At 42.3% G+C, this 72,089-nt stretch overlaps 1 protein-coding gene across 2 annotated transcripts; it reads right to left on the bottom strand.

Moving 5' to 3' along the window:
* Positions 1–14,739: 14,739 nt before the first annotated feature.
* Positions 14,740–32,975, bottom strand: C1H3orf85 (chromosome 1 C3orf85 homolog). 2 transcript variants are annotated; one of them, XR_012996389.1, is made up of 5 exons: positions 32,904–32,975; positions 24,841–24,989; positions 24,554–24,639; positions 22,558–22,703; positions 14,740–14,813 (listed from the first exon to the last, which is right to left on the bottom strand). XR_012996389.1 is itself a non-coding variant. In XM_076350582.1 (4 exons), the coding sequence occupies exons 1-4, from the start codon at positions 32,950–32,952 to the stop codon at positions 22,625–22,627; spliced, it is 363 nt and encodes a 120-aa protein (XP_076206697.1). In that variant the 5' UTR covers positions 32,953–32,975; the 3' UTR covers positions 21,854–22,624. The 2 variants fall into 2 exon arrangements, 1 of the variants encoding a protein (XP_076206697.1); XM_076350582.1 differs by lacking the exon at positions 14,740–14,813 and having other exon boundaries at positions 21,854–22,703.
* Between the last annotated feature and the right edge of the window lie 39,114 nt (positions 32,976–72,089).

Here is a 72,089-nt window from a genome sequence, read left to right as displayed (position 1 = left end):
TCTTATGCTGAGGGCTCCATAGCTGGACGCAGTTACTCCAGGTGGGGTCTCGCCAGAGCAGAGTAGAGGGCAGAATCACCTCCCTCGACCTGCTGGCCATGCTTCTTCTGATGCAGCCCAGGATACGATTGGCCTTCTGGGCTGTAAGTGCACATTGTCGACTCATGTCCAGCTTTTCATCCACCAGTCCCCCGAAGTCCTTCTCGGCAGGGCTGCTCTCCATCCCTTCATCCCCCAGCCTGTATTGATAGTGGAGGTTGCCCTGACCCAGGTGCAGGACGCTGCACTTGGCCTTGTTGAACTTCATGAGATTCACATGGGCCCACTTCTCGAGCTTGTCCAGGTCCCTCTGGATGGCATCGTGTCTCTCTGGCATGTCAACCACACCACACAGCTTGGTGTTGTCATCAAATTGCTGAGGGTGCACTAAATCCCACTGTCCCTGTCATTGATGAAGATATTAAACAGTACTGGTGCTAATATGGACCCCTGCGGGACACCACTCGTCACCAATCTCCATCCCGACATTGAGCTGTTGACCTCTACCCTCTGGATGCAACCATCCAACCAATTCCTCATTCACTGGACAGTCCACCCATCAAATCCATATCTCTCCAATTTAGAGAGAAGGATGTTGTGGGGGACCGTGTCAAAGGCCTTACAGAAGTCCAGATAGATGACATCAGTAGCTCTTCACTTGTCCACTGATGTAGTCACTCCATCATAGAAGGCCACTAGGTTGGTCAGGCAGGACTTGCCCTTGGTGAAGCCATGTTGGCTGTCTCAAATCACCTCCCTGTCCTCCATGTGCCTTAGCATAGTTTCCAGGAAGACCTGGCACAGAGGTGAGACTGACTGGCCTGTAGTTCCCCAGGTCTTCCTTTTTTCCCTTTTCAAAAATGGGGGTTATGTTTCCCCTTTTCCAGTCAGTGGGATCTTCACCGGACTGCCACGACTTCTCAAATACGATGGATAGTGGCTTAGCAACTTCATCCACCAGCTCCCTCAGGACCTGCAGATGGATCTCATTGGGTCCCATGGACTCATGCACCTTCAGGTGCCTTAGATGGTCTCGAACCTGATCTTTTCCCACAGTGGATGGCTCTTCATTCTCACGGTCCCTGCCTTTGCCTTCTGTGGCTTGGGTGGTGTGGCTGGAGCACTTGCCGGTGGAGACTGAGGCAAAAAAGTCGTTGAATACCTCCGCCTTCTCCATATTCCAGGTAACCAGGTCTCCTGTTTCATTCTGGAGAGGGCCCACATTTTCCCTAGTCTTCCTTTTATCCCCAACGTTCCTATAGAAGCTTTTCTTGTTGCCCTTGACGTCCCTGGCCAGATTTAATTCTATCAAGGCTTTAGCTTTCCTAGCCTGATCCCTGGCTACTCAGACAATTTCTCTGTATTCCTCCCAGGCTACCTGTCCTTGTTTCCACCCTCCATAGGCTTCCTTTTGTGTTTGGGTTTGTCCAGGAGCTCCTTGTTCATCCATGCAGGCCTCCTGGTGTTTTCGCCTGACACTCTTTGTTGGGATGCCTTGCTCCTGAGCTTGGAGGAGTTGATCCTTGAATATGACCCAGCTTTCTTGGGTCCCTCTTCCCTCCAGGGCTTTGTCCCATGGCACTCTGCCAAGCAGATCCCTGAAGAGGTCAAAGTCTCCTCTCCTGAAGTCCAGGGTAGTGAGCTTACTGTGCGCCCTCCTCGGTGCCCTAAGGACCTTGAACTCCACCATTTTGTGGTCGCTGCAGCCAAGGCTGCCCTTGTGCTTCACATTCCCCACCAGCCCCTCCTTGTTGGTGAGAACCAGGTCCAGCATAGCACCTCTCCTCATTGGCTCCTCTATCACTTGGAGAAGGAGTTATCATCGATGCATTCCAGGAACCTCCCAGATTGCTTATGCCCTGCTGTGTTGTCCCTCCAACAGATGTCGGGGTGCTTGAAGTCCCCCATGAGGACCAGGGCTTGTGAGCGTGAGGCTGCTCCTATCTGTCTACAGAGGGCCTAATCCGCTCAGTCTTCCTGGTTGGGTGGCCTTTAGAAGACCCCCCACTGTAATGTCACCTGTCCCTGCCCTCCCTTTAATCCTGACCCGTAAGCTCTCGGTTGGCTCCTCATCCATTGCCAGGTGGAGCTCCATGCACTCCAGCTGGTCATTGACATAGAGGGCAACAATTACTATGGCAGATAAGCAGGACTGGCCATTATCTTTGCAGAACATTTGTATTAATAATGTCATGCAATTTGCAATGATTGCTACAGAACATTCTGTCCCCGTTAACAGCTTAATTTAAGGTGATATGCAAAAGCCAGTCTTCTGCAGGGCAAAAGGTTCCCCATTCTCTTCCACTGGGCTCCCAAGTCACAGCCATTTTTCTCAATTGAACTACAGTCTTCCCTTTAGCAATATGGCCAAAGGACACATATAAAATCCCTTCCTGAGTACAGCAATAACAAGTTCTGAATGCATGTATGGTAGACAAAAAATTAGTCACCTTTTCTGTTTTAAAGCAATCCTGCTGTTTATGGAATGCAAGACAAGATCATTTTTTAATCCAAAGCTATGCTTTCCATTACTTACCAGATACTTTGGATTGGGTTTTGGTTTGAGTTTTTGATTTTTTTTTTTCTGCTTAGATATATAATATGAAGCCCAGCAATTTATTTCAAAGTGCAGCCTTGATATTTTGCTTCTTAGTGGGTTATTTGTAGCTATAATAAGGGGTGAAAAAAGAAGAAAGAGTTCATATACCATATATTCTAGATTACCTATCATCTTCAAAAAAATTAGAATGTCATGTACTAACACTGATTTTGAATTACAAGTAGCGACTTCTAACTGTTCCTGGTTTGGAGTGATATCCAGATTTAAATATTTCAGGCAGGAGTGATTTTTTTAGTGAATAAACTAACCAAATAATTATTTATGGATATCTCGTATCCTACATGATTTTGTAGTTTATCTGTGGGAGATTCCGTCTCTGTATTCAGAACACACATAATGAAACAATGAAGAAATTCAGGGATTGTAGGAGCACCACAAGAAATAATACCCATTTCAGCTTGTAATGAGATTTTTAAAGAACTGCTGAGAAGATTTCAAATATCTATATTGGCTGCAAACAAGCTTTTGTCCTTGAATTATCTTGACTTCATTCAATTCAGAACAGTTCAATGTTTGCATTATAACTTCACAGCACTCGGAATCAGACACAGAAAAGGGTCATTAAGATCCATTGCACTCCCTCTTCTTTGGTGGTGTGCTGGTTGTGGCTGGGATAGACTTCATTTTCTTCACAGTAGCTAGTATGGGGCTGTGTTTTGGATTTGTGCTGGAAACAGTGTTGATAACACAGGGATGTTTTCGTTGTTGCTGAGCAGTGCTTACACAGAGCCAAGGCCTTTTCTGCTTCTCATCCCACCCCACCAGTGAGCAGGCTGGGGGTGCACAAGGAGTTGGGAGGGGACACAGCCGGGACAGCTGACCCCAACTGACCACAGGGATGTTCCACACCATATGACGTCATGCTCAGCATAGAAAGCTGGGGGAAGAAGAAGGAAGGGAGGGACGTTTGGAGTGATGGTGTTTGTCTTCCCAAGTCACCGTTACGTGTGATGGAGCCCTGCTTTCCTGGGGATGGCTGAACACCTGCCTGCTGATGGGAAGGAGTGAATGAATGCCTTGTTTTGCTTTGCTGGCGTGCGCAGCTTTTGCTTTACCTATTAAACTGTCTTGGTCTCAACCCACAAGTTTTCTCACTTTTACTCTTCTGATTCTCTCCTCCATCCCACCAGGGGGGAGTGAGTGAGCGGCTGGGTGGTGCTTAGTTGCTGGCTGGGGTTAAACCAGACAGTCCTTCTTGGCGCCCAACATGGGGCTCAAAGGGTTCAAGATAATGACAGATTTGATTGGAATGTGCTAGATTGAATTTACAGCTCTTGTTGCTGCCTGTCATGGCAGGTTCCTGTGCTTGCCATGGGGCTTGCTTGCCTTACTGTATATTAGAGTCTAGTGCTCGTTAGTGGCTGCTTTTTGCTTTCGCTGCTTGCTGTACTGCTGATCATCTTACTCTGCTGTGCCTGGGAACATTTTGATAACAGCAGTGGCCATGCACCTGGGCTGGCAGACAGCCGGGGCATTGCTGCTGTTTCTGTGCTGTTGTACTGGACAGGCTGGAACTCCAGTGTGATCCTGAGTCGAAGGGACTGTGACCTGTGGATGAGTCCACACGGGAGCAGGACATCCCGAAGCATCTGTGGCCGTGGATAAGCCCATGCCTGAACAGGTACATCTCAAAGCGTCTGTGGCCGTGATTATGTCTGTGCTGCAGCAGGTATGCCTCTGAAGGGATTCTGACCCAAGCATAAGTCCACGCTGGAGAACGTACACCTCAAAGCAGCTGTGGTTGTGGATAAGTTCCATGCTGCAGCAGATACACCTTGAAGCATCTGTGGCTGTGCATGAGGCCATGCTGGAACACCTCAAAGTGTGTAGCCATGGATAAGCCCTTGACAGAGCAGGTACACCCCTGGAAGGACTGCAGCCATGGGTAAGGCCGTGTTGGAGCAGGTTTACTTCTGAAGGGACTGTGGCTCTGGGAAAGGCCATGCTGGAGCAGGTACATCTCTGAAGGCATTGTGGCCCATGGAGAAGGCCATGCTGGAACAGGTGCACCTCAAAGCATCTGTGGCTGTGGACAAGTCTATGCCACAGCAGGTATATCCCTGGAGAGGCTGTGGCTCATAGATAAGGCTCCACTTGGAGTAGGTACTCCCCTAAGGGACTGCAGTCTGTGGATAAGTCTAAGCCAGAGCAGGGGCAAGGAGAGGAATTCATTGCAATGTTAAACCCAATGGTCTAGTCCAAAGGGATCAGGGTGGAGACTGTAATGGAAATACCTTTAAATTGTTGTAACCCGGGATTTGAGTTGCATGTTATGAGAATTACTATAGCAGGAACACGTTGTTGCTAGCCAGGCTAGGAGCCAGGGGAGGAGTTCATTGCAATGTTAAACCCTACAACCTGGCCCAAAGGGACCAGGGGTGGAGACTGTAATGGATCTACCTTTAAATTGTTGTAACCCATGATTTTGAATTGCATGTTATAGGAAACACTATATAAGCAGGAACCACCCAAACCAGTGGAGGACAAGTCTTACAAGAAGCAGTGCAAGTGCAGGAGCGACCCAATCTGAGCTGGCTTTGGTGCCCAGTAACTCCTCGCAACACACCACCTCTCCCGGCCTGAGTGACCACCATAACAGATGGAGCCCAAAGTCATGAACTAAATTAACTCAGTGGACATTTCTGGACATTTTACAGACATTTCACAGGGGTGGTCCACAGACTAAGGGAATGATATCTGTGTATTATACTGAAGGATGGGAAGGGGGGTGGTGGTTAATGAGGTTGTATTTGGATAGTGTGGGACCTGAGCATGACGTAAATGGTATGGAATAAGGAGTGGAGAATGTGCTGGTTGTGGCTGGGATACAGTTAATTTTCTTCATAATAGCTGTTATGGGGCTGTGTTTTGGATTTGTGCTGGAAACAGCGTTGATAACACAGGGATGTTTTCGTTGTTGCTGAGCAGTGCTTACACAGAGCCAAGGCCTTTTCTGCTTCTCACACCACCCCACCAGCAAGCAGGCTGGGGGTGCACAAGGAGTTGGGAGGGGACACAGCCGGGACAGCTGACCCCAACTCACCAAAGGGATGTTCCACACCATATGATGTCATGCTCAGCATAGAAAGCTGGGGGAAGAAGGAAGGGGGGACATTCAGAGTGATGTCGTTTGTCTTCCCAAGTCACTGTTACGCGTGATGGAGCCCTGCTTTCCTGGGGATGGCTGAACACCTGCCTGCCGATGGGAAGGAGTGAATGAATTCCTTGTGTTGCTTTGCTGGCGTGCGCAGCTTTTGCTTTACCTATTAAACTGTCTTGATCTCAACCCATGAGTTTTCTCACTTTTACCCTTCTGATTCCCTTCATCATCCCACCAGGGGGGAGTGAGTGAGCAGCTGTGTGGTGCCTAGTTGCTGGCTGGGTTTAAACCATGACAGCTGGTCAAGGCAGTATTGTTCCTTAAATTATATTTTTCTGTTGTTTGCCTGGCCTGGATAAAGATTTATTAGGCTGATGTTAAAAAGGGAAGAGCTACAGGAAGCAAGCCACACGGCATGAAGACAAGAAGGCTTCCTATTTTGGAAACTGATAGATTTGGATCCTGGTATTCATGCCAAAGTATGGCAGGAGTGTCTTACAGTACATGGGGGTGACTCCGACCAATAAGTGTAGAATTGTTAGTAAGGATGTCCACTTGTGTCTATGAAAATGTAAGTACCTTATGAGACAATCAAGTTTATGACCTTAAGAAGCTGCAGTTGTGCACTGTGAGGAATGAACAATCTTTTGGGATGCTGATACAAAAGTGAAAGAATACTAGGTTGAACTCTTAGGTGCGTCTGTTCATTTTTTTTTCCTTTGAACTCTGAGTCTTAGATCCTATTCAGACAGTTGAAAAAAATCCAATAAATACTTCTCCTCATTTTAAAAGTAAAATAGACTGTAGTATTTATATGGAAACTTGTAAGATTTCCTTTTTGTCTGCTGAATAAAGGGAAGTGCTTTATCAGAGGGAGAAGTTAGGAATTGTACAGCCAGCAATAGAATGCTGGAAAAATGGATTTATGCAACTGAAGATGTCATTACTTGCTAATTGTAGTGCAATTATTAACAAAATAATAAATATGAGGATAATTTAGCATTTACCAGAAATAACTAATACAATAAGTGGTTTGCCCAAATATTTATTTTAAAAAGCATTTGTACAGCTCTTTCTGGTCACAGTCTGGGGGTCACAGAAATAATTTGCAGGCCAATGTGGAAATAGCACAGATGAGAAAAAAAAGAGATAACAAATGAAAGTTGCAATTTATGGTGACATTAGATGGTTTACAACGAGGTACGACTCAAACAGGTTGGATAGTTGCTGGTAAGAGTGTCTTTACCTAAAATTCCCTTCTTTCGGTGTGTTTTTTAATATTATTATGTTAAATTGTAGTAGCTGGTTTTAAAATATTAGAAACACTCTCCACACTGCCCTCCAAACTTTTGAAGCCAGAGCTCCTTCAATGAAACGTTGACTATTGGCATTTCCTTTCATGTCAGCATGTTACTTTACAGTCTCATCCTGTCTTTAAAGACTTTTTCTCCTTGATTTATGCATCCTTTGTCTTCCTCTCCCCTGTTAATCAAGTGCCCCTGTAGATCTTCACAGTCATCTTTTAGTCCTTTGATAAGCACTAGAAAAGGGAAAAGACTTAAAACACTATCTAAAGCATAATTGATGGCACGTGGGGTAGTGCTCCTTAAAATGAGCAGGGCTGCCCAGGTTGAGAGCTACAGTCTCTCATCTCAGGGACAGCTCCCCATAGCTGAAATCCTTCTTTGCAACCAGAGCAGTTACTGACAGCAAACTGCAGAGTAGTGGGTTATCATGCTTCAAGTTACTCTATGCCAGCTATGCTGAAGTAACTGTCCTTGCTTACACACAGCATATGCGAGGTAGTGCCACTTATTTTGAGGTGTTATCATCTGGAGAATCCTGGGTGCATGTTTGCCGAGTTCCTTTGTTTTGCTTTTTCTTGACAGAGAGATTGGCTTCCCAGAAGAGGATTCACACCAGTCTGTTAGCTCAGTGCACCACTCCATATGGCCACACATTCCTCACTGTTTACAAAAAGTTGCCACAAATGAGTTAAGGCACTCATCCATTTCCTCTGAAATGCTGTGGAGAAGAGAAGCCCTCACGCAGGTAGGATGGACATGAGATACAGCTCCATGATGTGCTGCCTCTGGGAAAGGGGATGAGGCAGGGGCAAAGGGTGAAATGTGACCTTGAAGAAGAGGTATTGTCACAAAATCAAACCACAGCACTATATGGGCTGCTATGAAGAAAATTAACTCCATTCCAGCTAGACCAAATACACACACCAGGGATGTTCAGTTCACAAAGAAAAGAAATAAATAGCTCATTCCCCCTGACCCTGAACCTATCTGCAGCCAGCCTTACAAACATCCCTGTGAAATCCCCAGACCAACTTGTCAGTTTTCTCCGGCACGTATGGCTGGACATTTTCTGCAGGCCAAATTCTGCCCTAATTGGTGACACCTGTACAAACAGACTTGGCAGTGGGGTTTGGGTGTGACTGATTTCCTCCTCATGTTTACTTAGGGCCATGGGTGAGCAAGTAGCAATGGCATCCTTCGCTCTGCAACATGGCCTCAGTTAATTTGCAATCCAGAATAAAATAAGGGAGAAATTTCTAGTCATGACAGTCTGCTACTATGATGGTTAACAGGACGTGGATCTGCATGGTAAAAATAACAATCTTAAAGCAGCTCTTCAGAGAGGCAACATACTTGGAATCATTTTTTCCCTTTTTTTCTCTGTCTCCACAGGATGCCTCATGTGGAAAAGCATAAAAATACTAAGCACATGTAAATTTGTGAGCTGGAATTCTCTGGTTGCAGTTAGACTTATAAGCCAAACCTGAAAATAAATCATTTAAAAATTAAATCCTGTAGGGAAGACAAAACAAACATAGAGCAGCCACTGTCAGAGCAAATAGTTTGCCTGTTATTCATATACTTGAACACCTGATATTTCCTGTGGGTTTCCTGGGTTTCAGTCAGACCTGCCATCCACATATGCCTACTCTCCAACAGACTTCGGTGTAAGGGACCAGAAAGATGAGCTACATAACATGAGTGCAGCCGGCTGTGTGTGGAAGGTTGCTCCATATTTTTTCTTCCCCAACATTTGAGAGGTAGCATGGTCTAGTTAATATCCTGGAACTCTTCCTTCAATATTAATTACTACTCAGCTTAAAAAAGAACATCCCTGACTAGAAAAGAGAAAAGGGTCATGAAGACCATGCTTGGGTCCAGCGGCTTACAGTGAGCTTTTTTTCTTGTTATTTGGATTTTTTAAGCTATCAGTGCAGCACCAGTAGCTTCAGTACACCTCAATTTCAAGCTGACCTCAGTTCCACTGTTTTCTATAATTCTAGAGGTAATATTTGCATAGAGCAGGATAAGGAATGCTACTCACAGGGTTAATTCTGTTTTCATATGCTCCAATGTGTCTACTGCAGGGGAATTAGGCAAGGCTGGAGGGACTGTAAACCAAGACCAGGTGACGATTCATCTCCATTGCCTCTTTCCTGCTTTTGTCTCATGCTCTGCAGCTCTTCAGCAGTGTCAAAGCATCTTCCTAACTTCTCCAAAGCCAAGGGTAAGCCTGCATCAAGAGCAGTATTGCTTCACTTTCTTTACCTGTAGCTTTATTATACAGGTGTGCCTAAACACATATTGCTGAAGTCATACCCCTGATAAGTCATGGTTCAGGGAAATGCTTCTTCCTGCCTGCAGTGGACTTGTGTCTGTTCTTGCAAAGATCTTCAGAGCTAGGGAACAGATGTAAGGGCTGGATGGGAGGTCAAGGGTGAAGTGACTTTTCAGAAGAAACAAAACACCATGAATTAGAGTCTGGAAAGCAAATAATTTGAGGTTAGTTTTCTGTATGTTCCTCTGCTGTTGCTTGAGACCATCTTTCTGTGAGGTGGTGTGAAGAAGGCTTGCTGTTTCTCTGGGATAGAAATGTGGTTTGTTGGAGGAATTATGTATCAGAAGTTTCTACTGTGATAGCAGAGAGGCAGGGTGAGGGGAAGTTCTCTGAGTTTGGGTTTTTTTGGTGGTTTTTTTTTCCTTTGATCAATTGATCCCTTCAAAACAGTATGGGCTGATTTATTTGTCTGAACTGATATCATTGGTATTCTATTTATCTACAGAAAAAGTGCAGCTGAAGCTGCCGCAGTATAAGAAAAGCTTTTCTATTTTAAGCACCTGCCCATCAAGTGTCTTACCATAAATTCATTTCAAGTAGAGAGATCACTGAGTGACACCTTTTCATCACTATCAAATTAGATTTGGACAAAGGATGTTGACATAAGACTCAGTGACTTTGCCATCACTCCTAAATCACAGACCTTTCCTATCTCTGCACATGATTTAAGGAAATACAGTTGTGCCCTCAAATATAAAAAGGTTTGGTGTTTTGTTTGTTTTTTTTTTTAAAGAAATACCTTAAGGCTTGGATATCAGCTGCTCTTTCTTCTGTCTGTGAGAAACCTGCTTATCAACAGGAGGAAATAGTTAAAATGTCTCTTGCAGGATAGAGATACTGGTCTATGGTGTCTTTCATAACTGTTTTTAAAAAAGGCTGGTAAGGCTGATTAGGGTATCACTGAGCAATTAGTGCAGGGCAGGCTTCTTTCTTCACCTAAGACAGTTGTTTTTGACAAAGTGATGATGGGACCGTACATAAATAACGCTTGAACTGCAGAAGAAACACCATCATTCCTAAGCAGGGTATGGAGAATGCAAATGGTAGTCTAGGATAATAAGCATTACCTAATTAAATTTTACCTGTGCATAGTATATTCTAACTCTTGTTCATGTTGTAGGTAGAAGACTAGACATGGATGAGTTGCTTAGGATTAAAATAAAAATAGAACCAATATAGTGTAGCTCTCTTCTTCAGACTCAATTAAAAGTAGTTACCATCTTTTAAAAACTTTTTAAAGGCAGGGAATGGCAAGATTACACTTTTGCATGTTCTTACAATTTCCTTTCTCTTGGCATGCAAGCAAGTTGCCAGTCATAGTAGAAAATGTTTTGGCAGTACCTTTCTGACATTTTTGTGTGGGAGGTGTAAGAAGAAATAGGGAGTTTGCTCTTTGCTGTAACCATTCTTTCAAGAAGTGATTTTTTGAGGTGGAGTTGCTTTCTGAGAGCTAAGCAATGGGGTTGTCAGAGATTTCCAAAGGAGGGAATTGCTAGAGTTATAAAATGGACTTTTTAAAAAAATATTTATTTATTATTTTTACGACCTAAGCAATAGCCTGATGTGAACAGACTTGTGTGCTGGGTATGACGCCTCTTCCACCAAACTCCAGCCACCTGGGACCCAAGTCCAGCACCTCAGATGCCTTCGGGGGGGCTTTCCCAACTTGTGCATGGGTCTTTGGAGCTCTTGGTTGGGGGACAGCAGGGAAGCCAGGGACAGAAAGGAGGAATGGTGCCCCCAGCACAGATTTCTCCTCCATGATGACACCTAAAAGCCCTGGTGATCTAGGTTTCCTTGGAAACAAGACTCTGCACAAATCCTGCGACTTCAAACAAAGGGTGGATGGTCTCTGTTTCCTCTGAAGCCTCTTGTGGGTCCTGCCATCCACAGGCTGAACTGCCTCTCCAGAGCCCTGGCTGGCTTCTTCCTCTCCTGGCTGGTGGTAACACAAACCAGGAGATCACAAACACCCTGCCCCTTGTTTAAAAAACACATACCCCTATTTGACCCTACCCAAGTCTCCTCTGTCCAAGCTTGCATGAAGCCTGTTTCCACTCCATTTCAGGCCTGCAAGTAAGCAAACCCCCATAACCCTGCCCGGTTCCATCAGCAGGTAAAGCTTTAGCGCGGCGTGGTGCCACTTTCCATTTCTTCTCGCTTCCTCCTGCCAGGAAGGCAGATATTTACAGCAGCAGCCATATGCAGGTGCATAATCCCAGAGCACGGCCCAAGCCCTTTTTGGATAAAGGCTGGAGTCTCCTCTGTGATCTCTTTTCAGCAGGCTTGCCTCCTTCCATTAATCCTACTTAAGGTAGGAAGCAGCACAGTGACACACTGTTATCATTGTTCGTGTAATGGTAAGCACTCTGCCGGGTGACTAAATTGCTCAGCCTTCCCCATGTTAGCCTTGAGCCAAAATAAATAAATAAATAAATAAATAAATAGACTAATGCAAGTCATAAGAGACAGGAGGAAAGAAGGCTTTTGGAGGGGCAGCGTGCAAAACAATTTCCTGCAAAGGAGTGCTCTGTGTGCAAAATCTTTAAACTGTGAAAGCTTTAAAGGGCACAGTCACAACCCTGCTGTCGAGGAGCTGTTGAACTGTGGCAGGCTGCAGCCAGGCCACAGTCAAAGGAAACTTTGAGTCTTGCTTCAAGCTGGCGTGAAATTAAAAGCCAAAGGCCAGGGCTGTTTCACTACCTTAAAAAGAAATAAATGAAGGGGAATTTGAATGCAAGAAAGCCTGATATTTATGAAATGATTGGGATGAAAAAAGGATTAGTCAAAAATCCAGCTATTTTTTGAGAGAGAAATTTTTTCCAAGCCTTTTAATTGGGTCATTTTTCCTATTTAGTTTCTTCTGTTTGGTCATTGTCAAATGACAGTACAATAACAGATTATTAAGGCAGTTTTGGGGGGCATTGGGGTTTTATGTGTGTGTGTCCTTTTTTTGGTGTTATTTTTACTTTGCAAGCCATGCAAGCTAAACATTGGTCTAAGGAGACAGAAGCAGAGTTAACCCATATCTGTCTTCCATTTACTTTGGAATCAAAGCAAAGACTTGAAGAATAACATCTGTCTTCAGACTCTTGGACTTCAACTGAATTAACACCCTGGGAAGGGCTTATCTTTGGCAATTCCCTGCCCTCTTAATGTTGCAAAGTGAAAGTTGTTTGTTTAATTTACTCTGTAGTGCTGTCCCAGGCAGGAAAACACCAGGGGTCAGACGTTCCCCTGCATGGCTGATGCTGTAACACCTGAACTTGGTACTGCTGGTAGCTCAACAGCAAATGCCTTTCATCTGGTTTTATTGGGGTGAAGACAGAGGCGAGTAAAAACAAGCAGATGTATGTAGGTATGTGAATCTGTGTCAGGGAAACCAAGAAAGCTGGAATTAGTTCATTCTGCTCAGCCTTGAGACCAGATGTTAGAGATGTTATCAGACCTATACTCTCATGGTAGGCAGGACTTCTTTTTTTATCATTATGTTTCCCTGAACAGCAGCTAGTGTGGTCATTCACCACTTAAGCTGTAACTTTCCATCTTTTAACAACTTTGTGCTGGTTTAGGCTGGGGTAGAGTTAATTTTCTTCATAGTAGCTGCTATGGGGCTGTGTTTTGGATTTGTGCTGGAAACAGCGTTGATAACACAGGGATGTTTTTGTTGTTGCTGAGCAGTGCTTACACAGAGCCAAGGCCTTTTCTGCTTCTCACACCACCCCACCAGCAAGCAGGCTGGGGGTGCACAAGCAGTTGGGAGGGGACACAGCCAGGACAGCTGACCCCAACTCACCAAAGGGATGTTCCACACCATATGACGTCATGCTCGGCATAGAAAGCTGGGGGAAGAAGAAGGAAGGGGGGGCACGTTCAGACTGATGTCGTTTGTCTTCCCAGGTAACCATTACACGTGATGGAGCCCTGCTTTCCTGGAAATGGCTGAACACCTGCCTGCCGATGGGAAGGACTGAATGAATTCCTTGTTTTACTTTGCTTGTGTGCGTGGCTTTTGCTTTACCTATTAAACTGTCTTGATCTCAACCCACAAGTTTTCCCAGTTTTACCCTTCTGATTCTCTCCCCATCCCACCAGGGGGGAGTGAGTGAGCAGCTGTGTGGTGCTTAGTTGCCGGCTGGGGTCAAACCACGACAACCTTACAGTCACTGTTGCACCTTAAACAGCTATTTTATTTTATTTTTTTTAAGGCCTACCTCAGCAGCCCCCTTGGTCACCCTCTCTTTTGTTCCTGGGTGGCGTTTGAGCCTTTCCCAGCTGTGGAAAGGCTCCTTCCTTTCCCAAGGTGTCTGTCTCGGGGCTGCTTGAGTTTCCAAATGGCAGAAAACAGGATCAGAATCACAGTCTTTGCTGTGACGCCCATTCCCCTCCACCTGCACATGCCACATTTCATCTTTTCTCCTCCCGCTCACCATGCACTTTTACGTGAGATGCCTGGACACTCACCTGCTATCCAGCAATCACTTTCCACACAAACCAGGTTCAAGTGAACTCTGAATGAAAGGATTCATCTGCAGCATCCAAAAGGGAGAATACTGGTACAAATGTTTATAAAACTCAGTTCTGAGGACATGCAAGGAAATTGCTTCAAATCTATTGAAACTAAATATAAAAGGTCACCCTCTACTTTCCCATTTCCAGCTGCCTCGTACAGATGCTTTCCGTCCTCAGCGGTTCTGTACTCATATGTGCCCCACGCTGCATCTGCTGGAGATAAGCTCTTCCCAGCCAAACCCCCTCGCTCCCATGGCCGATCTGCTCTCCTGGAAGGAGACACAGGCTTGTTTTTTGATTCAGTTTTTACCCTCCCAAACCATATTTCCTTCCAGTGTGTTCAGGAGGATGTGTTTCCACTAAATAGAGACTTGTTCTCCTTTTTGGAGGAGAAGCTCAGGGAGTATTCTTGTAGCACGTTTTGTCCCGTATCTGGTATTTAACTAGCTTATTTAACTATTTCTGGAGTTACCAAGGAGTAACACGTCCATTTTCCTCTGCTGTCTTCCTAGACATATCACCATTAACCTTTCAATGTGAAATGTCTCTATCTGCTGAATTTGCTACTGGATACCAGCTCAAAAATTGACCACAACACTTGTCCAAACCTTTAAATCAGAAAAATACATGTAGCTCATTACTAACTCTTGAGACTAGGCATGACGGTAATCAACTGATTTAGGCTGACTATTGACTGATACTTACTTTTGAGGGGTGATCTTGGACTTTACAGAAGGTGTTAGGATTGAGACTTGGGTTTTATCAGATGGTGTGTAGAAGAATGACTTTCACGACTGACATCGTCTTGCAAGAAGAAACTCATGAGTCTTCCTGTGTAGTTTTTAAAACTTGAGGCTCTTCTGGGAAGGCTCTTTCTCTCTCACAGCTATGATAATACTATGCAGAGGAAGAAAAAAGTCAGTTGTGTAGTTAATTAAAACAAGCTGGAGCTTTATAGGACAAAGTGAAACTGTCCAGAAGCCGTTGTAGCCTAGAGAACCACTGGTGGTGGCTGGCCTTTTTACAAGGCTGTTTCATTAAGTCATTTTGCAAATTTAAGTTTATTTCATAGCCTTTTGACTAACTTGATCTCCTTTGAAAGTGCTCAAATAAAGTATTTACTGTGTAAGTGGGCCAAGTGTGGCCACAAGGCTGTGGGATACTGCTAAAAAGTGGCTCTGCTAGAACATGGAAGGGAATTCAGGTAATTCAGATGGGTATTTATGTGTATGTAAGTAAAAATTCAGGCATCCTGTCTTCATTCTCAACTTTCATCTGGAGTTCAAGTGGCATGAGTGTCTATGCATGAATATTTGTGGGCTGAGAATTTTAATTGTTTTTCTGCTGGTCAATGAAGTGAATACCCCGCAGGAGCTGTGCTCATTCCACTTGGAAACAAAGACAACATAATATGATTGGCAGGAAAAATTGCAGCTAAGCACTCTACAGTAAAATATGATACTGTAGTTTCTAAAAGCTGTAATATTAAGAAAAAAAAAACGCTGTAAAATTAAACAAATACATAAAAACAACTGACAAAAATCATAACTGATTTCCTTGAAATTATTCAAACCTTCTTCACTGACATTGAGCCTAGGAAAAAGATGAAACTGAAAAACTGAACTTCACACACTAAGAATACACTGCTAGCCTATTAATGTATCTGTCTATTGTAATGATCTTTCTATTCTACCTGTGCAATCTTTGCATGGATTCATCACTCTCCAGTGTTTCTACTGACAAAGTACCTGTGCAACTGCTATTGTTAATTATTTCTGGAGGCACAGTTTGGCACTGGCATATCAGAGTAGCAGGACATCCGTACATGCTGAAAAAAACCTCAGATCTCATTACCACCTTGTAATTCGATGACACTTGCCAACCTTTTTCTGGAAAACCATGTTTTCACTGTGGACTGTTATGCATTCTTAACAGCCAACTTTTCTGGGTTTGAAAAAAATTCTGTGGTGTATATTCACTTGTGTTAATGCAAGTTTGGAGAACTATAAAGCCCACAGTTTAGCAATCACTGAGTGGTCCCTTCCATCTAGGACACTTGCTTGCTATGCAATCTAAGCAATGGGGAAAAAAAAAGGAAAATTAATCAGGCATATATATATATATATGTATATATACATAGCCTGTCCTCAAGGAGTCTTTCTATAAAACTGTTGTATAGTCACAAGTTAATAACAATCCTGTCACAAGATAATGAGACAGAAACACTTATCCATTATTTTCATTGGACATAATGATTGGCAGTGCTGTTACACATCGTATGATCTTGCACTAGAAAGATAATGAATTCACGTCTATGCTCTTTAGTGCTGTAAGCCATTTTCATACATACTTCAGGATGTTCAATTTTAGAGGATGGTAAAATCAGCTCTTTAACTTGATTGAGTCCTGATACTGCAGGACTTGTAAAAGAAGACATATCGCTTCTGACCAAAAATTGTCAGTTTTCGTTCTGACAATTTCAAAGTGTTTCTCTCAGAGTTCCCTTCCCGAACTAATATTAGCAGCAGTTTCGAGCCAGCAGATTTCAGGGCAGATTAGTTCAACTTGAAAAAGATTCAGAGAAAACTTGGCTGGCCCAGGCTATCCAGTGAGCTTCTGAGACAAATGTGGTTATCTATTCCTGGTTCTCCTGGGTCTTATTTTTTCTAAGCAACCAGCTATGATGCAGATGATGCAGCATTTTTGTGTGTTAATCTCTGCTTACTCAACTGTTCTTCAAGAAGCTGATTTTAGGAGGGTGTGCCTGATGTTTTCAGCATGTGTGCTGGCTGCCCCTTCATTTCCAGGCATGCAATTTGAAGTATTAGTTTAGACCTGGAAAGGAAGACTCTGCCCACCTTAAATAATTCCCTGTCCTCTGTTGTCACTGCTCCCACTAGTAACGTAGCTTCAAAGCTTTCACTGTGGGAAAGGGGGAGCTGGCAGACAAGCAATTCTCTGAAAATCCTTCAGCTTCCATTACTGGTTTCAGACTAGCATGTCTTAATGACAAAGTCCGTCGTTTCAAGGAAAGAGACTTTGTTGTAATTTTCTTATTTTCTAATTGCTGCTAGGTATGCTGTTCCCGACACAGTTGACCTGATAGATCAAGGCAGCCTGAACATTTTAGTGAGGCACAGAGTAATATGTGGTTGCTATAAACAGTACCTGTGGATGTACTTTGGCTAGATCTAATCCTTTGGGAATTACTGAGGGAATGAAAACAGACCTTAGCCAGGGGCAGAGGATGAGAAAGGAGTAGGGAACTGTGTAACCCCGAGTAACAAAAAGGGAGATTACTTTCTTATTTGTAGGAAAATTATTTCCATAGTCCACAAAGTATAGTGACTCTGATTGAATTGTTTGTATGCTTAGCAAAAAGTAATTGTCCCAAATGACATATGAGTAAAAGCATGGGGGTTTTTTTTCCCCTTAGGTTCACTATGGTAAATGTTCATAAATAGACTCTTCCTCATTTCTGTAAGCACTTCTATATTAAAAACAAAAAGTCAGTATATGTAGCTTTGGTATAATGTAATGGTAGCTGCCTTCTGAGGTACTATTGCAAAAATCAGACTGCATCCTGCCTATGGTGTAACGTGGGGAGGTATAGGTCCCATTCCATCAGAAAGCTTGTGGTAGATCTCTCAGCACTGAGCCTCCTACCTGAACTCTGCAGCAAAGGTAACACCATAAATACTTGAGTACAGACACTGGGAGGAAGCAGTGCTTTATAGTTCTCTGTGCAAGGTTCATCCAAAGCATGTTTCAAATTGTAGACAAGATTCTTTTTAACTCATTCTTCTAAATAACTACCTAATCAGTTATTTTGCAGTGCTGAGCAGCCACCACCAAGATCCATGGTTGTCTTTTTAGCCACTTTCTCCCTGTGGTTGTTTTCTTGTCCTTAGACAGTTCTACCTGCATTTTGAGGATGCCAGACTAACTGCTTTCTCATGGCACCTTGCACAATCGGGCCTTGGATTTATGATAATAATATTGACAGCAATTGTAAGGACGTTTTTTAAGCCTTCCCTGAACTAGCTCCCTGATGCACAGCAGCTTTCAATCACAATGAGGACATAGTTGAATTATTCAGACAGGATCTCACATGCTTATTCAGTCCTGACAAGGAGGCAGTGACTGGCATGAAATCACCTTAGCAGTGGTTGTATGACCGGGAGTAAGTAGCTGAATAAGAAATGTCACTCCAAGCTGACTATCTTGTAATGCCTCATAGAGAAAGAAGCTTTTATGGATCGATCCTAGAAGGCTGAAGTGCACCAGTCTGTCCCTTTTTCCTTCCCTACCCCTGCCTGGACTGACACTGGCATAGGGAAAGCTTGCTCCCCCAGAGAGGTGATGGTTACATTCACATTACAGGGCTCAGAGAGTATTTGTTTCATCTCTAAGACAGCCAGCCACAGCACTCAGCCTGCCTAGTGCTGTGATAGGACATGACTTTGGTCTAGGCTCAAAGGGAACAGACATTTGCTGTGTCACCACATGTCGATCACCTTTACAGATATCCAGCTTGATACCACTCACCTCTTGTAAAAAGAGTTGTTACTCTTTTTCCAGCTAGTGGAAAGTAGACTCCGCAGGTTTGATGTCATATTGTTTGAAACAGTCTTTGGGGCAGAACTGTAATTACTGATGTTTGTTTACTTAAGATAATAATGACATACAAAGAATGCTTATTTCTTTTCCTGACTGAACTTTTCAATTTTGGATAATTTTCTGTCTTTACATTCTAACTACTGATCTAATTGCTTCCTATGGATGATGCAAAACACTAATAATTTATTTTCCACTCTACACGGAGTGGTTACGGCAATGTACCTGTCACAGGTGGGTGGTTTGTATATTTAATCAGCCAACAAAAAATTGCTTTGAACACAGCTCACTTTTGCTGGCATTGTGGATTACAGCAGCAGGTATAGATTAGATGAATATTTTGTCTCAGCTGTTTTGGTTTAAATTAAGACAACAGAAGATCAAGTGCAAAGCAAGTGCATAGCAATAGTGTGATGCAAACTCAAAAGGTTTATGAATTAAAATCGTATGAGACCAGGTTCAATCATATGAATTACCATAGTGATGAAGTAGTGTGTAGATCTTTCATTGAAAACCAGGTGCCAGTCTTCTGTTTGTAGAAACCATTTCAGCTCATAAAATAAATTGTTCTCTCATTACCTCTATATACTCACCTGTTCTGCTGAGCTTATAGAAAACAGTGTATCTTAGTACTTATCCCACATTCAGCATTTGTAACATGGGTTATATATAGGTTACTTGGTTTCTACAGCTTCCCCTATTTGCTCTGTTCATAATGACTTGTTTTTCTCATTAAAAGAAAGCCCATGGAGTATTAATCTTTTTCTTTAACTATTATTGGAGAGATGGGTCTTCTTACTTCTCCTGTCATGTCAGACTACACTTGAATCTTTCATCTGGTTCTCTAACAAAGCAAGGCTCCTACAATCATGTTGTCTGGGTAGGCACCTGTTTATGCCCCATGTCTAGCCGCAGTAATTTTTTAACCTGTGGCCTGTTTTCAATTCAACTTGACAGAGTAGCAGAGATCGCAAAGGCAATTTGATTCTTCTAAGCTTTGCAAAATTATGGATCCAAGAAGCTGAGGGAATAGGCAAGTGCTCTGAGGAAGGGGCTGCAGCATGATTCAGATCTGACTCAGCACTGGAGAACCACCATGGGAGGGAGACCCTGTAAGTGTCTTGCCTGAGGAAGAGCTTCTCCTGGAGATAGTAATCAACCATGAGACACTTGGGCATCCTGATTTCTGTAATTCTGCTGACCTTAGACAGTCATCTTGCTCACATCACTCAGAAAAGAGTCGGAAACTTGGGACTGCCTGGCAGATGTTCTCTGCATCCATCCAATTAATGTCTATATGGAGACAAACATGACTTCAGCTTTCTGTGACCCCTATTCCTCTCTGCCTATTCCCTCTCTCCCCCAGAACCTCTGCTGTCTCTGGCCTCAGGGAGCTTTGGTGTTTGTGTGGTTTAGGGGTCTTTTTTCCTCAAAAAAGTTGCAGTGTTCAGAAACTAGTTAGAGGAACTGCTCTCCGTTGTGCTAGAAGCAAAGATCCTGTGTCCTGAGGCCTATATTTCCACTCTCATGACCAGCAGAGCTGTACTTGAAATTCTTTTTAGTTTAGCCCTGTTCTTTGGATTTGTCATCAATAAGAGACTGCATGTGTATCTGTGCTGTGTAGAAAAAGCAAGGACATAAAACCTGTAGGTGGCAACATGAAGATGTGTGGGAAAACACAGTAAAGAACGGTCCAAAGTTACTTGTGTTAAAGTGCTGAAACAGTATGTGAAGCTAAATAAGGGGAGCAAATTCACAGGGTATATATTTTTCCTGGTTATTAATAAATGCAGAGGAAAGAGTTTAACATTCAAATGCCTGTGAAAGCCATTTGCTTATTGTCATGAGTGGCATGTATTTTGATAACACGAAATAAGCACCTCATCCTCCACCGTTACTTGTGCATGCACAATTCTTCCCATTTAATTCAGCAAGACTAATTATCTGAATTAGTGACATTAGCTTGAAGCTACGGCTTTGCAGGTTGAGGCTCTGGCTTTCAGAACTTCTTTAAAGGAACTAGTCGTGTCTAAGTACAACAGAACTGTCAAACTGCATCCCCTGGCTTTGTCTGATATTTTGGTCCCAAAGCCAGCCTCATGCCAGACTGTCCTTGTGGCAATAGACTTAAGGCAGTGGTTATTCTAATTTTATGGCTCTGACAACCATAAAATGGCTCATAAAGGTTGGGCAGTTACCTCACCAGCTGATAGTAGATGAGGTAAGACGCATTTCATTTTACCTTCCACCTCATTGGTGGACTTTGTTGTCCATGCTCCAGGGATGCCTGTTGTCCGTTTGCAAATCAACTTCTGAACTAACTCCCATTTTCGTTTAACTTACCATGCAGGCATGAAAACTGCAGCTAATTCTCAAGCAGATGCCAAACCCCTGCCTTGGCAGCAACAAAATCAATTAGAGAGGCAGGGCTGAAAACAGCAGCACTTCAGGAACTGATGCACAAGTGGCTTGGGCATCACTGCCTGCAGAGTGGCAATATCTCTGGGACCAGCCAAGTGCACAGCTGGAAGAGGCAGATCCTTTGATTTTTACTTTATATTCATTTAAAATAAAAGGCAATGCTTATCCTTACAGTCCTGCTTTTTGCTATAAATTGAAGAGTTTCAGTAACTCTGTCATGTCTGCACTGTTACTGAGGAAAATAGTGGATGGTTTAGGATCTGGAGCACTCGCTTATCCAAGGTCGAGCAACACAGGGAAGGGGGACAGAAGGGACAGGCCATGACTGTGTTTAACTAGTGAGGTCTTTTAGTTTATACATCACTTGTCACCCCTTATCTTTGAATGAACTGTTCATAATTAAGTAGTGTGACTGAAGATGTGAAATTCTACATGGTAAATACTGAACTTGCACCTCATTTATCTCTTTCAAGTGTTTAATGAATTTTCAGGTTCAGCTAATGAATAATGGCAATTTCAGGCCCATTGTCCTATGCAAGGAAATTAATAACGGTCTAAGGATAGTTTCATACCTAGGAGCGTGGTAGAGATTGCCAAAATGCCAGAATATGCATTTCTTTTTAGAAGATTCAACATTATCTTTGAATTAATTCCCATCAGGATACAGTCCGTATTCACAAAGAACCCCGAACACACAACACACACAACATGCTCTTTGGGGATAAAAAGTGAGCAAAAATTGCCTGCCTTCACCTACCCTGACCTTAAGGTTACCATACATTTCAGTTTCCCCAACAGGTCCTCTTTGTCCATGCAGAAATTTTGAGCAGGGTTGAAAGCTTTTAATTGCTAACACTATATTAATAACACATAAAAGAAATGTGTTTTTTCTTCGAAGACGTCCTGAAATAAGGTAGATTAATGGATAGGAATGGGGAAACTTCCAGACTCAAGAACTTGGCATAAAGAACTTTTTGTCATCACCACTTTTATTAGAAAAAGAGCCGTGAACAAGTGTTTCCACCAGCTCCTACTTCCACAGAGTAAGAAAAAGTAACTCACAGTGGTAGCTGTGGCTTCAGTTGGTTTTGGCATTCAAGACCAAGTACAGAAGTTTAAATGCAGAAAGCAAAGCATACACATGATATGGATGTATGCTGTAATACCTACTAATTTGACCCCAGTACCTGAAAAAATGGAAATACACTTGAAGTACAGAAGTATACTCGTCTTACCAGGCAAACCTGGAGCAAATGTGCTCTATTTCTCTTACCCACCCAAAGTGACCGGCATCCATTTCTTAACTGCCTCTCAAAAATGTACCTAAAGTAAAATACTGAGAAATAAAAGTGTGGTTTTCAGTCACAGAAGCAGGAATGTACATTTAAAAACAATTGTTTAGTCAAAAAAATGTTTTACCTGAAAACACAGGGGTTTTTAAACCTAATCTGCTAAAAGTTAACAGTTGCCTTGTCTTCAACTTCTTATTCAATCTACCATTACTTACATCTCACTTCTACTTATCAATAAAAATATGCAGTGTTGAGAGAATTAGTGTGTTAATTTTGGTTTTAGACAGTGGGATGAGATAAAGTCATCTTACCAAATACATAATGGCAAATACATAACATGCCATATCCTAACATGGCCAGATATGAGATGTGTAGGATTTAATAGCTCATCCTTGTCTGTTGCTGGAGGTGAGTCCCAGACTGCTGTAGCATGTCCGTGTAAGATCTGATCTTGTCGCTAGAAAAGATGGAATAAATTCCTTTTAGAAACATTTTGCAAAATTAATTTAAAGATCCTGTCGGCAGCTCCAGTCTTCAGATTTGCAAGCTATTGCAAATGTTTTCTTCCGGAAGTACAGCCCCTGAACCAGATTCCTGCATATGCTGTATAGGCTTGCTTTTCTTGGCCATCGCAGAAATATCACTAATCATGAACAATAAGGTTGAAAATCATTGCTTTACTTTATTCATAATGTTTTTTGTAGCTTTTAGCTTGATATCTTTTCTACTACATGCCTTCATAAAAACTCAGGATGTTAATTTCTGTCATCTTAGCATCAGAAAGTTTATTTCAGTCTGGAGTTAACCAGCTTCACTCTGAAGTCATAAACATGCTTCAGTGGGAGTGCTTATAACTGTGTTTCTGTAAACTGACTTTAATCCTGTCATATGACAATCATAAGGATTATCATTCTGGAGGCATAACTCATCTTGCAGTATGCCTGGCAGGTGTCAGGATCACAGCCTTCAGACACATGCATTGGACAACTAATAATTAGACACAGTTAGGCATTTTCTACCTGAATAATTTTTCTGATGGAAAAGACAGGGTGGGGTTTTTTCCAGAAAACTGAGTAAAGTGTCTTCAGGTAACTTCAGATTTGTCATAAGGCAGAAGTGACTGCTGCTAGCCAAGAAACCTGCTGCCCAGCTCAGTATTAGAAATTGTGAGAGAATATCCTGGTGCTTCCTTCCAGTTGCCCAAGGGCACCAGCTGAAGGCTTGGCAGTAGGGCAGGGAAATCATGACTTTTAGCTATTCTCTTCTACTTTGCTTCTGCTCAGAGTGAGTGAAACTGGTATTGCCTTTCAGGTGGAACAGTCCTAGGAAGCTCAATCTGAGACTCTCCAAATCAAATTCTTATCTTATAAAAAAAGTGTTTTTCAAAAGCCACATTTCAAAATGAATCTTTGTGCTCACTTTCAAAAAGAAAGCTATTTTTAAGTCAATAAAATTCAAAACGTATTCAATTCAAAGTATATTATAAGAAGAAGTCTACCCATTTTCCTATTGGTGGTTACAGTCAGACTAATCAGGTTGCTATGTCTTAGTAACTATTTTAGACACTGAAACCTGAAGTTGTATGAGTTTAGTTCTACCCCCTCCTGTCCATTTCAAAGGACTGCAGTATCTTCATTTGAAGTGTTTTGCAGGAATAATGTGTGTATTCTGCATTGTGCTTGTCAAACCGAATCATTTAACAATTGTTCCCTAAATTTGACAAAACTGTGTCCCAAAAATGTGTACATTTTAGCACAGTCCTAAATAATTTCTCTATGACAATTTGAGATACTTCATGTACTTGTGTGCTGATCTATAAATACTGTTTTTATCAACTGCTATGTCTCATTCTCTGTTTTGTTCTACTGAGGTTTTATTCTACACTGAATACAGTTTTGTTACTGAAATAGGTGGGGTTTTTTATCTTTTATTTTTCTCCTCAGGAATTGCTTTCTGTCTGCTTTTTAAATCAACTATGTAGGATATATTGCTGCAGTTTAGCTTCTGTGGACTTTTAAAAAGATATATATTCTTTTAGCTTTTAATGAATTCTTCCAAAGCATACCTAAAAAAGAACTTGCCACAATAAAATGACCGCATTTAAATAACTATAAAACTTGGACAGTAAAAACAAATCTTCTTTAATTTTTCAAGACGCCTCTTATAATCAGGTTTGTTAATGTGTCAGGTTATGCCACTAGGACCCAATTGCCAGCACTCTGTGCTGGTTTTGGTCAATTTTAATTACTTCGGTACACACATGCGGTCTGAGTCTATGAAACGCTCTGTTGAGAAACCCCATCGTACCTGGCAATCGAAGGATCAAAGGCAAAAGAACCCAAGTCCATGTAGTATTGTGCTGTGTCTCTCAAAGCTGTCCATGATTCACTAACCTGAAGTAGATCAAAACAGAAAAAAATATTCTGAGCTTTGATACTGAATAAATACAGTGTGTGACTACTGAGCAACCTTGCCTGCGTTGATAAATCGGACAGATTTCCTCCTTTGCCCCAAAGGGTTACTGTTACGTGTTAATCCCAGACCTGTACTTTCTTTTTCTTCAATAGATGCTGCAAGATGATGGAAGAAAATACCTGTTCAGCCACAGTGTATCCCCATGCATTCTGGCTGCTGCTTGGGTCCCAGTAGTTCTGAGAATATGGTATCTGTCGTTTAAGTCGTATGAATTGATTTGCTGATTCTTCTGTCAGAAAAGGTGCTCCAAGAACACCTGAAATTGAAGCTGAGAAATATTTGTCACATCAGAACAATATCTTAGAATGTGCACTTCAAAAAACATATTCATACCAAGGAGCATGTCTTTGGACCTGTAGTTTATTTAACAGAAATCAAAGATGGTCCTATCTTAGATCTTCAGAAAGACTTTTTTTTTTTAAGCCTGAAGTTAATGAAACAAATTCTATAAATCATTGTTTTGCTGTTGAATCCAAAGTAAATAAAATGACAGTCAAATTAAAGGCACTAATTTATTTTTAATACAAGATTTTGTGACTGAAAAAAACTTAGACTGGAGTTGCACTAGCCTCAGGTGTGCTGAGAAGCCTAAAGTTAAAAAAAAACACCTAAACCTAGCTATGAATTTAACTATGCTTTCTAAACCTCCTGGTTTAGATGTAGTATTTACTCTCATTAGTAGCAGCATAGAAATTCCATGCATGGAAATTACTCTATGAGCAAAAGATATTGCACTTCTACTCCTGTTATTGCATTGTTTTAGACAGCTTTTGAGGCCACCCCAGATGCAGAAGTACTTCTTGCAGATCTTCTTGAAATAACCATTCTGCTCAAGAAAAAGGGCTGAATTCCTCATTGACTTCATATGAAAGGCCATGGTCCAGGAAAAGTCTTTTATTTTTAGTCTCCAGTGTTTGAGACACAAATTCATTTGGGGCTAAACTAGTCTGAAATAGCACGTCAGTCCGAATCATACAATTTTTAACAAACTGCTGGTTAAGTTGAAACTTAGATACATCAGCCAAGCTGAGGCCAGTGTCTGTAAACAGGTGTGCTCCAATTTAGTGAAGTGGGTTTAAATGGACACCTGAGGGTGACCTGCACATATTTGGTACAGATGGGCCGAGAACTTGAACCCTTGTCTATTGTGTCTTAAAATGGGAGCTCAGCAATTGTGCTGGTTTTGGCTAGGATAATTTTCTTCACAGTAGCTGGTATGGGACTACATTTTGGATTTGTGCTGGAAACAGCGTTGATAACACAGGGATGTTTTCGTTGTTGCTGAGCAGTGCTTACACAGAGCCAAGGCCTTTTCTGCTTCTCACACCACCCCACCAGCAAGCAGGCTGGGGGTGCACAAGGAGTTGGGAGGGGACACAGCCGGGACAGCTGACCCCAACTCACCAAAGGGATGTTCCACACCATATGATGTCATGCTCAGCATAGAAAGCTGGGGGAAGAAGAAGGAAGGGGCGGCACGTTCAGAGTGATGGCGTTTGTCTTCCCAGGTAACCGTTATGCGTGATGGAGCCCTGCTTTCCTGGGGATGGCTGAACACCTGCCTGCTGATGGGAAGGGGTGAATGAATGCCTTGTGTTGCTTTGCTGGCGTGCGCAGCTTTTGCTTTACCTATTAAACTGTCTTGATCTCAACCCATGAATTTTCTCACTTTTACTCTTCTGGTTCTCTCCCCGATCCCACCAGGGGGGAGTGAGTGAGCAGCTGTGTGGTGCTTAGTTGCTGGCTGGGTTTAAACCACGACAGCAGGGCAAGCTGTCGCCTCACTGACAGCTCTCCAATACCCTTATTCCTGAATTTCTAGGGGGAAAATCTAACTAAGAATGTCAAATTTTTGCTTTCATGTGCAATGCTCAGCTGAATCCAGTTCACTTGCTATTATTGCTACCTTTGCTGATCATCTGCGATATGGTCGCTTTTTAGTGTTTTAAGTAGAAGCAACTGTACACTGAATAGGTAGCAGATATGTAAACTAGAGTATTTGCTGTTCCTTTTCACTTTGTTTCTTTTCAAAGCCAAAAAATGCTCGAAAAGAAGGTGAGAAAATGCTTGATTATACAGTAACAAACAAAACAGAAGTGAAGGTGGTTGTCATCTTCACTTTTAACAAAGACATGAAATAGTACTTTAGAAAATTTATCTAGCAAGGAATGACAGTCCCAGTAGTTCCTTCCTACTTCAGTTTCTTCAGATTCCAAGTTACTATAATCAGAAACTGGAGGCAGAAATTTTGGGGTAGGGAGTTTTCAAGGAACACCATCTTTAAAAATGTTAACAACTCCATGGAAAAACCTAAGTTCAGACATTTGGTGTGAAGACTCCTGTTGTGTGAACTGCTCTCTCCCTTAGGGAACTGAGGAATAGCTATTTCTGTACTTCAGAAAACAAGTAAGATTTTGGCCTGGGGAAGAAAGAAATATATTTCTTGCATTTGTCTATTAAGCTGCTACACTTCTGTTCCAGAGCTGCACAAGATAAAACCAAGCTCATGCCAAATTTCATTATTTCTCTGGCAATTTACTATTATCCAGTAGAAAATCTATGCGCTGTTAACTGCTCTTTAGTGAATTTGGGGTGGTTTTTTGGTATTAAATATTTTGTAAGCTCATGATTGCATTTCTGGACTGAGATAACTGAACTGGGATCAGAAATTGGCTCAGTAACAGGCTTCACTTTTGTTTAAATATATATATAGTTAGTAAGGGCCATTAAACATTACATTTTATCACCAATATGTGCTCTGGCCTTCCAGCTTCTAGGTAAGCTAGAAAAAAAGATCATTAAGCAGCTCTGCTTTTTGTGTTTCTTTTCCCTGCTGCCAGTGTCTTCAAAAAATGAGCTTGTCGTCCTGCTGGTGGGATGGTGAGGTGTTGTCTTGGCTACTGTGGTGCGGAATGTTGCGTCTTAAGGGTATTAACTTTCAATTCTTAATATACAGTCTGCTCTGGCTGCACCTCTATCCAATGAGAAATGCCATCCCTAACCATACTGAATATTCACTTTGATTAAAGTGCACTTGCCTGCTCCAAGAGGAGGCAGGGGTGTCAGCTCTGCTCTTGGCTTCTTTTGTCACTGTAGACACTCAGTTCTTCTTCTTTTCTAGCTCTTATCTCAAATCCTTCCACCTCTCACCTTTAGCACTTGGGGGCCATCTCTGCAAGGCTTGTCCCTAGCTGCTGGGGCACTCCAAAGATGCATAAGTACCAGAAGAAAATCAGGAAAGTGCCTTTATATTCAAACTAATCCTTCAGGCTTAGCTCATTCTCTCTTCATCTTACTGTAAGGATCATTATATGTCTCTGAATGGGGCAAACTTCATTCACCTCCAGAATAACTCTAAGTGAGACCATTTCTAGTGAAACCAGAAATAGTCCTGTTGGTCTGTCACTGGGATTACACCGACAAGCAGGGTTGCACGTTTGCTTGTGCTCTGGCAGAGCTCAGAGAAAGCAAGGTCTTAAAGCTCTAATGTAGGTCTGGGGGCATCAGACCAGATGTCTCCATTGGAGTAGCCCCTCTGAATACATTGTGTAGTCTTCAGCAATAACCTATGTCTTGCCTCAATTTAAGTTTCTCAGACTGGGTGTAATTCTTCCCCGCCTTTTGAACGGCTTAGTAAAAGATTGTGGAAGAGTTTGTTGCTCGCGTAGGTGCTTTATAAACACAGACTATTCCTGAAGGACTGCAGCTCTCCATCTTGCAGAAGACTAGCACAGAAACCAGGAGAATGGAGTCTCAGAGCACCTAGGTGTGAGACTAGAGGGAGTTAGGAGCAGGTGGGTAATGTTAATGAAATGGCTCACAGTGCATAAAGTTGAGCTGAAAAAAAGATGAAGAATTTCAAATTGTAGTGAAACAAAGTTAACTCACTGTGAAGAGCAGTCAGATGTATTGTACGTTACTGTTTTTATTCAATACCGTTTTCCCTCTTTTCTGTTAGATAAAATTGTTATTTGAAAAGCACATTTAGGGAATAATGGCCCAAAGGCAAAATAAGAGGAATGTGTGTGGGGAGTGAACTATTGCAGGGGCTGTATCAGCTGTTACCAGTTAGAGTGTTTCCTTTCATCATCTCTTGAAGATTCACTCAGTGTTCTCATATGAAAAGAAAAATATAGAAAAAATTGGCTGGTTTTAGCAAGCAGATGCTTAGCTCATGTAATTATTGCTTTCAGCAGGTAGTTTTGTCTATCCTCTACACCTAAACAGATTGTCCAGAGGGAAAACTATTAGTAATCATTACTGCTATGATGCCTTCTGAGCATCTCATTTTGGATTAGTGTGAACTGGTATAAGACTAAACTTGAGAGAGGGAAGATGGTGGTAGAACCTTGTTATCTTTGTCAAAATAACAAATGTGCACTTAATCCAGCACTGACTATAAAAAAAAAACCCTGATTATGAAAAAGGCATATCAAATAGCTTGGAACGTCAAGGTAATAATAAAAAAGTATTACAGTATAACAAGCAAACTGCATTTAAAATATAAAATTAACCTGCATAGATATTAAATTATTGTGCATAAAAATCTCTTCATACTAGACTCAAATAGAAGCTTAACTCTATTGTGCAAGGATAGAAAGCAAGATATTTAGCTGGGTACAACTGCAAAATCTTCCCAGGAAGACATCTTTTTCTATCAGCTGAATGTGCAATGATCCACTTCATCACACAGTCAAAAAGGTGAATAAGGGATTAAATTTTGACACCTTTGCCTGCTTAGGCACCCATTCAATTGATACACTTTTTCTTTTTTAAAAGCTAAGCAGTATGAGCCATTGTGTGCTTAGCAGTCTTTGGGGAAAGCAGGCAAGCCACCGTTTGCATGTCTAATGGTAGAGTTAAATGATAAGAAGACAAACCTTTAAACTTGCTTTAGTATAGGATATGCTTCACCACCACCCCCCACAGGGAGCCTTTTTTATCTAGATCAACAGTATTGTATAAGTGGTGAGGAGCAATCTCAAGGCTTGGGACCAAAATTTATCCCTGGTGTGCATCTACCACCGGGAAAAGTGGTTTATGTCTGATTTGCTGTGATATTTACAAAAAATTTGACAATTACTTAGCAACAATTCAGCTACTCTCTGTGTACATTTTCATATAAACTGGAGCTGTTTGTTTCTTTCCCTAGTTTCTGAAGACTATTGCAAGTTTCTGAAAACCTGAAAACCTATTGCTGAAGTTATTTATATCAGTGGAATTTAAATGTCAAAAGTTGGCAGTTGCTCTGGCTCCTTTCCTTTTAGTCTAATAAGTCTTCTTATTATTGGCTTTGGTGATTGTCTGGTCAAAATGCCAGCTCACAGGGGTAAGGCTGCCGGTCTTATCAGCATGTTAGGACAGAGCTTGGACAGAGGCTAAACTTGGACAGAGCTAAACTTCAACCTTGGACACTTTAACCTTGCTGAGGTGGCTGGTGCTGACGTGTTGGGAACTTTGAAAAAGTAAATCAAATGCTGCAGCTCAGGTGTTTCTTAAGGTTAGAAATGAGCCAGAATGGACCCCTCCATGCTTCAGCTATCTAACTTTCTTAATCCAGGAAAGATTCACAAAGCCAGACCCCAGGACTCAGTCTGAGGATTCAGAATACCACAGCACAACAGTGCAAGCAATGAAAGAAAAGTGTGAAAGCAGCTGGTTTTCTCTTCACTAAAGTATTTCTCTAGGTTATGTGGCACTCCATGGAAATCAAGATGCGGTTATCTGTCAGTACTTTGCGTACTTGGGTGGATTGCGGCAGGAATAGACTTTTGGATTATGCAGGCCACCTCTGGGCCACGTGTCACCTTTTCTCAGTTGAAGAATACAATTAAATTAAGTCGAACACCTGCATATCGCTTTTTCAAATAGTGAAAAAGAAATGTGCGCATGCACATTGGCTATGTATCCCAAAGTGTTTGGATGGTAACAGGCCTTCAGATAAAATTAAATCAGTTAGATTTGTTAATACCTGTCAACAGCAAAATTTAAAGTCACTGATTGTTAAGTGCTTCAACACCATTCATATCACCCAGTCTTTGAAATTTTGGTCTCATCTGTTTATTTTTAGAGCTTGAAGTACAGTAGTCTCTATTCTTTGGCAATTCTTAATTTTACAGCACAGGACACAAGGTCTCTGGTTAAGAGATGAGAACTCAGTCATTAGCAATCATTAGAGCTACAGCATCAACCTCATTCCCTCATCAGCAAAGGCAGACAAGTTACAGACACTTAATGCAGAATTAGCTATTGAACGTATTGCTGGTGTGATGCCGGGGGTCAGGAAAGTTGTCAGGTACGGGTAAATAGCAAGGCAATTTGGCAAAAATCGTAGATAATCCTAGGGAAGGAACTACTTCCCCTGCAGCAAAGTATTAAAAAAAGCATTGGTCCATTGGTCCTGCCTAGTGGGTCCCGGCAAAATTTCCTTCCTAAATCCATACGTGGCCATCGGTTTAACCTTGAGTGAATGGGCAAGACACCCCAGTCAGACATCTGAGAGACTTCAGTAATGATCCCAGTCCCAGGACACCACACTCTTGTACCCCATCCCTTGCTGCTGCACTCTGCAGAGGCTAAAGAAAAGGTCCAACAAACAGCCCAGAAAGCCTGTTCCCAGAGATGTGAAGATGATTTATTATGGGGAGTGATTTATAGCAGCTGAGTTGAGGGTGTGATGAAGAGTCAGGTTCTCATAGTGAGTCTTATAGTCTCCGTTTTAATTCACCACCACCTTGATCATTGCTGAAAGGATTCACAATTAATGAAAAACTGAGCTGTTTGTGATCAATGAAACTTTCAAGAGCTCTTTAAAAATCAGTAATAAATAGTTCTTCCTGCCTTTTGAAGAAAGGAACCTGGGAAAGAGGGCAAAGAAGGCTGTTAGGAAAAACAAAGACATAAGGGAGATGAAAGCAAAGTCTTCCAAAAGGAGGGGCAGCAGGCTGCTGTGCTCCCAGCTTGGCTTCAGGTGACACTGTTTGTGTCATGATCGCCTTCAATGGAAAGGAGGTGAGGTTCAGGAAGACAGACAAGTACCCAGGAATAGTCCAAGCTCAGGTGCACAGCAGATCAGGAAGTGTAAATAAGGGGAAAGGAAGGTTTCTAGGTAAGCTCTAACTTGCAGAAGAGACAAAGACCTTTTCCATCTCCTTCCCTCCCTGCAGAGCCTCACTGCAGCCAAAACTTAGGGTCATATGACAAGGAAGACAATTTGGCCCATGAGAGAGTACACCTGACTGTGGTCCCAATTCACAAAACACCTTTTTTGTTAATTCATGATTAAGCAATGGCTAATTCTGTCTACCTCATTTTGCCTTAGCTCTTCACATCATGTATTTACTGCACGTGTGCTGGTGCACTCAGATCTGTGAAATGCTTTTAATGCACGCATGTGGATGGAGCATCTTTCCATGATGCAGGCAATCACCTGAGAAGTCAACAGTCACTTACTGCCTGCCTGGTTTGCTCTAACTTAGTGAGGAATAAATTAATCTCACAGCATGTGCATCACTGATCATTGACTGTACCAGTCTGTGTTCCTTTGGGAAGAGCATTCTTTCAGCTCTGATGATGCTGCAGCCCTGCCCCATCCGTTTCCACTCTGGTCCAAGTTTTACAGGGTGAGTCTTGATTTTAGGTGCCCTGGTTGCAGGGTGCTGTGAAGGTTCAATGATCAGACAGCCTGAGAGCTTTAAAAAAAACAGTCTCCTTAACCAATTCAAATCAGACACCCCAGAAATCACTTGTGAAATAGATAATTTTGGGTCCTTATAAATGCATGTGAAATTGTTTCTTACAAACAATAAATGTTGAGATCGGAACAATGTTTAGGGAAGATTCCAGAAAAACAACATTAATCTCTTTCTACAATTTTAACAGTTCAGGAAATCATCCTGTAAGAATCCCTTTCGGTCAGGAATGCATCCTCACTCCTCATACCTGAGGGGTGGAGCAGTAAGAGGTTCAAAAGTAGTCACAAGGAGCAGAATCAAGACTGTATTTCACAGAATTTGCTATGCAGTCTTGTGCTCGCCCACTCTCCCATATGTCCCTGCTGCAGTGATTTCTAGTTAATTCTCTTCCATCAGTGCTGTTCTGGTGGTAACAAGGGGGTTTTTTGCCAGCTTTCTATTTAACAAGCCGGAAGGGAATGACATGAAACAGGGTGCCAGGCACTTACCTGTAAACAGCAGAGAAGACACCAGAATTTGAAACATTTTCAGAGACATGGCAAATTATCCAGAAAGTGTTTCCTTTGTAAAGCGGAGGCAGTCATATGGTTTTATACTTTGTTATCTTTAGGTTTATAAATCATTTACCAGATACCTGTAAATCGTTGGTGTAGGCAGAGGGCAGGGTACAGTGCTTAGTCCAGATTTGTCCTATATGCCTCTGTTTGTACACTTTGGACTTTGCAAGCTGAGCCTCTAATGAGCCATAATGGCTCATTATTGTGTGGATACATTAACTTCTCCATAAGCTTTATAATGCAAAATAGCACATTGGGCTTGTTCTGTGCACGCTGAACAGGCAAGCGTCTGCGAATCAGTCTTCTGCATGATTGGTTTCCCCTTGCTGTGTTAATGGGCGTGAGTGGTTTATAGTCTGACGCAAATATGAATGGTGGGAAATGGTGTTTGAATCCACCTGCTCTGAGAGCAGTGCCTAAGTACACAGTATATTTTAGCTGTATAATGCTTGGGTTGAGGAAAATAAACCCATGATAAAACTGACCAAGAAAGCACTAGGGCACGGAAGGAGAGAGGGAGTTGGGTTTCTGCCCTGAACCAGGCACAGGTCACAGGGTCTCTCCTTGCCTTCTGCTGGTGAATGGATTCTGTAGTGTGGGATACTATGAGTTTATGCTGTCTTACCTTTCCCACCTCTCCAGTTAGATGTTGCCTTTTTACATACAACTCACTGTCAGTAACAGTTGTCTTACTGCAGACCAGTTTATCTTCATAAGCTCACCTACACCGATGACAACGAACCACAGAAAAGCTGAGCTTCATCACACGTTGAGGTGAGTTATTCTGCAGTTCACCAGCACAAGCATGCATGTACTCGAAGGTCTTTACGTCAGGGATTTAGACCTTGCTGATGTTATAGGTCAGGGACCAGACTCCATACTGATGGGCAGTAGTACTTCATTCTTACATTCACAGTCAGAACATCCAGTCTAGACTGTGGATGGAGCAAAGGTTTGTTGGGAAGTAAAAGAGCATTTAGTTATGTAATTACAGAGCCTTATAGTTTTTGTCATTACACATTGGTGGGCAGGAGGGGAGACTATTGAACATCAGGTCTAGCAGTGGAATCCTTAACCTCGCACTAGGTCACTTCACAACTTTAGTATTATTTTAGCACTGTTCCAAAAAAAAAAAAAAAATCAGTCAACCCCATCTAGAAAATTATGCATGCAGGCAGGTGCTCTTCACTCTGGTGCCATGTTAAAAACAAATATTAATTATCCAAACTTACGATCAGTTTTCCCCATCTCTGAGATACTAAATTAAATGTTAGATGTCAGCATTTTTGTGCACTAGCATAAAAGGTGTAAGGACTGGGACATTTGACAATGGGTGACATAGATGGCTGTGATAGAGAAGCTCTCAAGAACTGTAGATCCCCCAGAAATAAGCTCCAGGAAAGCATACAAGTTATCCTTTTATCTCACAAACTTTTCTGGGCCATCTTCTCCAGCCTCCTCCACGCTTCTCTCTTACATGGACCTGCCTTTCTATTGCAGTTTCCCTCCCACGGGTTTTTCCTCCCAGTTCCTAGTATAAGGTATGGAAGAACATGTTGGCGTGTAATTTTATATTTAATGCAGTTATCTCTTCTTTAATGTGCAGTCTGCTCGTCGAGAAAAGTGCTGGTGATATGGCCTCAGCCAAAAGAGATGATAGCAGCCAGAAAGACTTCACTGCTACCTGGGAGCAGATCACAGGGGGTCACGCTGGGCTGGCAACACAGACTCAAGACACCTATTCCTCCTATCTCATCTCAGGAAGCAAGAGAATGAGGTGAGAAAGTTTTTCTTAGGAACAGGAGTTGAAAAAATGATAAACAAGTTAGACAGAGGCCACAGATCCCAACTGACCCTGAGTATCCTAAGTGCAGGCTCCCAGAACCTAAAAATTCATCCTTGCTCTTGCAATTTCCAAATAAAACCTGTCATGTGCTGGAGAATATGACTTGTCTATATCCTTTACTGATGAAGCCTTGACTCTGTTATAGGGAAGGTCCTCACTGAGAGGCTCAGAAAGTCTTCTGGTGGGGCCATGAAACATGGCGGGGATGTTGCAATGCCTGGACCTACACTCTGAGTTCAGGAGAACTCAAGGCTTACTCTGTTGGAGAATGGGACAGTGGTCAGCCACCTTAGGTGATGATACAAGATCTGGGAAGCAGCTAAACTGCAGACAGCACATCCCCTTGGATGTATAGATCCATGACACCTGAACACTCATCCTGCTTTTCTTTTTTTCATCCCCTATCCTGCCACCCTTGCTTCCTTGTCTGATTTTGGTCTTGCTCCTGGCCCCTGCTCTTTCTTGTCTAGCCTGCCCAACTCTGCCTTCTTCCCCCAAGATTTGTCTTCCCTCTTGTTGCATGCTCTGCAATTTCACATAAAATGATGTTATGCCCGTAAAACCCAACTTCTTTAGATGGAAGCATTTATAAGTCCCTTATAAGGAGAGTGGCTTCCCAGTGCGATTTCGCTTTCCTCTTCTCATATGTGTCCTGCTTCCCATATCCACACGGGTGTACAGCTGTCAGGTTCACCCCCTCCTTGCCTCCTACCCCAGTCCTGTTATTGCCTAGCCTCACCTCTGCTCAGAATAGCCAGTGTTCTTCCTGAAGCCCTGTAATGTATATTTAGTCTGGGGGTTGCATATGCCCAGCTGGCTCACATACAAAAACTTTTAGGAGACAGATGTGTTCTTAGCTGTTCTTTGAAGGCATTATATAGGCAATCTGGATATCACTAAAAACCCATGAAAAGCATGAATGTGTTCATTGAATGTAGAATTTTAGCTGTTAATCACTAACAGATATGCAGGCTGCAATTTTTTGAAAGATTTATAACTTGGCCCAATGGCCCAAATTTTCATATGGAGGAATGAATCATCGTATCATTTTCATATGATGCCCTCCCTCTCTTGTCAAATTTCTATTCCCTACTTTAAAGCACGGAAAGCTTATTCAAAGGAGTTGTCATCAGAATACTCAGTGCAAGTTAAACTTCCCCCTGCACATCCTTGTCTCATTTGCAGAAATAGCTGAGATATTGGCTGAAATGCTTCCAAAAAATTTCAGCCTGAGGCAGACACCTGACATATTTAAAAAAAAAAAATTAAAAAAACCCAGACCAAATGATAAAAGTTTAACTGAGTTACAGGCAAGGGAAAGTAGGATTATATGAAGGGACATTTCAGGCAATCTTCAATGGTACCAGCCTTATCAATAAGGTGTAATGTAGGCTTCAAACAGCAGAACCCTAAGCTAGGGAAAGAACAGAACATTTTTCCTTTTACATTTCATAATCTTAGACAATAAATCACCATTTCAGGGGAAAGATCTATGTTCTTCCCCTACTAGTATCAATTTATTTTTTTTTCTTCCAGGAAAAAGAGTAAAATCCCAAAATTGTAGCTGATTATAGCTGAAACAGTTTTAGGAAGAAAAGAGGTTGGGCTCATCTTAGAAACATCCTGGGGAAGACAATGACCACTGGATATACAATGAGGCCTCTGCCTCCTTGAATAATTTTTCAATGTATTTTTCACTAGTGAAGTAGTTATAAAATGGCTAATTTGTAAAATATCTGAGAGATAGGGGAGCTGAATATCCTTAAGATTGCTTGCTGCTTCAAGTTCATTGAAATCAGCTAACATATAAAGTTATTGGGAAGGAGCAAACAGGTAGGAAATCATATACATAGCCTGGGTTAGGGAACAAAAAGGAAGATAAAGTTGAACAATTTGAGCTGGAAAATCTACATTCTTTTTCTTCCTTGGCACCTGCTTCACACCTGCATGTGAGTCTCGCAGCAGGAAGCTTAATTCTTTTGGTCCAATTTTGCCATCTAAGTATAATGCTAATCTCTCAGACTTTGTGAACCGCTATGTAACTGTTGAAAAATGTCATATTCTTCTGGTGTATTTAATATCAAATTCCTCATTTGTTTCAGAGTGGCTAACATTTACCAGTTCTGTTTGTTCATCTCTAAGACATCTTTGACTTAAGTGGATGTGCCTACACCAGTGTTGAACTTTATTTTTTAAGTATCTGAAAATGCCTGTTGTGTTACTGTGGTATCTTTTTGGAGTAGAGATGAGACAAGTGCACAAAAAGTTGTACATGGGGGACAATCTACTATAAGGACTCAAACAGGATGTGTATTAGCAGCATAAAGAACCCACAAGCTTCTTTTACCTTGTCTTCTTGTTACATTTGGTATTCTCTGCCTAATTTAGTCTAGTTAAACTGAGCAAGGAGGCAGTGCAAAAGCAGACTTAAGCCACCTAAGTGAAGCAGACCTCTTCCAGCAGCTATGCCTTAGGAGCACAGCATAAGACATGTCGTACTGGGTTAAACTGGAAGCCTGGCGTCCCATGCCTGACCGTGGCCAGCAGCAGAGGTCTAGGGAGGGGGCTAAGAAAACAGCGACCATTGCTGTTTCCACCAGCATATCTTCTGTACAAACAGCACATTCTGGCTAAGGACTTGAAGTCAGAGGCAGTAGCTTAGTGTTTACTGGTTCTTGATAGATTCTTAATACCTTAGTTCTGTAACCAGTTTTAAAATTCATAGCTGAACTAGGTGCTGTGTTGAACCCTGCACCTGACAATTATTTGGGCAAAATTTCTTCTGTTACTTTTGTCTCATGGAGAGATCCTGGCTACATAATTCTGCATGCTGTTTCTTGCCTGGTGGAAAGGCAGGAAGGCTAAAGTTGGGACTGTTTGCAGTGTGGGTGCTGCTGCAGCTCAATAGAAAAGATGATCCTTGGCAGGAGTTTTGGGAAAGTACTGGGGGACTTTCAGCAGTTTGGGTCAGTCGCTGATTCCAGTTACTGTTTTCTATATTCTGCCCCACTGCCTCCGAGTAGTGCAAGTCTTGGAAGACACCTGCCTTCAGCATGGCACTGAGGGTGTGTATCCACACGTGACCTAGGGGCAGCAGTCTGGTTCCAGCCACTGCAAGCAGTGCAGGGGAGGATGCCTCTCCAAAGTCGCCACCAATGCCCTAGGATGGTTACGTGCATTCTGTTGACTAACCTGTCTTTACAAAATTTTCATCCTTAAAGGAATTCATTATCCCCTACTTTTCCAAGGTGGTGGTGTAAAGGCAATTTGTATAAATCTACATGCAGTGGAATTGAGCTAAGACCTACAGGGAGGTCTAATGTGAGCAAGTTAACAGGTCTTTTATTGGCCACTGCTTCAAATGCCTAGCATGTTTTGAAGTAAGCCTACTGGCATACGGTGTGGTATTTAGCACAGCAGGATTGTGCATTTTACACCTTCTGGCTTGGAGGTGTGCTTTAGTTCAGTTTTTTATTCCAACCAGCTACAGCTCTTGATAAGCCCACATTTGCCTGTGCCAAACAGCACCACCAGTCCCATCCTGCTGCTCCTGTGCTCGAGCACTTTTGTTCTCTTCACCTTTATGATTCCCGAGGGCATGAGTAACTCTCTCTTCATGGGGGGAGAAGGCATGAATGCGTTAAGTCGCCATGTTTTCCCAGAATTGCACTGCGTAAAGCTCTCACCTTTCAATGACATGTACTTCTCAGTTTGCCAGTTCCAGGAGCAGGTGCTGGAAGGAAGTGGCCCTCAGCACCCCCGGGCTGCTGTCTGCAGCAGTGGCTGCTCCAGGGAAGCTCCCACAGGGCAAGAGGAACAGCTGGGAGCAGGGCCAGAAGCCATCTGTTTAAGCATCTCAATTTGTGAGTGACTTGGGGTCAGGGTCTGAGAGTGTCAGGTGGCATCCACCTCCCTTTGGTGGTCAGGGCACCTCGCCATGTACTGTGAGAGTTCAGTTGCTCTTGGGGTGCAGTGGGAGCACCTGCACTGGGATGCCACCAGGGTGGGCACCTGTGCCCTGGTATTTGGGCAGCATGGCCATGTCTCAGGCAGAATCACCACCCTGGTTTGCCCTCCCTCTGGCTGGGTTTCTGACATGTAGATAGTAGTCAGGTTTGTTCCTTCCATGCCCCCAGCCATTCTCGTCAAGTCCCGTACAAGCATCACCCACAGGCTCAAATCTCGTAGTCCTTTTCTTAACACATGGAGAGTGACCAGCACAACCAGTGACTGTGGTTTCCTTCCTTTTTATCAGTACAAAGTTTAAGAAAAGATGCCAACATTCAGGTAAGTGGCCTAGAAAGTTAGATAATCATTGCTTTGAATGGTCATCTTGTTTGCAAAGTCGTGACCTTCATACATGAATATAATGTCTAAGAAATACAACTCTTGTGGCTGAGATTGTAATAACTAAACTTCTAACATCCTTTGCAGAGCATTTACTATGGTGTGTACAGTGTTTTTCAGCAGCTTCATTATGCTTTACATTATGTCTGATTTTGTACCTACTGAGTTTTCATGAGATAATGGGTGTCTTCAATGCACAGTGAAGTTAGAGGAGCTACAAGCATCTGGATTGTCTAGATTTTTTTTTTAAAACCATTGAACTCAAGTACAGGTCCAAGGGTGTAACTGAGCGGACAGCTCAGTCAGCCCCCGATAACTCTGACACTGGCCTTGTTCTCAGTTCACCTGAATGCAGCTGCCCCAGTGTAATGAGAAATTATGGTAGCATCAGACTGCACAAGAAGCTGGAGCAATGTGAAAAATCTCCAAGAGACTGTCAGTTCTTTATCTTCTGAATGCTTACTTCCTATTCTGTAGAAGATTATGCAGTCTCAGTGATTTTTTTTTTTTAAACTTCAGATTTCTACTTTAAAATCTCCTATGGTAGCATGACCTGCGGTTCTTATGGTGGCAGCCAGAAATTGTCACAGCAGTCCAGACAGGTTGCTGCTGTCTGATCTTGCTGCGCTGTAGATATTAGCTGACAGCTCTTGGAGCCGTTCTAATCCATCACTCCTGATCCACAACAGAGCAACCATGGCTTGCAGAGAAAAAAACACACACCATGTTCCTCTTGATGTAGTATAAGGCCACATCCAGAATCTTCTGTATGTTTTTCTTGCCTTTCTCCCAGCAGTGATGTAGGAACTGTGGTAGGTGCAACTTGAAGTAATTTAAAATGCAGAATTCTTTAAGTCCCCTCTCTTCTGGAAATTAATATATATTGCTGCCCCTGCACAGATTTGAGACAGTGTTTATTAAGTCAGGCTGATCTAGCCAGGGCAGGACCTGATGATGATGCTCCCTCTAACATAAGCCCTTGGAGGGAAGGCGTGTGGATGTTATTTCTCAGCTAAAACAATAAAGCTGTTGGGAGTGTCTTGTGCTGTCACCGTCTTTTAACTTACGTAGTGCAGCAATTTCTAACATCTATAAACAAACAAATGTTTTAGATTGTTGTAAAGTCAATTTTTATTACTTCTTCTTAAAAGCTGAATAACATACAGCCAAAAGAATTGACTTTGACGTATAGGACTGAGCATCAAACCGTAGCCTGAATTCTTGTAGTCCTGTCATAAAACTGGGAAAATTAATGTCCCGATGAGAAATATGAAAAATTCTATAACTAGAGCAATATGAGGAGCATTTTCAGTGCTGTCACAGAATGCAGTGGGAATTAACTGCTATTGGTGTGACTTATGCCACAGGTGTATTTAACACAGTCAAGTTAAATCCTTGTTCTGTGAAGTCCATCTGTTAACCTGGCTTCAATCCTCCTGTCACCTGCTGTTGCTGAATGTGGGGTGAACTGATCCTTATGTGCACTTGGAAGATAAGGCCTGCTTTTAAATGTCATTATAGTAGAAAAACAGGGATAGATCCACTAGGAATGGAGCTACACAGGTATGAAACTTGGTTTGATCGCTCTAATTACAAAAATACATGTCTGCAGAGCTCCAGCTCTTCATAGATCATTCCGTCACACTATCACAAAAGGGTGGGGTTTTGTACTAGATTAAAAAAATATGTATTAGCCTTAAAACTCAGTAGAGAGCAGCCCTGGAAATTGCATCATCACTTAAAATGTTGCAAATGAATGTACAGCATAAAATATAGAAAAAAGATTAAAACATAGTTTGAGACAGGGGGTTAGATGTTGTGCTGGTTTTGGCTGGGATAGACTTCATTTTCTTCACCGTAGCTGGTATGAGGCTGTGTTTTGGATTTGTGCTGGAAACAGTGTTGATAACACAGGGATGTTTTCGTTGTTGCTGAGCAGTGCTTACACAGAGCCAAGGCCTTTTCTGCTTCTCACACCACCCCACCAGCAAGCAGGCTGGGGGTGCACAAGAAGCTGGGAGGGGACACAGCTGGGACAGCTGACCCCAACTCACCAAAGGGATGTTCCACTCCATATGACGTCATGCTCAGCATAGAAAGCTGGGGGAAGAAGAAGGAAGGGGCGGCACGTTCAGAGTGATGGCGTTTTGTCTTCCCAGGTAACCGTTATGTGTGATGGAGCCCTGCTTTCCTGGGGATGGCTGAACACCTGCCTGCTGATGGGAAGGAGTGAATGAATTCCTTGTGTTGCTTTGCTGGCATGCGCAGCTTTTGCTTTACCTGTTAAACTGTCTTGATCTCAACCCATGAGTTTTCTCACTTTTACCCTTCCGATTCTCTCCCCGATCCCACCAGGGAGGAGTGAGCGACTGTGTGGTGCTTAGTTGCTGGCTGGGGTTGAACCACGACAATGTCTTGGTCAGCATTTTGCTGTTTAGAAATCCTTAACAGAACCCTTCACAATTATGTATCTGAATCACCAGGTAAAGTTGCTTTTACCTGACTCCATATGTCTGAAACCAAGCATACTGCTCCTGATCATTAGCACAACTCAGTTATTTGATTTATTACTGCTAATTACTTCTAATTCTTTAAAACACTCTAATTTATTTCTTTTAGCTCTACTCATGACTTCCTTTTCAGAGTGACTGCAGAGATGTTCGATAATGCCTAGCAAATATTATGTTTTTAAGGATGAATATTTTTCATTTTTGTGGAAACGGCAGTGACTGTCTGAGTCAGGAAGATATTCTCTGCCAGCTAGTTGGTAAAAGCTTTGACAAAATCAGCCGTGTTCTACAAAAGTGGTATGGAAAATGGTAAATGATACGTGATCTGAATGAAGTAATGCAATTCGAATGTTTTGGGGTTTTTTGGGTTTCTTATTTTTAATTTTTCATTGTTTGTTAATAGGAAAAAGTATTTTATTGAGCCGAACCTACATGATTGCGTTTCCTTTGCTATTGCAACAATGACTGATGTTTGGAGCTACTCCATCTCAGGAAAATGCTGGAGACATTCTCTGTATCCATAGGAAAATAGAGTTTGGAAAAGTAACTGCCGCAATGTTATAATGATTTCTCTGATTGCTTGAAAGAAATACAGTACTTGTCAGCACTAAATCTGGTAAGCTATCTAAACCTGCGTTGGCATGATGGAGACATAGGTTGAAGTCTCTGAGCCTCATGTCTTGATTTCCATGTTCCTGTTTATTGTAGGAAATTGAGGTTTCTCTCTCATGTTAACTAACTAACTAGTCATAACTAACTACCATGTTATCTAGTCTAGATTCAACACTTCTAAATGCAAAAACTTGGGTTGAAACTGGCATGTTACTTTGGGGAAAAAATGACATTTTATCTTTAATCTGTTGCAATTAATTGTTTCACTAAAGAATTCCCACCAGTCATTTCAACTAGTGTATAGAAGATCCAGTTTTTAGTTGCTTTTTAATGTTGACTTAACTTGTCCTTTTATCACGGTTCCTCAAAGAAGCAGTTGTGGCTGGCTGTGTATTTACCATCTCCAATGACCAAACAGTATACACCTCTAAAACTCCTTTATTGTGCATGCAGATTTATTGTCTTCCATTTTGCTATTTAATGAGATGAATACTTTAAAATAACTACCAAGAATAAAAGAGAAATCACACAGTGAGCAAGTTGCTAGCCGAAGTTACTTCATAATGTGAAAACAAAATAGCTCAGTAGTAGTACATGCGGAAATAGTAATTTTAAAATGTAATAGTTTTTAATGTAAGTAAAAAAACAAAAAAAAAGTAGTTCCCAATTTAATTCTAGAAATTTTCTTTTTAATCAAAAGTCAAGAAATAAAACAATTTTTTGTAAAGTCATAAGGGCTAGAAAGTTAAAGCATTTTTAAAGTGCAAAGTGCCTGGATGCAAGACTGAAATAGCATGTCAGATAAAAGGAAATGGTGAGCATTTTTCAACTTTTGCAGTGGAATATCTGTACTTAAACAGGAGGTGGGAAAGAAATTTCTTATGACTGAGTATTTCCAGAAAGTCATTAAGTAAAACATGCCACAAAAACATGGTAGAACAGAAACAGTATATTGACAAGGTGTTAATTCACTAGTGTGCTCCATGAGCTCAAAGATATAAAATATATTGTCCAAGTTTCTTAATGCCTTCCTGGTAGGCTGGAGACAGGGGAGGGAAGGAAGGGTAATTTCAGATGTACCTGTGAGTTAAAGGGTAATGTAAGGTAATGTGATACTTAAGTCCCTCTCTACTTTGCAAGAAACTAATATTCTTTGAGTTGCCCATTGGCAGGCTGCGTCTTGAAGTTTATAGGTGAGATTATTGTAGTGTAGAATGAAGCAATTGCAGAGAGATTCCTGCTGTGCCTTGCCTCTTGTCATTGACAAGGCTGCAGAAAACACCTGGGTTTACCTCTGCCTGGTCCCTTAGCTGCCAAATATTTGTAATGCCTCGTAAAATTCTTCTACTGTCTGCTTTTTCCCCCAGACTACATGGTCTTGATGGTGGTGAGATATAACGGAGAAGATCTGTTTAACCGTGTCATTAGAGGATCAGGTGGGAAGGGGTAACTGTGACAAGGAGTCGGTCGTTGTGAAATCTCTTGCCAGTTTGGATCTCACCAGAGCCTCGCAGTTGGAGATATGGAACTCCGTCCACATCAGTAGCATTCAGGTGTTAATAAAAATGAGCACTAAAACGACAAAGTATCAACCCTCAGAGGCACTTTCAAATGTCAGATCATTCCTGTGATGCTGCAGATACGTCCCGGCAAATTCCCTTGGCAAGTGCTGTATGTCACTGATGCATATTCAGCAAAGCACTTGTCTTAGTACGAAAATCAGATTGAAATACCGGGATCCTAAAAGCTGCATATCAACATCTGGAATGCCTAATGGCTATTTTATTATTTCTTAACTGTCCCTGAGGCGTTTAAGCTTTCTGACCTTCCCCTTGCATCAGTAGCACTCTCAGCTTCATTTCTTGTGAAATATTCAGTAGCTTGCCTTCTAAAGCTTTCCACCTCTTAATCCTCTTATTGTCTCTCTTGATATCAACCTTAGCTGCTGACATGACAGCTTTTTCCAATATGTAGGTGAACTAAATGGTTTGGATAAAAGCCAAGGAACATCTTGCCTCTTGGAGAATTGTAGTAAACAGATATTGCATTAAGACCTTGCTACCCAGAGTAAAAAAGAAAAAAAAAAAAAGCCTAGCAAACTATTGCCTGAAAGACAACTTAATTCTATAAAGTTTGTGAAGGACACAGGGCTCACTGCTCTTGGTCAGTCCCATTTGCTGTGGGGTGGTCAGCATCACTGAGCTTGCCACAGATGGATACAAATGACTTTGAAGTCTAAATTACATCTCGTCCATAGAGTGGCTTTATTCCATTCCTGCAGATGTCTTGCTAACATGAAAACTAAAGCTTTTTGCCTTTTTGTTTTGTTCTGCCTTTTTACTTTTTTTTTTTTTTAACCAAGACTTCTATTCAGGAATCCTTTCCTCACCACAACAGTCAGCCACAGGGTGATCTGACAATGCTGGCCCCAGACAGTGGCCACCAGGTGCTGGCAAAGCCGTGCCACAGGGCCAGCACCACCTCCCTGGGTGGTTTGATGTGCCAGACAGTCCTGTGCATGCTGAGGCTCGGTCTGCTTCCTCCTGCCATTGCCCCCGGGGCAAAGCTTGGCCAGCGCCCGCTTGTATAAGCGGTGCCGTCAGTTTACTGAGGGCAGGTCTAAGATGGCATGCTTGGAGGGAAGCCTAACCTGTCCCTGCTTCTGCCTCCCTCTTCCTCAAAGGGCAGTGACCCAATCATCAGTATTGGGCTTTAAAGGAAGAAATAGCTTTCTTTTCCCCACTGTTTGCATCTCAGGAGGAGGGAGGGAAGGGGAGGGGGAGGTTGTTGTGATTGCTTCTGTGTGGGAGAGGCCTTCAGCTCTGACTCCCCTTGCTAACATATTTTTTTAGTGTTGCCATCTACACAACTCCTCAGAGGTGATGCTTTTCATAAGTCATAAAGGGATTTATGACTAAATAAATAAATGACTAAATAAAAATAATTTAAAATAGTTCTGTGGATTGCTGAGAATTTTAAGACCTTTGAGGCCATATACCAGTGCGTTTATGCATTGCACACTAGCTAACAGCTCCTCCAAGCAGCCTGAGGTCGTCCTTGGGCACTCTGGGGGCTGCGGTGAGGAAAGGGCATGTTCCTGGCATCCCGCTGGCTTGAGGCATCTCAGTGTTGGGTTGGTGTTTCCAGATTCCTCATGGGGGGCTGCTGCGGCATGGTGCCCATGTGTTTGCAGGAAGGGGAGAGCTTCTGCCCCTGTGGCATGAATCCAGCAGTGCAACAGGAAAGGAGGGGAGAGAAAAACTAGATTAAGGCAGCCCAAAAGCTGGCTTGAGACAGATTTTTGGTTGCATATGTTCTGCTTCTCTTCTCTGGAAATGTCACAAGGCAGCATAGAATCCTTTCTTTCAAAGGACTGTTGAATGAAACTTTCTTTTTTGATATTATATGAGTTAGAAGGATTCATTTTTCAACCTAAAGGCCCTGTCAGTGACTTTCTAGTGTTTTTCAGAGACTCATGAGCAACCAGACTTGACATATTCACTGGTAAGCACAGCGAGCCCCTTGATAGGGGAAGTGATGCTAGTTGCCCCAGGGAAACATATGGAGAATGTACTGGTCTGTGACCAGCTCTTCTATTTAACACTCCTGCCTGCACACTGTCTCGGGAGTTGAAAGCTCAGCTTTGGAAATGTCAGGTGATGACATTTTCATTTCCCTTTGAAAACTATCCCACAGTCAAATGGATCTTGCCTTTTAGGAAGCTTTTTTTTTCCCTCCCCACTCCTCCCCCCCCCCCCCCCCCCCAACTGTCTTTATGCTTCAAATAGAAGGCATGCAAAACTGCATGGTTTGCATTTGGGTGCAAAAGCCTATTTCTTCGCATTACTGACACCAGTAAGAATGTTAATGTACTGTCAGTTCAGCCTTCTTGCAGAAAAAGGTTTTTGTTTTTTCAGGTGAGCTGTTTTCAACTGACCTTTCTATTCTCGGTCACTGATAGAAGAGGAATATCTTCTGCACAGAGCTCAGCCTTCTCAAATTTGTTCTGGCAGTTGATCCTGCTAGGAACTGGAGTTGAGCTGGTCTAATTCTCCAACAGCATCAGTTTCTGAAAATAAAGATCCAACCATATTATTATTATTATTATTATTATTATTATTATTATTATTATTATTATTACATAGGAGACTTCTAAAATAAATCTTTTTATAATGCTGTGATGTCTCAGAAGCTAGCCTTCACTTGCGCTCCTCCCTTCTTCCTTCATGTGTGTTATTTGCTTTGCTTGCTGCCAGGAGCATCAGATGCAGCCTTGAACAAAGGCCAGCATTTGCATGGCTCTCATCAGGTTTGAAAGAGATGCCATGACAAGTTTCATTTCTGCACAGCTTGGAACAAAATGAAATATGTCCATATGCAGAACACAACTACAGTAAATGGCAAAAAAAATTGAGTTAGAATAGCACATCAGAACATTTTATCAGCTCTCTTCTATGGGAGCAAAGGAAAACTTATGACCAAAAGACTGTTAATTTCCAAACACATTCTTTTTTTCCAGCAGGTAGAGCTAAAAGGAAAATTTCTACTGTGCTTTTTGGACAATAGATGTGGCGTGACCCCAAGTAAGGTAGTTATATAAGTGCTGAACTGCATGGTTAAAGGGAATTTTCTTTAAACTAATGGAATACTGTAAATGTAGAGTCATTTATTATAAAAGGAAAAATACACCTATATCAATAAAGAACATTTGTACATTATTTTATGAGAAGAAAAAATTAATATGAGGATGGGGGGGATTGCTTTTTACTGTTTCTAAGATGACTGTGCATTTTTTTTCAGAGGACTAAAATGTTAAATTGATCTTTAGAGAAGCCTATCTGACTTGCTTTAAGCAGTAGCACCACCACATGTCAGGAAGCAGCCAGAGGTCCAAAGCACAGTATTAACTCTTAATTCTGTGATTAGAAAAAAACTCAGTAAAACCTGCTTTAAGGAAAATATCCAGTAGTTTTTGTTAATTCTATAAAAGTAGGATATTAGTCACAGTTTGCAAGTCAGATTCATTTCCTGGCTAAATGTCCTTCCTACAATTCTTCTTCCATCTTTGCTCAGTTTTAGGGCATTTCTTATACCGTGCCTAAATTGTGTAATGTCACAGAGAGTCCTCCCTGACTGCTACATTGCCCTCTCTCCAGAATTGACATTTCGTTACTTGGTTGCTGCAGCCCTTGCTGCTTTGTCCTTTAGGTTTATCAGTGCATGTTGGGATCCTCTGGCAGAAAAAATAAGGTGAAAATCTAGCAGAAAAAATCACCGTCCTGAAAACTGCTTTTCCCTTTAAATACCACACGTGTAAGAATTAAGTCTGCGACTCTCATGCTCTCTTAAATAGATAGGTACACTGAGAAATCAAAAGAGCACTCGAGAGCACTTTTTGCTCTGAATTCTCCAAGTCCTTTGTGTTGTGTAGTTAGTGCCATGGAAAGCTGACCTAAAGCAATGCCGTTAGAGGATCAAAAATAATAGTGGCACGGGTGAGTGTATATGACCTTTTGCTTTGAAGCTAATGAGGGAAGAAACTTGCAAGGGATACTCATTCATTTTGTTAAAATATGCAGATCTTTAATTAAAACATGATTCAAGCATTAATTGAAGTGTACTATTTGTTACTGAGGTGTGGCTGGCACCTGAATTCCCACTCCCTGTGTTGTGCTTAAGCCAGGTAAAGAATAACCATTGAAGGTCAGTTATCTGGACAAGGCCATTTATCCTCTAAATCCAATAGTTGAAAGAAAACTCATATCAATGCCATCTGCTTGTGAGAAAAGAGTCAACATAAGCTCACATCGCTGCATATTATATTTTTCTACGTGGTCCCACACAGACAGTTTCCTAAAAATTCGTTCTTACAAATCACTGTCATTTGTGGTAACTTTCATTGGTTTGGAGACTCTGTGGTAAAAATTTGCATAATTTTGCCATTGTGTTTTGCAAGTTGACATACGGATAGCATTAAAGCGTTCTGGTACGACAATGCTCCTGTTCATAGCTCATTCCTCTCTGGGGAAGAAGTAACACACTGTTGTAGTGGGGAGTCCTTAGCTGTCTAAAAAGTGTTTTCTGGCTTTCTCTTGCTGTATATTTATTTATTTATTTATTTATTTATTTATTTTTAAGACAGCATGTGGCCTTTTTTGAGTAACCGAATAGCCTTGTAATCAAAAAGGTGTCTTTGTCATTTGATATTGAGAAGCTATCGATAGCCCAGCTCAAGTGCATCTACACCAATGCACGCAGCATGGGCGGCAAGCAGGAGGAGCTGGAAGCCATTGTGCAGCGGGAGAGATATGACTTAGTCGCCCTCACAGAAACATGGTGGGGTGACTCTCATGACTGGAGTGCTGCAATGGATGGCTACAGACTCTTCAGAAGGGACAGGCGAGGAAGGAGAGGCGGTGGGGTGGCCCTGTATGTTAGGGAGTGTTTTGATTGTATAGAGCTCAACGATTGTGATGATGGTACAGTTGAGTGTCTATGGGTAAGGATGAGGGGGAAGGCCAACGAGGCAGATATCCTGCTGGGAGTCTGTTATAGACCACCCAACCAGGATGAAGGGGCAGATGAAGCGTTCTATAAGCGGCTGGCAGAAGTTTCTCAATCGCTAGCCCTTGTTCTCGTGGGGGACTTCAACTTCCCGGACGTCTGCTGGAAATACAACACGGCAGAGAGGAAGCAGTCTAGGAGGTTCCTGGAGTGTGTGGAAGACAACTTCCTGACACAGCTGGTAAGTGAGCCTACTAGGGGAGGTGCCTCGCTCGACCTGCTGTTTACAAACAGAGAAGGACTGGTGGGAGATGTGGTGGTCGGAGGCCGTCTTGGGCTTAGCGACCATGAAATGATAGAATTCTCACTTCTTGGTGAAGTAAGGAGGGGGGGCAGCAAAACCACAACCATGGACTTCCGGAGGGCGGACTTTGGCCTGTTCAGGACGCTGGTTGAGAGAGTCCCGTGGGAGACGGTCCTGAAGGGCAAAGGGGTCCAGGAAGGCTGGACGATCTTCAAGAAGGAAGTCTTAAAGGCGCAGGAGCAGGCTGTCCCTGTACGCCGTAAGAAGAATGGGCGGGGAAGACGACCGGCCTGGCTGAACGGGGAGCTCTTGCTGGGACTCAGGAAAAAAAGGAGAGTTTACCGCTTGTGGAAGAAGGGGCAGGCGACTCAAGAAGAGTACAGGGATCTCGTTAGGTCGTGCAGAGAAGAAATGAGAAAGGCAAAAGCCCAGCTAGAACGCAATCTGGCCGCTGTCGTTAAAGACAACAAAAAAAGTTTTTACAAATATATTAATGACAAGAAGAGAGCCAAGGAGAATCTCCATCCTTTATTGGATGCAAGGGGGAACATTGTCACTGAGGATGAGGAAAAGGCTGAGGTACTCAATGCCTTCTTTGCCTCAGTCTTTAACAGGCAGACCAGTTATCCTCAGGGTACTCGGCCCCCCGAGCTGGAAGACAGGGACGGCGAGCAGGATGAACCCCCCGTAATCCAGGAGGAAGCAGTCAATGACCTGCTACGCCACCTGGACACTCACAAGTCTATGGGGCCGGATGGGATCCACCCGAGAGTGCTGAGGGAGCTGGCGGAGGTGCTCACCAAGCCGCTCTCCATCATTTATCAGCAGTCCTGGTTAACGGGGGAGGTCCCGGAAGACTGGAGGCTTGCCAATGTGACGCCCATCCACAAGAAGGGCCGGAAGGAGGATCCGGGGAACTACAGGCCTGTCAGCCTGACCTCGGTGCCGGGGAAGATTATGGAGCGGTTCATCTTGAGGGCGCTCACAAGGCATGAGCGGGACAACCAGGGGATCCGGCCTAGCCAGCACGGATTCATGAAAGGCAGGTCCTGCTTGACCAACCTGATCTCCTTCTATGACCAGGTGACCCGCCTAGTGGATGAGGGAAAGGCTGTGGATGTGGTCTACCTGGACTTCAGCAAGGCCTTTGACACTGTCTCCCACAGCATTCTCCTAGAGAAGCTGGCGGCTCACGGCTTAGACAGGTGGACTCTGCGCTGGGTCAAAAACTGGCTGGATGGCCGGGCCCAGAGAGTTGTGGTGAATGGAGTTACATCCAGTTGGCGGCCGGTCACGAGCGGTGTTCCCCAGGGCTCAGTACTGGGGCCGGTCTTGTTTAATATCTTTATTGATGATCTGGATGAGGGGATTGAGTGCACCCTCAGTAAGTTTGCAGACGACACCAAGCTGGGTGGGAGTGTTGATCTGCTGGAGGGTAGGAAGGCTCTGCAGAGGGACCTGGACAGGCTGGATCGATGGGCCCAGGCCAATTGTATGAGGTTCAACAAGGACAAGTGCCGGGTCCTGCACTTCGGCCACAACAACCCCATGCAGCACTACAGGCTTGGGGAAGAGTGGCTGGAAAGCTGCCCAGCAGAGAAGGACCTGGGGGTGTTGGTCGACAGCCGGCTGAACATGAGCCGGCAGTGTGCCCAGGCGGCCAAGAAGGCCAATGGCATCCTGGCCTGTATCAGAAATAGCGTGGCCAGCAGGAGTAGGGAAGTGATCGTGCCCCTGTACTCGGCCCTGGTGAGGCCGCACCTCGAATACTGTGTTCAGTTTTGGGCCCCTCACTACAAGAAGGACGTTGAGGTGCTGGAGCGTGTCCAGAGAAGGGCAACGAGGCTGGTGAGGGGTCTGGAGAACAAGTCTGATGAGGAGCGGCTGAGGGAACTGGGACTGTTCAGCCTGGAGAAAAGGAGGCTGAGGGGAGACCTCATCGCTCTCTACAACTACCTGAAAGGAGGTTGTAGCGAGGTGGGTGTTGGTCTTTTCTCCGAAGTAACAAGCGATAGGACGAGAGGAAATGGCCTCAAGTTGCGCCAGGGGAGGTTTAGATGGGATGTAAGGAAAAATTTCTTTACTGAAAGAGTGGTGAAACATTGGAACAGGCTGCCCAGGGAAGTGGTGGAGTCCCCATCCCTGGAGGTATTTAAAAGACGTGTAGATGAGGCGCTTAGGGACATGGTTTAGTGGGCATGGTGGTGTTGGGTTGACGGTTGGACTCGATGATCTTAGAGGTCTTTTCCAACCTCAATGATTCTATGATTCTATGAGTCTATGATATCTCGGTTGTTTCATGTCGCTGCCAAGTAGATAATGCAAAGTCTGTGTCCTGGTATCTTTAAGTTTGACACAGGCCGAAAATAAGCTGTTCCCAAAATGGGGTTGCCAGGTATTCTTACAAGCCAACTCTTCGCATTTAAGTCTTTGAAAGACATCAGGCATGTGGATTTTCCTGGGAAACGGAGCTCTTCATTACCCACAGCAGTTATCAGTACCTAGCAGACCTGCTGACTCAGTAGTAAAAACCAGCACCCACGGATCAGGCTTGCTTGCAGTAGCAGCGTTTTGCGATGGGGCAGTGAATCACAGTCTGGTGTCTGATGTGGCCAGTTAGCTGGCTGATCCCAGTTATGAGAAGCCACTTGCCATCAACGGTGTTTCTCCTTACGTTAGAAATGGGAAAACTGCCCTTACCTCTTCTGAATACTGAAGATCAATATACCCATGCTCCTGAAGCATCCAGAGCATTGTACCAAATGTGATGCAAATATCAGCTAATTTGTAAACAAAGCTTAATTTTTATACTTTGATGAAAGTGGTGAGTGGATCAGGCCGTTGGAGTTTGGTCCCTTGAAATTCGTCTCTGCCTTCTGCCAGTGACTCGAGCCTGGTTTCAGGGCAGGGAGAGGTGTGCATGCGTTAGCTGTACCGAGTTTGCTGAGCAGAGGAAAAATGTGTTAGATGCTGTCGTGGTTTAATCTCAGTCGGCAACTAAGCACCACGCAGCCGCTTGCTCGCTCCCCCCCACCCGGTGGGATGAGGGAGAGAATTGGAAGAGCACAAGTTAGAAAAACTCGTGGGTTGAGATAAAAACAGTTTAATAATTGAAATAAAATGATAATAATAATATGATAATAATAATAATAATAATACACAAAACAAGTGATGCACAGTACAATTGCTCACCACCCGCCGACCAATGCCCAGCCAGTCCCCGAGCAGCAGCCCCCCGGCCAGCTTTCCCCCAGTTTATGTACTGAGCATGATGTCACATGGTATGGAATGTCCCTGTGGCCAGTTTGGCTGTGCCCCCTCCCAGCTTCTTGTGCACCTGCAGCCTTCTCAGTCGGTAGAGCATGGGAAGCTGAAAAGTCCTTGACTAGTGTAAGCATTACCTAGCAACAACTAAAACATCGGTGCGTTATCAACTTTGTTCTCATCCTAAATCCAAAACACTGTACCAGCTACTAGAAAGGAAATTAACTCTGTCCCTGCCAAAACCAGGACAGATGCCTACCAAGCTGAACAGATAACAATACACACTCAAGTTCTGATAACTGCTTTGTTCTGAAGTACTGTGAATGATAATAGCACAAAGAAAAATACTGTATGGATTCGAAACTGTGTATTGCACAATTTATGGTATTATCTAATGAATGCCTCACAGGCACAATTCAGTAAATGAAAAGCCTGCCTGTGTTTCAGAGGAAGCAAATGATTTCATTTATTCTGGAACATTTTCTAAATGGACTTGAGGCTCCAAGATTATTAGATACTGACAACAGATGAAGTCCAAGGGTTTGCTTTTAAATCATAGGCCTATAACCAAGGCTGCCAGTTGTTACTCATATTCTTGCTTCGTATGGATGTAGTTTCTAACTGATTTAGCTAGGAAAACCAGACAACTTCCTCGGTACCTGAATTCCACAGGGCAACCGTGGGACTGAAATGATTGTTCCCTTCTCCACAAACTTTGTTTATCCTCAAATTATCATGAACACAACAGCACTGGTACTGCAATTTTAACCTGAGCATGTTAGAATAGGGGCATCAGATGTGCTTCTGTCTTTTTAAAATAGAGTAACATCTTGACAACAAGCTTTTGAGAGTCATCAGCTCTTTCCTAATTTTACTGCACGCGAATAGGAAAAGATTTCATGTTATTCACTGAAAAAGATGTAATGACATAAGCGCTCCTCCTAAACATTTTCTGAGAAAGGAGGTCTTAATGAGGTAGTTTGTTTTTCTTTAGTTGTCACAGGAGAAGTTTGGATAAAGCTTTGAGTTAACTTTCTCTTCAATCTGATCAAAATTAAAATTTGTGGATATTTAAGTGAGCAATGTTTCTAAATCAACTGTTTATATTATTTTGAATAATATGTACAAAAACATACTTGGAAAAATTGAAAATTGTCTTTTTCTTTTCTTTAGAAAGGATGCCTATGATCTTGATTCAGAAATCACCACCTGTGTTTCCCAAGTCTACTTTTTTACAGAAAGGTAAGTTTTTTATGTGGAGGGACTTGTTAATAGCTGAAGAAGTTACCTCGCTGTCAGCCATACGTCATGCTGCCTGATGTCCCGCAGTGAGCTGCAGATCCTGCCTGAGCCTCCCATTTCACCCGCTCCTCCTGCTCCTCTGACCAGACTGGGCAGTGTTGAGGAGAAGCCACGAGAAGTCCTCCCTTCTGGGGTGAACAAAGAGCTTCATGGAGCAGGGGATGAATAACCGACTTCTTGTGCAACCCAACACAACTTTCCTAGAGAAATGGCCCATTGTTCTTCTCATTAAAGGGTGTAAAGCTGATTCACTACAGCAACCCTCGCACACTTGGCAGGGTAAGCAACAACATGAGGGCTGAGAAATGTGGAAAAAAATGTGGAATTGAAAGAATGAGTAAGAAAAAGAGAGGAAAGAGGGGGAGACACAGTAAGAACTGTCATAATGAAGCATCTAACTCATAAACGTTCATTTGAGAACCTAAAAAATTAGTAAAGCAGCAAGTAATATTCAGAGTCACCAGAAAGAGAGTGTGTGGTCTTTTGGCACTGGGGTCAGTGCTCTCATTAATAACCCTTCTTGCTCAAAGGCTGGCTGATCCTCTGCTGTTTGAGGAGGGAGAAACAAATGGAGTAAATGGGCTGTGCCTGACCTTTGTGCACAAGGAAAGAGAGGGGGAAAGAGAGGGGGAAAGGTAGATGAATACTATAGTAGAGCTGCACTTTTATGCTTTCATAAGAAGTTTTTCATGTCCCTGGCAAGCACAGGAGGGAGTGGGTCTCTTCGTGGCTCAAGAAAAACATCCCAGTGAAAATACCTGAGGAGCAGAAGGCTGACAAAGAATTCGATCTCTCCATAGATAAGATTCAATGCTGATTTAAATCCTAGCAGTTCACATGCTGGTGTGTTTAAAGGCGTGTTAATAAATAGTGTCCACCAACAACTGATGGGTATTTTCTCATACCCAGGCCTCCAGTAAGAAACCCAAGAAATTTTCAGCATGTGCTCTCTCTGCCGTAAATGCAGCTTTGCATCTGCTGAGGAGAGATGCGATCCCAGCATGATAATAAAAAAAAGGGCAAGAATCTTCATGCTGTAAGTATAAAAAAAATAAAAACCTCAAAAATATTCCAGGTGTGTTAGGGGAAAAAAACCCACAAGCCAGAAACCCCAAAATAAACGTCATACTTCTATAGAGCAGTTACCAGGGATGGGAAACTGTGACTGCAGAGGAACAGTCTCTCTTCAGAGCTTTCTTTTTCTGCCCTGCTGCATTTCCTATGTTGTAATACACCAAAGCACAGACTTACATTTCAGATGTGCTTTTTATGTGTTTCTGTGCTGCCTCTGGTAACTTTCCTCCTCCAAATATATAATTCGATAATAAGGTTATTGATATAATAAACTCTCATGATAGAGGACTGTGGACAGCAGCAAGTCTGATCTGGGGTGTTCTGTGAAATTTTGTTTCATTAATAATTGTAATAACGGCTCATGGTAACAGCACTGAGTGCCTGTCATGATTTAAACCCAGCCAGCAACTAAGCACCACACAGCTGCTCGCTCACTCCCCCCTGGTGGGATGGGGGAGAGAATCAGAAGGGTAAAAGTGAGAAAACTCATGGGTTGAGATCAAGACAGTTTAACAGGTAAAGCAAAAGCTGCGCACGCCAGCAAAGCAACACAAGGAATTCATTCACTCCTTCCCATCAGCAGGCAGGTGTTCAGCCATCTCCAGGAAAGCAGGGCTCCATCATGCATAACAGTGACTTGGGAAGACAAACGCCATCACTCCAAACATCCCCCCCTTCCTTCTTCTTCCCCCAGCTTTCTATGCTGAGCATGACATCATATGGTGTGGAACATCCCTTTGGTGAGTTGGGGTCAGCTGTCCCGGCTGTGTCCCCTCCCAACTCCTTGTGCACCCCCAGCCTGCTTGCTGGTGGGGTGGTGTGAGAAGCAGAAAAGGCCTTGGCTCTGTGTAAGCACTGCTCAGCAACAACGAAAACATCCCTGTGTTATCAACGCTGTTTCCAGCACAAATCCAAAACACAGCCCCATACTAGCTACTGTGAAGAAAATGAAGTCTATCCCAGCCAAAACCAGCACAGTGCCAAACAAAGATAAGTAACATTGTACGAGTTCTCTTTGTGATTGATCTTTTTCTGGACCCACACTGTAGTTTTCTTCTGTTTCTCGTAAGAGAAAAAGGTTGCTTTTGTTGGAGAAGTAAATTACCTTTCTCAGCTGTTTATCTAGTCATTTCTCCTTGAGCTTATGGAGCAGTGCAGCCACTTCAAGTATTCCAAATCTCCTTATCTTAGATAATGATTTACTTATTTTGAGAATTTGGCAGTGAAGGCCAAATAGCACTTGAGTACCTCATAAATTTTAGTAGGACGTTCCAGGACAGCATCCCTGTGAGAAGTATAATACTGTCAGCTGATCTTTAGTCATGCATTTGATTTTCTTTCTGACAGTCATTCAATGAATGTGTGGTAGAGAATGGATCTGAACCCAGGTCTTTAGGCTGCAAGATTGATAACAAAATAGGGCATTTCACCACAGGTTTATAGCTGATTTTCACAGGTTGCTAGCTGGGTGATCAGCCATTTTTGCTACCTTTTTCAGATGTAGTCTTTGAAAAGATCTCTGCAGAAACAGTAGTCACAACATACATTTCAGAATTATTGATCCCAGGTCTTGGAAATAAAATGAAAACTAACTGTTTTCAGATTATTTCTGTGGATTTAATTTCCCTAACAAAAACCCATTACAATTAGCACCTTTCTCATCCTTTCTTTTGTGAGGCTAATCATCTTGAGGATAATTCTTTCATTTATGATTTCTCAAAGAAATCAAAAGTCCAAGAGTAAGAACATTTATTTCCTAATCTTGAAAAAATAGTGCAGGGATTATACTTTTTATTATTTTAGATAGTTGTCCTGATGCTTTTAGGATCATCAAGTACCAGAGAACCTATCACAGGTTATGATGTTTCCGTGTTTTGTGGAGGTGCCACTCACTTTGAAATACTCTGTTTTAAATACTGAGGCTGGATTGATGCAATAGTTTAGTCCCTTCTGTGGTGTAAAGAGTAAGTACACAAAGCTACCATTTTAATGGTGATAGTTTTATAATGATCTTATAATATCATTTATGTGCAGCCATGCTAATGTGCAGTAACAATGAAGTATCATTTGAGATGTCATGGAGTCATCGCTTTTTACAGAGTCCAGTTGCTTAAATTTCTCTTTGGCCAAGTTTAACACTGTTAAAATACTTCAAGCAAAAGCCATGCCAAGTGATTCAGGCTATTAAAACAGAAATCAGCCAGACCTACTATGTTTTGAGAAGAATCCACGTAGATTCTATGTAGACACTTTTTTGTGCTTCACCTGCCTTTGGGATGGGCTTTTTTTAGTGTCATTACAGAGTCTAACAGGTGATGCAAGAACCTTTGTTTTTAGCTTGTGCCTTACACGACAGAGGTCCTTGGTTTGCTCCACCCCCCCACCCCCCCCTTTACAGTTCTGATTTTACAAACACTTTGAAGTTCTCCATCATTTCCCTCAGTTCCTCCTCTCATTGTCTTGGCCTGAATCAGCACAGGGCATTATCCTAGTCGTGATGGTCCAGGCTTCTAAAAGAGGCAAGATTTGGAAAGAGAGATCAGAGCGCATCCCCCCCTCCAATTCTACTTCCTGCAGTAGGTCCAGCGAACATGCATTTGCACCATTGGTGGTATTTCCTAGTAGGACTGGGACCTGAAACTACGAGCTTTACTTCCATAGTTTTGTCTGAAGTGAAGTAGGCCTCAGAAAATAATAGCCCTCTTTGTGTGTGTTTGAAAAATGAATATTTTCCTCTAGGAACTTTAATTTTTATTTATTATTTAAAACTTAAGGACAATGGAGAGCCCAGCTGTAAACAGAAACACTTTGAATGCTGGGCTGCTGGACGGGTGACATGGCTTCATTGGGCTACTGGGATAATTTCTTTAGCAGACACAGCAGGAGAAGGGTCTGTTATTATGGCAAGATAATAACACCTTTGGAGGTGAAAAATAGCATGGAAATGATTGTGCTATTTTTTTTAAAAAAGGCATATGGAAAGGCAGTGACGAGACTTGCTTGTGGAAATGAAATGGGACAGCATTATGGCAATATTCAGTCATTTTTCAGTGCGGTTGGGTGAACAGTACAGAAAATGTTTAAAAAATGAAAAAAGAATAAATCTACTGCCTGTGTTAGCTAGGAATTTTTGACAAGAACTACCTAGGGGGAAAAAAAAAAGCAAGTTCAGCTCTTAAAGAGGAGGAAGTCCCACTGGAAATAGGGGATGATCTATTTAGTGAATAAACTTTGTATTTATTTTGGGTTTTGACTCAGTGGTATTTTTGTGTCTTCAGTATAGACCCATAAGAACTGTAGTTTCAGGTGGTTTTTGTAAAGCATCATTAACACACTACCACGTGCATCATCCAGTGGTGCTTTTAGAAGAAAGTTTAAAGTTGTTGGGATTTTTTTTTTTTTTCTTTTTCTTCACATTTTGCTAGGGAGAATGTCAGATATGACAATAAATCCCAATTCTGAATTTTTAGAGGCAATGTCTTAGAAATCTTGATCCTACAGGGAACAGAAATGGACTAAACAGAAAGGAGGTACCTGGTGGCCAAAGGAAGGTGTGAAAATATAAAAAGAATAGAGGGTTTGAATGATGAATCCTACAGAAAAGCTGTGGCAGCTAGTGGTGTTCCCTGAGTGCACTGTCTCCACTTCTAATCTCCCATGCTTTGGTGCAGATTTCAGCAGCAAGCACTGGTGAGCACAAAGCAAAGGGAGAAAGGGGTGGCTGAATCTTTGGTCCTGGAGTGGAGGTCCCTGCAAATGGGAGAAGCAAGAACAGAAAGCAAAGCTACGCTCAGTGGGCAGGAAACACAACAGATGTTGTCCTTTGTGGTGAGAGTCTTCCAAAGGCTTTGGCTAAAAACTATGACCAGGCAAGGAAAAAACTAACAAAGCAACTTAAACAGGGCAGAGGAGCAAGGCTACCTCAGTCTCTCCCAGCAGCTCAGGCTGGATTCCACCTTGCTCTTTGCTATGACTCTTTTCATGCAGGACAGCCGTTCCTGATCCATGATTTAGTAACTCTGCAGGACAGCCATGCCTTGGGCCTACCCCTGTGTGTCATTAAATCCCACTGACTGGTAAATTTTCATCCTGCATGGCCACAGTATTCCATTATAAATCTTGTTTCTAGCCAAGTATAATGAGTGTTTAACTCTGTTAGATTCAAGTCTAGCGAAAATGCTCAAACCGAAGCTTCCTTGCAAAGATCTGACAAACTTACCCCAAAGAAAATTCACAAAATCCTCTATTTTTCCACAAAGTGTGCAGAGGGCATTTTAGTCTAATAACTCTGGGATGGTTGTGTGTTCTTTGCTTATTATGTACCTAATATTCTCCATACAGTAGAGTTTTCACTTTGTGGTCTGCAAATAACTTATTTACATGTCAAATATTTCAGCCTTCCAGGATGACAGTCACTGGAAGACTATGCAGCTATTATTGTGTTTTGACCCATGGATGAGAATATTTCTTCAAGCTGAGAAGGCGGAGGCAAACCACATGCCTTTTTTTCTTCTCTAGACTCAGGTGAGCATATTTGCATTATTGTTACACTCTTAGATATTTTAATTCTCAAATGAATGCACTTGAAAGCTTAAATAGCCTTTTTGTCATGGTGGGAAATTGACTTAGATGGCTGGGTGACATAATTTAAGCAAAGTTCAAATCGCATTGGCAGGCAAGTCTGCTTAAGTGCAACCATCTGTGACAAAAAAAAAAACAACTTGGCAGTCACTGCAACCTAAGGCAGAAAACATGGTAGGAAATATAATCACCTTAGGAGGTACTTCTGGGCTTTTTTTCTTGAGTGTCTCCAAAGTGTAGAAAAGTTGCAATATAAGATTATAGGTCATTTATGCAGCTTTTTTATAAGGGACCCTTAATCTTTTAACACATCATTTACACAGAATTGCTCCTAAAGTAAATCTTCCCATGCCTAATTAGTGGACAAATTCCCACTCCTGTTGGGACCTGATCCAGCTCTCTCAAATATCAGCAGAGAGAGACTCCTACTAAGTGTACAAGCTGAAGCAATCAATTATTTAGCAGCTAAGTTGTTAATGCAGGTTCTTTATGGAAAGATTGATCATTGGCCCTATTAGTCTGTAGCACAGGTGATAATATATAAAAGGCTGCTGAACCTTGTTATAGATTAGGTACGGGTACAAGGGCTCTGGTAAAGCATGCTTCCAGTGTGTGAAATGCAGCTCATCTGAATAAAAATATTGGAATTTCAAAACCCAGATGACTGGCACAGAGTGGTCTTGGGTTTGCTATTCAGCCTATGTCGACCAGATTCAGGTCTGGCACACACAAAAAGTTATTTGAGTTCATCTTGCCTTACAGCCTGTGGCTGTGGCAGATAGATGCTGGTGCTACAGCTTCTGTAAGAGCTTTAAGCAAGTCCTTAGGAAGACTTGCTTCTAGTCCTTTTGAGCTGTTGGCACTCATGAATTACAAGTTTTGGCATGCTGTTCCCTGGTTGATGCTCCTCGTATGACAAGACGTGATTTTTGTTTTGATCTGGTCTGTCATTTCTATCAGGTTTAAGCTTACTGCTGTTTAGGTGTGTGTTTTCTTATCTTGTATCCTTTGTAGCTGTGGAGTCCAAAAGTAGATTTTTCAGAAGTGCTTAACCTTGACCTTATTTCTGTCTTCTCAAGTTAATAGTGTTTGGCCAGCGGAGTGCTCTTTCCCTGCCCATTGCTTGTAATCTGCTTGTTTGCTGCAGGGTGAGGTGCAGATTGTACCTGTCACACACAGCTGGATGTCATAAATGATTCATACCTATTTTCAAACAAGTGTACTTTTTAGAAAAATCCTTGTAATGGATGTTTTATAAACTCAGCAAGCTGATGAGTCTAACAATGTAAATAGGAAAGGACCAAGGGTCTGCTGTGTGTTTCGGATGATGACCTTACCCTTAAAACAAAATTTTAATCACTGAATCAGGTGCTTCAGCTCAAGCTTCTGAAACTGTGGATCACAAACTTGTGGCTTTTCTCTTTTTGTCTCAGGCTGACCCAGTGGCTGTCTTATCCTGTCACAAGTAACTCTTGCTCTGTGCCTTTATTTTTATATCCTCCTGAGTTTGACTAAGGGCTCTTTTAAGGAATTCTCTTGCTTTAGATATCTATATTAAAAAGTTTGGGTTCACAATAATGATTTTCTTTCCAGCACTGTTAGCATTTCTCCTACTTCTTTTTCTAATTGTGATACCTGCTCATTTGTGATAACTGCTCAACAATAATAAAGTAACTGTTCCTGCTAGGCAAAGTTTTCCAATCTGAGCTATAAAAAATTTGTTCAGTCGCTACAGTTGTTTGGGAAAATTCATTACCTATCCAAGTATTTGTGTGAATTTTGTAAACATTTAAGCTGAAAGAGATATCTAAAGTCAACTGCTGAGCCCAGTAGAAAGCAGCATGCATAAAACTTGAAAGGGGGAGAGATATCAAAGAATGGGTCACATCTTGTAAAATGCTGAGCACAAAGTTAAGAGGAATAGAGAGATATGCTAAAGAGTGCTGGCTTGAAGAAAGTGAATGTTGAAGAGTTGTGGTATTAACATAGTGAAATCTTTAACTTCTGCCCTGTGGAGTTGCTTTTCATTGCTTGAAGTCTCAAGGTGGCTGCCTGTTAAGTAGTGTCAAAAAATGAGTCGCTGCAGGTTTCCTGTTTTGAATTGGAAAGCACTCTGGATCAGAAAGGATTGCAGCAACCTAAGCCTTTCGGTTTCTCCAGCAAAAAGCAAGTTAACTGGTACCTTCTAAACAACCTCTGAAAGTGACTTGTAATTCTTCAATGTTCGGGCTGGACAGCCTGTGGGACACGGTGCTGCTGCAATGCCACCACAGCATGCACCACTTTGTGATTAGTCTCTCCTGTAACAATAATCGTCCAGTGCCACCCTCGCGGCAGATGCTAGGTAAATACTAAAATCATTTGTGAGGGACCAAAAAATATCATTTCTTCTGAAAATAAACTGACTATTTTTTGTTCTACATGTGTGGTTTACTGACAATATTCACTTTTCCCACCATTTTCAGAGTCTCATGTCTTTCTAGCGCTATATTCATTTCATTTGCATGTCCCTTCTTTGTTCAATCACTTTTAAACATTAAGTCCATTATCTTGGTTCTCAGTCATATTTAATGGACTTTTCTGTGAGTTGTTCTACTTTAAGTACTGATTGCCAGTTCTCTTTGTTAATGTATTGTATTTGCTCTTCCTCATTTTTCCTATGAAATCAGAATCTCTTCAGATCTTATAATGTGCTGCCACATTCTTATATTTGTTACAAATTGAGAAAGCGATATTAGAATGACATGAAGTCTAATCAACTCCATATATTACCTCTCTCACTCGAGAGACCAGAGCTTGGTTCAGTTGGTGTTCACCTGCTCCTTGTTCCCTCCACCAATGTGTGCTATTTCAAAATCTTTTTATTTAGTTGCGGGAGGCGACTGTAAGGCAAAGAAAGATCGATCCAATTGATTCTTGGTACTGTTGCCTTTAATTCATAAATTGTTTTCATAACTTTTTCAGTAGTGGAAATGTCACAAAGAGTCATGTTTGTTGTTCATGTCAGCTAAAACCTGTCTGCTCTCCATGTCCTTCAGCTCCTCCATGAAACATGTCAGTTCAGAAGAGTTCACACTGAACGCTGTCGTTATCACTGTTCAACAACCCTAACACAGATGTTTGGTTTCCTTGCTTTTATATCTCTTTTTCTTCATTCATCAAGCCCATAAGAATCAAAGATGAAAAGGGGTTGTTTATGCTTCCTACAGAGGGTGGAAGCAAGGACAGGTAGCCTGGGAGGAATACAGAGAAATTGTCCAAGCAGCCAGGGATCAGGTTAGGAAAGCTAAAGCCCTGATAGAAATAAATTTGGCCAGGGACATCAAGGGCAACAAGAAAAGATTCTATAGATATGTCAGGAATAAAAGGAAGGTGAAGGAAAATGTGGGCCTTCTCCGGAACAAAATGGGAGACCTGGTTACCCGGGACACGGAGAAGGCGGAGGTACTCAATGACTTTTTTGCCTCAGTCTTCACTGGCAAGTGCTCAAGCCTCACTGCCCAAGCCACAGAAGGCAAAGGCAGGGACTGGGAGAATGAAGAGCCATCCACTGTGGGAGAAGATCAGGTTTGAGACCATCTAAGGCACCTGAAGGTGCACAAGTCCATGGGAGCCAATGAGATCCATCTGCGGGTCCTGAGGGAGCTGACGGATGAAGTTGCTAAGCCACTATCCATTGTATTTGAGAAGTTGTGGCAGTCCGGTGAAGTTCCCACTGACTGGAACAGGGGAAACATAACCCCCATTTTTGAAAAGGGAAAAAAGGAAGACCTGGGGAACTACAGGCCAGTGAGTCTCACCTCTGTGCCTGGGAAGATCATGGAACAGATCCTCCTGGAAGCTACGCTAAGGCACATGGAGTACAGGGAGGTGATTTGAGACAGCCAACATGGCTTCACCAAGGGCAAGTCCTGCCTGACCAACCTAGTGGCCTTCTATGATGGAGTGACTACATCAGTGGACAAGGGAAGGGCTAGAGATGTCATCTATCTGGACCTTTGTAAGGCCTTTGACACAGTCCCCCACAACATCCTTCTCTCTAAACTGGAGAGGTATGGATTTGATGGGTGGACTGTCTGGTGGGTGAGGAATTGGTTAGAAGGTTGCATCCAGAGGGTAGTGGTCAACGGCTCAATGTCGGGATGGAGATTGGTGAGAGTGGTGTCCCGCACCACTGTATCGGTCTGTATTGGGACCGGTACTGTTTAATGTCTTTATCAGTGACATAGACAGTGGGATCGAGTGCACCCTCAACAAGTTTGCAAATGACACCAAGCTGTGTGGTGTGGTTGACATGCCAGAGAGACAGGATGCCATCCAGAGGGACCTGGACAAGCTTGAGAAGTGGGCCCGTGTGAATCTCATGAGGTTTAACAAGGCCAAGTGCAAGGTCCTGCACCTGGGTCAGAGCAACCCCCGGTATCAATACAGGCTGGGGGATGAAGGGATTGAGAGCAGCCCTGCCGAGAAGGACTTCGGGGGACTGGTGGATGAAAAGCTGGACATGAGTCGACAATGTGCACTTACAGCCCAGAAGGCCAATCGTATCCTGGGCTGCATCCAAAGAAGCGTGGCCAGCAGGTCGAGGGAAGTGATTCTGCCCCTCTACTCTGCTCTGGCGAGACCCCACCTGGAGTAACTGCGTCCAGCTATGGAGCCCTCAGCATAAGAAAGACACAGACCTGTTGGAGCGGGTCCAGAAGAGGGCCACGGAAACGATGAGGGGGATGGAACACCTCTCCTATGAAGAAAGGCTGAGAGAGTTGGGCTTGTTCAGCCTAGAGAAGAGAAGGCTTCAGGGAGACCTTATTGCAGCCTATCAGTACTTAAAGGGGGCTTATAAAAAAGATGGCAGCAAACTTTTTAGCAGGGCCTGTTGCGACAGGACAAGGGGGAATGGCTTTAAACTAAAGGGGGGTAGATTTAGACTAGATATAAGGAAGAAATTTTCTACAATGAGGGTGGTGAAGCACTGGCACAGGTTGCCCAGAGAGGTGGTAGATGCCTCATCCCTGGAAACATTCAAGGTGAGGTTGGACGGGGCTCTGAGCAACCTGATCTAGTTGAAGATGTCCCTGCCCATGGCAGGGGGGTTGAACTAGATGACCTTTAGATGTCCCTTCCAACCCAAACTATTCTATGATTCTATGCTATAAATCTTCAATTTATAATTCTTGTCTCTCTGTGTTGATGGAAACTGCCATCTTCATCCACTCTTGGCTATTTCAGGATTGGCTCCTTATCAGCTACCTTCCTCCCACACCTGCCTTTCCTGCTGGCTTGGGATCCAAGTCTACACTTCAGACTGTCTTTGTCAGGAAAATTCCTTTACACAGACAAGTGGGAAGCAAAACACACTATATGCAGGACCAAGATGCACACAACTGAGTCTACCTTTCAAGGAGTCTGACGTCGCATTCCCTATCCACTGATTTAAATATTTTCTTATTAGCTATCATCTCGCCAGCACTTAGGTTGGTTAATTAGTGCATGCAAACATTAGGCACATGTTCAAGTTCCAGTTATTATCAGTGTCATTTCTTGTTTGGTTTATGCTCCATACAGGTTTTTTGCGGGTTTTTGTTGTTTTGTTTTGTTGGGGTTTTTTGACATTCCGGGTTCTGCATGTTTCGTCTTATGCTGTTGCCAGTGCTCTGTGGGTGTTTGGACTCTGGTAATCCTCTGGACTAAATGCCTCATCGTTCACCTATTATATCTGTCATATTGTTGAACACTCCATTGCTTCAGGTGCAATATTTAGATTTGCTGGCTTTCAGACACAGAGTTTCGGCTCATTGTAAGAATCTTTCAGGTGGCGTGAAAGATTTATGCTATCCGTACTCTTCCTATTCTGCTGTGTTGCCACATTCCTTTCTGCTTTTCTTAGTAAGTGTCAAGCACTAGTTATTGATTAAGAAGTTTTGCTTCGGCATCTGTCAGTTATGTCTCCCCTGTCAACATGGTCCCAATGTGTAGGAAATACTTGGCTGATCTGCTGTTGTCTTAAAGGTTTCTGCAATAACCGGAATTTCTGGCTCCAAGCCACTTTTTGAATCCATGAGGCATATATATGAGACTAGCATTAATTGAAATAGTGTATTTCACTCACGCTTACTGCCATCAGATTAAGGAGTAGGGTCTATTTGCTAAAACTGTAACTACATTATTATATTTCTTTACAAGACTGATTTTTCTAACCTCCCAAATATTCCTCTAGTTTAATGTGAATTTCACATTGACCAAACTTTTCTTTAGTTTTTGTCATACACCAAAAAATGGCACTAAAGGGCTGCAAAATGCTTGTTCACTTCATGGTCCTTGGATAGAGAGACCATCTGTTGCTTCATCAAAACCACGAGAGTGGTATCATCCATCTGAAGTGAAGGCTGTGCATACAAAACTTGACTTTTGTGCTAGCCAGTGATTGTAAGTAAATGCAGAAATGAGCCCCTTACGATTCATGCGAATCTCAAAAACAGGCTGCTGCTTCTAACAGGGCAAGTTGATTGCCTCCCACTTCTTTAGTATGGCTTACTGTATCTGACGCTACCTGATCTTGAGCAGGAGTGCAAGTGCTGATCAGATGTCTGTGTCAAAAACAAAGAAAATCTGTTTCGGGGTCTGCATAGATACTCAGTTGCTCCAGTTCGTTACAGTGACTAATTATACCCCTTCCGATCCTTTCTTCTTGGTTCAGTAGGTGGAGCTGTAACATCTGTTTAAATTTTCCCTTGGCCAAGATGTACCATTGCAGGTACACTGACAAGTGTAATTTTGGGTTGCCCGCACTGCACATATTTAACCATTTTATACGAGTTGGCATTTTGCATCATTTTGAAATTGCACATGAAAAGGAACCTCAAGTTCTGTGCTCAATCTGCTATTTCGGAAAAGCAATCAGTCTCGGTTTCTAATATGCAGCCTTCAGTTCTTGGATGGCTGTTTTCTACTGTTCAAAAGAACACAAAACATGTTTAGGCTCAATTTTAAAATTTTGGGCTTTCAGAAAAAAATCATCTCTAATTTAGTACATTTTGCTTATTTTGCTAGTTTCCATTTTGAAACAGACTCTTTGGAGCAGTCAAGAATTCATGAAATCATCTCAGTAATTGTTTTCAATTTTAGAATCATATCAAATCCACTGGCAATTGTTAGTTTTCATGTTCATGAGTAGTTTACGCTTTATAGCGTCAATGAAATCTTTTTAAATAACAGGACACTATTACATAAATGGACATATCTGATAATTTTTGCAAAATTGCTCTTAAAAATTCAGTGCTGGTGGAAAAAAAAAGAGCCTGGTAATGAGACTAATTCACTCTTCAAATTTTACAGCATCATTTAAGCATTGTCCCATCATCTCAGATCATTCTTAATTCTAAGAACCCTTTCCCATTTCAATTTTCTCTGGAAAGCTTTCTGTAAAAGCAATGAGAGTATCCAAATTAATTTTAAAGATCACAGAATTGTTATTTCTTTTTAGAGGAAGAGCTGTCTTGCACTCATCTCCTGTATGCAAAATTATCTTAATGTTATCTTCTTTCATCTTAGTATTCTCCCTTGAGTGGTTTGAGTGCTTTCTGGTTCTCTTTGGTTGCAGCTAAATATTTCAAGCGGGTGTCAGAAACATTGCAGATTTTGGCTTGTCTCCTTTTAGTCCCAAGAGCTTATTTGATGGGGGGCTGGTGACATCTTTTCACAATGCACGATATAAACCAGCAGTTCCCAACCTTTTTCTTTATGTTTTATTTTTCATAGGAGTTTCTAATTACCATGACTTTCTCCTTTTCTGCTGCTTCTCTGCGGCTGCCCATGGGCTCTCCCCTCCCTAGAGGCACAGCCAAGCTGCTGCTGTGAGCATCTCCAGCCTTGGTCCTTCATCCTTGCCCAGTCCCTTGGGCACACTGTGCTTCCCAGGGGCAGGAGGGATTTAAGGGGGCAGGTCAGAAGGATGGAGAAAGGAGGGTTCATTTGCAGCATTAGTGCCTCTCTTGGCTAGCCTGTGTTGCCACCACCACAGTTAATACACCCAGCAGAGCTCAGCAGCTTGTGTCCTGCTCAGCAGTTTACCTTATACATTGACCTGTCTCTTGGCTAAGGTGTGTATCAGCTAGAAACCACTAGTATAAAGAAGGACGAGAAAAGAGCCAGTCTTTTATAAAATACCTGCTTTTTCTTGTTAGCTGTTGTACAATATACAATCTGCAATTGTATATTCACTTACAGCTTGAAACATAGCTGTCCCATTTGGAAAATGGTATTATCCACACTGGTGTTGTCCAAGAGACTTTATTTGCCTAATCAGTTGAGTTGTCAGGTTGAGTTAGCAAATCCATTTGTATGAATCAGAGCAGCCTGTGGCTGTGGTGTATTTGTTTATGATATTTGTTAGGTACACATGCTGGATAGCTTGGATGCAGACATTAAGATGCTTGTGCTATAGTCCATGAAATTCAAAACCACATAAGTCATCCTTTTGAAAACAGTACTGCAAAGGTGAGAAGAAACTTGTGGATTTTACATTGGCTTTGGGTGGCAGATCATTTTTTGAGAAACTTGTTTAACATTATAGCTAGCAGGTGCTGTGCATTGCAGAGCCAGGTGTTATTGCTTTGTCAGAAGGTAAATTAATCAAAACTGTAGTAATCCATTACATAGCCCTTAATGTAGTAAGAAACATTGTATGTGCTTGTAACTGTCTTGAGGGGTGTGTAAAATCCACCCTTCAAAGAAAAGCTTATAATGATTTGTTGTACTACATAACATGTATCCCTTCATCTCAATCATCATTAAAAAAAGGCTACAGCGAATGAAGTTAAAAGGCAAAAATGTAGCTGAAGACTGATATGCAGTATCAACCTGTTGGCACTATTTTGCTGCGTTGTGTGCATGCTCATACTGCTGTTTTGTACGTGCTTGTGGTTTACAAAGGCTAGCTAAGCTTATTTGCCAATTAAAATCAGTATTATTTTATTGTGTAACTTTACACTTTGTTCATAAACCTCTCTACTTGCAGACGCTTAAGACTGTTTAAAAAGAGCATCAGTAGTGATGAGTGATCACTATTTAGAGATGCCTCCTTTTAAAGAAGAATCCTTCTTAGCAAGCAAGACTGTAGTGATTGCTCTTGGGACTGGTAAGCGCAAGAGTAGTAAGGAGAGAGTGGTTCAGGGTAAAGTATAAACAGCAGAATGAAAATTTACTAAATATATTAATTTGTTAATACATACGGTTCTTCTGTATATCTTCAGTTAAAAAAAAAAAATCTAATGCAAACTTTCTAATTTGATCAACTGATTTCTCCGTGGCAACGGACCTGAATTTTAATAGCAGCAGTGAAAAACTGCTTTAAAAGGAGGAAATTCTCCTTTCTGTGAAAGAATATTTATTTCCTTCTCTCTTTCCCCATCACTTTCCTCATCCCTTTAAAAAAACAAAAACAAAAACAAAAACAAAAACAAAAACAAAAAAAAACCCTCTCCTCCCAATGCAAATGTACTAATTGCAAACATGTTATTACTGCAAAATTATAGCAAAGAATTGAATTCCAAGTTTCCTAGAATAGAGAATTGTAAAGCAATTATTCTAAAGCGAACCAAATTACACTTTCGTTATTCCTCAGCTGTCTGGAAGCTATGAAATCCTGTCTCTGGGAGGCAGCCATCTTTTCATCTGTACATCTTCAAGCCTGCTGTCCCATCCCCCTTCACTTCTCATCTTGGTTTTGTCAAAAAGATTCAGCAGTCAGCATGCTCCTAAGGAATATTTTGGGTTTGCCGAACAAGTATTTTCTGATGGTTGCAGGTTGCATTATTTGTTACCATTCCTGCACCTCTAGGTCTGCAACTGAACTGCATTTTCTCACTCAAAATGGGTGTATTGTGAGCCGTCTTGTAACTTGAGTGGGTGAATATACCACTCAGCCCAATAAACCTCTGAATAATTTTTGTTAGGGTTGCGCATATGACTGAGGCTCTGAGGGTGACCTCTCCCAGGTGATGATGCCCCTGCCTCCCCCAGCCCCTGTGCCATCCACAGTGGCTGTAGCCACGTTCATCCCCAGGCAGCTCACACTGAAAAGGTACCTCCAGGCGCTTTAGCAAGCGCTCATTTTTGCTGTGAATGCCCAGAGGTGGAAAAGCACTCAGCATCTCACACATACAAAACAAATGATTTTTAAATCTAACATGGCCAAGCTGTCAGGGCAATTATCAAATGAATGTTCTTATTTCCTGTAAAGATGTGTTTTATAATACTCTAAGCTACACTTCAAGTGACTACTTCGTGCAGGCTGTCTAGGCGAACAAGCTGTAAAAGAAGTTAAGTGCCAGTTAAAGTATTGGGAAGAACCTCTCTTGCATGAACTCGGTGAGGCACTGTAGCATACATAATAGCTCTTAAACAAATTCTAAAATGTTGCCTTTCATTTCCAATATGCTACAGCAACACCTGGTTTATAGGGCCCAGGGTATTCCTGTGGAAAATCAACAACGGCATGCTTTTGGAAAACTACCCAGTTTATTTTTAATGTAATTGTTCCAAACCATGTTAAGAACAAACTGAATGAAAGGGTTTTGAAATTTATCCCACTGGTAGCATTAAGCGATAGAGAAGATCAACAGAACAGTTTGCTGTTAATTACATATTTACTGTTACCAAGGAGAAAGTATTTAGCAGCTTTGGGATCAAATTCTATCACTCCTCCAAGATAAGGTTTTAAGCAATTGGGCTGATTATACTTTCCTAAGTTTACATGTAGTGCATTTTTTATATTTCCTTATGTTTAAATCAGTTGTATTGTGGGAGACAACAAATAAATGGTTTTTCCCATTTACTTCTTTCCACAGTCTTCTGTCTCTTTGCATGCACACAGACTCGAATTCTCTCTGTAGTTTCTCCAGGGGGTGATAACAGCAAGGCTTCTTCCCTCTGGAAACATATACAACTTTGTTGAATTAATAAAAACATGGAAAAGGAGAACCAGCAGCAGATGCAGGTAGGTAAACCATTGCTAATCACTGAACTTAAATTACTTTCTAAATTGTTATTTTGACAGTGTTCACACTTTCTAGTATTTGGAAGGAGTCTGCCATTTTTAACTGTGTTCCACTGTTTATTTTATTTTTACTTGTCAAAGGCATTGGTTTTGTTTCTTCATTTTTCTCATCTCACAGGACTGTTTTTTTCTTTTTATTTTGCCTCTGTGGAAAGCAAGTTCCTTCAAGAGGCCAGCATCAGGATATCTTGCTGTTGCCTTCAGCTCCATTTCCTCTACTGAACAGTGGGAGCAAAGGCTTACCAGCCTTTTAAACTTACTCAGGTTCAGTTTCCAGTGTGCAAACATTAAGTAGAAGCCCTGTCCTGGTTTTGGCTGTGTCCTGGTTTCAGAAGGAAATTAACTCTATCCCTGCCAAAACCAGGACAGGCTGGAATAGAGTTAATTTCCTTCCTAGTAGCTGGTACAGTGCTGTGTTTTGGATTTAGGATGAGAATAATGTTGATAACACACCCATGTTTTAGTTGTTGCTAAGTAGTGCTTACACTAGTCAAGGACTTTTCAGCTTCCCATGCCCTGCCAGCAAGAAGCTGGGAGGGGGCATAGCCAGGACAGCTGACCCAAACTGGCCACAGGGACATTCCATACCATGTGACGTCATGCTCAGTATATAAACTGGGGGGGAGTTGGCTGGGGGGCAGTAACCCCTGCTCAGGGACTGGCTGGGCATCAGGCAGTGGGTGGTGAGCAATTGCATTGTGCATCGCTTGTTTTGTATCCTTTCATCTCCCCCCCCCTTTCTGTCCTATTAAATGTCTTTATCTCCTCCCACAAATTTTTGGTTTTTTTCCTGATTCTCTCCCCCACCCCAATGGAGGGGCGGGGAGTGAACGAACGGCTGTGTGGTGTTTAGCTGCCTGCTGGGTTAAACCACAACAAGCACCAAGTCAGCTTTCAGAATAAGGGATAACTCTGCAAGCAGCATGAGATCCAGACATTTTCTCTTTTACAGGAGGATGTAACTTGCTCTGTTTCACCTGATGCAAAATTAAGTTGATTTTCCTCTTCCTTCCCCTGACAAAATTGCCTGCTCAAGCTGTATTACTGTATGCTCAGAAAAATGCAGAAAGAATGTGTCAGGAGCTTGAAGAGAAACAAAGGCAAGATGTAAAATATGAAAAGAATGGTTCCTCCATTTAAGGGACAGAAAAAAAATGCTGTGGGATAGTTGTAATGCATAAATGAAAGCAATATCTAACATGCTGGTTCCCTTTGTTAGAAATGTTGGAGAAAAACTTCCTCTGTTCCTGGGAGATTAAATCAAACCTATGTCAAACTAGGTGTTCTGGAGACCCTGCGTGTAGCTGAGCCACTCAGGACAGCAAGTGTGCAACACACAAGGCTGCTGATAGTCTATAAAACTGTGTTTTTTCGAGAGGAATATTCTGCTGTTAGACTCCAGCTAGTATTTTCCTGCACTGGTTTCTGGGTGCAGCCTGTACTTGCGTCTTTGCAATGTTCTATTAAAACAGTTTGGCTCATAATCCCTACTCTTAGGAATACTTTTATCCGCTTAGTGTATTCTTTTGGAAAGTGGGAAGGAAATAGAGAACCTGGATTGTCTTCCTTGGCCAGATCACCCTCAGAGTAGATCTAGGATATCCTTGGGAATACCTCCTGAGGACGCCAGTATCCTGCAGTATTCTGTAGGTATACTGAACCCTTTTATCTCCTCCTCAGCACAGCTGTGGCTTTGTGTTCTCTGGAAGAACACCTG

This window comes from Aptenodytes patagonicus, chromosome 1 (assembly GCF_965638725.1).
Source record: "Aptenodytes patagonicus chromosome 1, bAptPat1.pri.cur, whole genome shotgun sequence".
Taxonomy (NCBI): Eukaryota; Metazoa; Chordata; class Aves; order Sphenisciformes; family Spheniscidae; genus Aptenodytes; species Aptenodytes patagonicus.
This window is presented reverse-complemented; position numbering and strand designations above follow the sequence as displayed.

Excerpts from the sequence above, each read along its gene's own strand:
- C1H3orf85 (XM_076350582.1), bottom strand. The coding sequence starts at position 32,952 with ATGTCTCTGAAAATGTTTCAAATTCTGGTGTCTTCTCTGCTGTTTACA. Across the intron at positions 24,990-32,903 it reads GTCTTCTCTGCTGTTTACAG|CTTCAATTTCAGGTGTTCTT; the intron begins GTAAGTGCCTGG and ends AATATTTCTCAG. Across the intron at positions 22,704-24,553 it reads TTTGATCCTTCGATTGCCAG|CGACAAGATCAGATCTTACA; the intron begins GTACGATGGGGT and ends CATCTTTTCTAG.